This window comes from Procambarus clarkii, chromosome 21 (assembly GCF_040958095.1).
Source record: "Procambarus clarkii isolate CNS0578487 chromosome 21, FALCON_Pclarkii_2.0, whole genome shotgun sequence".
Taxonomy (NCBI): Eukaryota; Metazoa; Arthropoda; class Malacostraca; order Decapoda; family Cambaridae; genus Procambarus; species Procambarus clarkii.
The window spans coordinates 42,688,645-42,760,733 of NC_091170.1; the positions used below are offsets into that span (position 1 = coordinate 42,688,645).

At 41.8% G+C, this 72,089-nt stretch overlaps 1 protein-coding gene across 1 annotated transcript; it reads left to right on the forward strand.

Moving 5' to 3' along the window:
• The first annotated feature begins 21,798 nt into the window (after nucleotides 1-21,798).
• On the forward strand, nucleotides 21,799-56,612 carry LOC123760578 (probable imidazolonepropionase). Its single transcript, XM_045746270.2, has 10 exons — nucleotides 21,799-21,894; nucleotides 36,034-36,201; nucleotides 37,945-38,116; nucleotides 48,313-48,448; nucleotides 49,471-49,612; nucleotides 49,747-49,828; nucleotides 50,930-51,073; nucleotides 51,163-51,381; nucleotides 53,339-53,499; nucleotides 55,820-56,612. Exons 2-10 carry the CDS (start codon nucleotides 36,035-36,037, stop codon nucleotides 55,932-55,934), a joined length of 1,338 nt encoding a protein of 445 aa, XP_045602226.2. The 5' UTR covers nucleotides 21,799-21,894; nucleotide 36,034; the 3' UTR covers nucleotides 55,935-56,612.
• The last annotated feature ends 15,477 nt before the right edge of the window (nucleotides 56,613-72,089 follow it).

Below are 72,089 nucleotides of genomic sequence, written 5' to 3' on the forward strand. Positions count from 1 at the left end.
TGTTACGAGGCAGGGCAGGTGTTACGAGGCAGGGCTGGTGTTACGAGGCAAGGCAGGTGTTACGAGGCAGGGCAGGTGTTACGAGGCAGGGCTGGTGTTACGAGGCAGGGCTGGTGTTACGAGGCAGGGCTGGTGGTACGAGGCAGGGCTGGTGTTACGAGGCAGGGCAGGTGTTACGAGGCAGGGCAGGTGTTACGAGGCAGGGCTGGTGTTACGAGGCAGGGCTGGTGTTACGAGGCAGGGCTGGTGGTACGAGGCAGGGCTGGTGTTACGAGGCAGGGCAGGTGTTACGAGGCAGGGCTGGTGGTACGAGGCAGGGCTGGTGTTACGAGGCAGGGCTGGTGGTACGAGGCAGGGCAGGTGTTACGAGGCAGGGCTGGTGGTACGAGGCAGGGCAGGTGTTACGAGGCAGGGCAGGTGTTACGAGGCAGGGCTGGTGGTACGAGGCAGGGCAGGTGTTACGAGGCAGGGCTGGTGTTACGAGGCAGGGCTGGTGTTACGAGGCAGGGCAGGTGTTACGAGGCAGGGCTGGTGTTACGAGGCAGGGCAGGTGTTACGAGGCAGGGCTGGTGGTACGAGGCAGGGCTGGTGTTACGAGGCAGGGCAGGTGTTACGAGGCAGGGCAGGTGTTACGAGGCAGGGCAGGTGTTACGAGGCAGGGCAGGTGTTACGAGGCAGGGCAGGTGTTACGAGGCAGGGCAGAAGGCTTGGCAGCTCCCGACTGAAAAATGAGGCGGGCAGCTTGTTGTGGTCGTGTTGGAGTCAATATTCCACAGAGGTGCGTCGCCTCCCGCCCAAGACCTCACCTGACATTTCCTGCACTAAACTCTCCTAAAAGATAGATAGAGGTCTGAGGGTCATCCAGCACCAAGTATTGTCCTCACGCTCAAGGTCCTTCTCCTCCTCCTTCGCCTCCTTTTCCACCTCTTCCTCTTCTTAGGGTCAAGAGTCATTTCCGGTCAAATACAACAGGTGATCGATGATGATTGCATTGCATGTGGTGTTGTTCCGACATTTTACATTATTAATATATTTACGTCTTAAGACAGACATTAATTAAGTAGATTATCACTTCTGAATGTGCAGCAGAATGTGCACCCACCCACCCACACACACACACACACACGCACACACACACACACACACACACACACACACACACACACACACACACACACACACACACACACACACACACACACACACACACACACACAGTGTAAGGAATCATTCAGAATCTTGTACACCACATATGTAAGACCAATCCTGGAGTATGCGGCCCCAGCATGGAGCCCGTACCTTGTCAAGCACAAGACGAAGCTGGAAAAAGTCTAAAGGTATGCTACTAGACTAGTCCCAGAACTAAGAGGCATGAGTTATGAGGAAAAGCTGCGGGAAATGCACCTTACGACACTGGAAGACAGAAGAGTAAGGGGGGCACATGATCACAACCTACAAAATCCTCAGGGGAATCGATCGGGTAAACAAGGATGAACTATTCAACACTGGAGGGACGCGAACAAGGGGACACAGGTGGAAGCTGAGTACCCAAATGAGCCACAGAGACGTTAGAAAGAACTTTTTCAGTGTCAGAGTAGTTAGTAAATGGAATGCACTAGGAAGTGATGTGGAGGCTGACTCCATACACAGTGTCAAATGTAGATATGATGGAGCCCAGTAGGCTCAGGAACCTGTACACCTGTTGATTGACGGTTGAAAGGCGGGACCAAAGAGCCAGAGCTCAACCCCCGCAAACACAACTAGGTGAGTACACACACACACACACACCTCTGCTGCCACCTCTCCTAGCTCAAGGAGTTCATCTCGTTCTTCACAATAGAACGAGATGAAGTCCTTGAGCTCTCAAACCATTGTAATGGGTGATCTTAATGCTAGACACACTAGCCTGGGTGACACCAAAACAAACGGGAATGGCAGAGTCTTTGTAAAATACTTAAGAGATAATAACATGTCCGTGTTCAACTTTGACTCCTCTAACGTCACACACCTCAGGGGTGGCAGGCTTGATTATGTCATTGGTCACGGTCTCATTGATAATGCTGTCGGAGGATCAATTGTTCATGAATCAGTTAGTGATCACTTTGCCATATTCAGTTCATACACTATCAATAATGTCAAACCCCTAAGCTTTGGAAAAAAAAAAATTAATATCCCTGAAAATTTACACATGCTCTTCAAATTCCGCATTTCTGAATGGTATAACACTTACTGCTTTACTACCGTCAATGCATTATATGAGGACCTGGTCACTGAAGTAACCGCTTTTTATGACAATGTTGTAAAATCCACAAGACCCAAACCAGTGAGGAAGGGACAGAGGTGGTTCACTGACTCACGCCTTAAGCCCCTGCATGACAGAGTTCTATTCCTAGCTGAGCAGAATAAAACACATAAAACAGCTGACACCCTCAACATATTTCTTAAAGCCAGCCGAGAGTTTAGAGAGCTAAAGGAACAGGTGTATAACCAGCACTGGGAACAGTTTCTGCAAGGCATCAATCATGCAACATCCTCATCCCAAATGTGGAATAAAATTAAAAAGATTTCTCGTCCTAGCAGTCGTCAACTTGATCACCATTCACCTGTAGACTATGCCGACATGCTGCTTCAGCAATATGCAAGCACTGCTAGTATAAGCAGCCTGCCCCTAGATGTGCAAAACTATCTGGCTAGTACTAAAATAAATCGTAACTTCAATATTGAAATTGCCTGTAGTGAAATAGGGCCTGATGATAACTATGGCATAACCCCCTTTGAAATTAAAAATGCACTCAAGAAAGGTAAGGCTACCTCTCCTGGAGAGGATGGCATCACATACAATACCCTGAGAGTACTTGCTGAGCTGCCAAATAGCCCTTTGCTAGAATTGTTTAATCAAAGTCTAAGGCAGGGTGTTTTACCTGACCGCTGGACACAGGGACTCATAATACCCATACCCAAGCCTAATTCACAAAAATTTAGACCCATTTCTCTGACGTCGTGTATGTGCAAAGTTCTTGAGAGAATTATTCTCGACAGACTAATGTATCAAATCAAGCCCCACCTTGCCCCTAACCTGTATGGTTTCCTTCCTGGAAGAAGCACACAAACTTGCTTTGCTGAGTATTTTATCAGAGGGGGACCAAACTCTCAGGCGGCATTTATTGATCTCCAAACTGCTTTTGATACAGCAAACAAAGAAATAATCCTAGAACAGCTAGCCTCTTTTGGAGTTAAGGGAAGACTGTTGACATGGCTCAGGGGGTACCTGAGTAACAGAACCGCCTCAGTCCTTTTCAAGGGGGTCAAAAGTAAACTCTGTGCACCCTTTGAGTTGGGTACACCCCAGGGTGGAGTGCTAAGTCCTACACTGTTCAATGTTCTGATGCACAAATTAACAATTGATATTCCCACACTACCTGACGAAGCCGTCATTTGTTATGCCGATGATATATGCATTGTTGCAAATTCCCAAACTAGACTGCAAGCTCTACTTGATTCATTCGCTGCTAAAAGCATTGAATGTGGTCTTGTTATCTCTATAACTAAATCCAGAGTTCTCCATCCCAAAGAGAAAACTCATGTCCCTATAGCTTTCAAGGTCAACAACCAGAACATTGAAACGTGTGGGCAGCACAAATACCTTGGAGTTGGTATTAACAGTGACATTGTAAATGATCTACACCGTAGGTTAAAAGAAAGACTAAAACCATTGAGAACACTTACTGGTAAGAATATTGGTATCAATATTAAATATGCTAGACTATTCTATATGATGTTTGTTAGATCTCTCGTTGATTATAATGCTCTGCACTTAATTAATTTCCCCTCCTCTGTGTTGGACAAACTTGAATACAGAATGAGGCCATGAGGATAATTCTTGGTACCCCAAGATGCACAAGAATCATCAACATGAGGGAAGAACTGAAGCTTCCAACCATACTAGAGAGAATAATGCAAGTTAACACTACCTTCTGTCTTAAAGTTATGAGAGATCCTACATCTCCTGCATTGCTCAGAGACAAATTATTTAGTGCTTTTAACACCCTTTTGACTGGTGCCGACATACCAACTCACTCCTTTTATGATAATTGGCTGAGAAACAATGCTTACAATCTCATTAAACTTAACATCCCTTTTAAGTGCAATCTACCAGTCTCTGATATTCCTCTTTATCTGTACCCCACCATTCAAGTATCATACACACCTGTCACCAAGAAAGATAATGAGAATCTTGCTCTACTCAAAGCTGTCACTCTTGAAACAATTGCCTCCTCCATCGAGAGTCTAAGATCTCACGAGCACTGTGTCTACACCGACGGCTCAGTCCAGTCTTCTACTGGACGGACTGCAGCGGCATGTAGGTTTTATAGAAATAATATTTGCACAAAGACTGTCAGTGTCAGGTTAAACAACTGGCTGACCTCCACACAAGCAGAACTAGCAGCATTACATTTAGCAACCAGCACATTAAAAAATATTGGAGGAGGAATAATATTCTTCGATTCAAAGTCTGCTCTTCAAGCAATCGAAAACTTCTCTTGGAAGATCGACAGCAAGAACCTCATACTCCCAATTTTAAATGACCTAATTGATGCACAGAGTAAAGGGTCTCGAATCTCCTTTGTATGGATACCTTCACACATAAATATAACCCATCATAATGAGACAGACATTGCAGCCAAATTAGCGTGTAACAAGTTTGAAGTTGAATTAGATCTAGGTATCCCCATCTCTGCTGTCAAAACTGTATTGGTCCAAACATTCAGATCTGATAGGAAAGAACTTACTGACTCCCAACGACCTGAAAGTACTAGTATAAAAAGCTATGATTTGTTCAGATCTGAAACCTACATCTATGGACAGCACAAAACGTCCACTAGACTGTGCGACACAGTGGTTGCAAGGATCAGGTTGGGTTACCGTTACCTGTGGCAGGTGGCTGCAGGTGACGGGTCTCCCAATCCTGAGCACTCCAGTTGCAAACTCTGTGAGCAGGAACTACGGCATGATCTCCCGCACTACATCACTGAATGCCCAGTTATTAGACCTTTCAGACCAGTTGGCATGAGGTACCTGGAGCTTTGCAATTACTTTATTCACTCTCGTATTCTTGAAGATATCCTCACAGTATACCCAAAATTTGCCAGTGCAGGCTATTAAACACATGGCTCTGTATGACTAACCATCCTGCGAGATGGGGACTTGTATTACCACTGCTACCTTATTCAATCTTGTGTTGTTGATATCCTCAAAATGCATCCGGAGTCTGCCAGTGCAGACCGCTTATCACATGCCTCTGTATGACTAACCATCCTGTGTGATGGGGATTTTTTAGCATCACCTAGTTAGCTTTTTTGACACACTGTACTCCACTTCATATAGTCTAGGGTAGCTGCACTAATGCAGATGTACCTCATAACTTAATACAAAAAAAAATTGAGCTAGGGAGAGGTGGCAGTAATCTAGGAGACTATAGAAGGGTTCAAAATTACCAGAGATGAGGTCAAGAGACACCTGTTGGGTCTGGACGTGAGTAAGGCTGTTGGTCCGGACGAAATCTCGACATGGGTATTGAAAGAGAGTGCAGTACTTTGCTTGCCACTCTTCATGGTGTATAGTAGGTAACCGGAGACGGGAGAATTACCATAAATATGGAAGACGGTTAATGTAGTCCCAATATACAAAAAAAGTGACAGACAAGAGGCACTGAACTACAAGCCAGTGTCTTTAACGTGTATACCATGCAAGGTGATGGAGAAGATCGTGAGAATGAATCTAGCATCACATCTGAAGAGAAGGGACTTCATGACACACCACCACTATGGGTTCAGGGAGGGTAAACAACCCATCCTCCGAATTGACAGTACGATTTAATGCTAAATGTAATAAGTACACTTTCTTACTGTCATAAGCAGTGCATAATTGCACTTATGGGGCTGTTACATTTACCCAACCCCCTCCCCCGATTTAATTCTTCTCGTTTTCTGTTACGACACTCTTGTTTATTAAACAATACAGATTTTATACAAAATTTTAAAATATCCTGAGTTACTTTACAATTTATTGATATATTTTAGTTTTGTTTTATTAGTTTTATAAAACTGTAATATCAATATAGCTATAGGTTAAGTACTAATTGTAATTAAGAAGCAATAAAATTATTATCTTCAAAAATTAAGACGGTTAGGTTAGGTTGTGGTTTTCTATTCAGTTTTTCAGGTAAACTCAAATATTCACAATATATCTGACAGTACGATTTAATACTAAGTGAAAATAAGTACAATTCCTAACTGCTATGAATAGTACATAATTGCACTTATTTGTCTTCTTACATTTACCACCCCATTTTTGGAGGACGAGCTGAAATCTTGCCTTACTGGCTTAATAGAATTCTACGGTCAGGTGACAAAGATTAAGCAAGAAATAGAAGGGTGGGCAAACTGCATCTTTTTGGACTGTCGGAAAGCCTTTGACACAGAACCCTACAAGAGGTTGGTGTAGAAGTTGGAGAAACAGGCATGAGTAACTGGTAGGGTGCTCCAGTGGATAAGGGAGTACCTAAGCAATATGAAGCAGAGAGTTACTGTGAGGGGCGAGACCTCAGATTGGCGTGAAGTCACCAGTGGCGTCCCACAGGGCTCAGTACTCGGTCCTATCCTGTTTCTGATATACGTAAATGATCTCCCGGATCATATAGACTCATTCCTCTCAATATTTGCTGACGAGGCAAAAATTATGAGAAGGATTAAGACCGAGGAGGATAGCATGGGGCTTCAAAAAGACCTGGACAAACTGAAGGAATGGTCGAACAAATGGTTGTTAGAGTTTAACCCAAGCAAATGTAATGCAGTGAAGATAGGTGTAGGGAGCAGGACGCCAGATACAAGGTATCATTTGGGAGATGAAATTCTTTTAGAATCAAAGAGAAAGAAAGACTTGGGTTTTGATATCACGCCAGACCTGCCCCTCGAAGCCCACATGAAGAGGATAACATCAGCGGCATATGCCAGGTTGGCCAACATAAGAACGGCCTTTAGAAACTTGAGAAAGGAATCATTCAGAACCTTGAATACCCTTGTGCTTCGAGGTGACCTCGAAGCACAAAAGAAGGTCACCCCCAAAGATACCTTACAAGCAGAACTTATTGCGGAAGGAGGAAAGAATCGAGGCAACTACAGAAGCACCATACTGTCCCGCAAGCTCAAAGCGGCAGCTAAGAGCCTTCGTGAGAACAAGGAGATAGTTGTCAGGAGAGGCGACAAGTCGCCAATATACGTCATTCTTAAAAAAGACGAATATCTGGCGAAAATGAACCTCATACTCTCTGACCAAACTAAATTCCAAAGGGTATCGAAGGACACTACAGCCGAACTGAAAGCAAAGGTCAACAAATTGATCGAAACTGTGAACGCCAAGAAATCTGGACTCCACCTGCCAAAGATTATTGGGGAATATAAACCTGGATATGCGTATGGAAATGTCAAGACACACAAGCCTGGAAACCCACTTCGGCCAATCATCAGCCAGATACCCACACCCACGTACAGACTGGCGAAACGACTCAACGGCTTGCTGACTCCTTATGTTCCTTGCGCCTTCAGCCTGAAGTCTCCAAAGGAATTTGTTGACTTGCTGCGGGGAACACGGGCCACAGGGATAAGAGCCTCGTTGGACGTAGAATCTCTGTTTACCAACGTACCTGTGGATGAAACAATCGGGATGATAGCCGACAGAGTGTATCGTGATCCGGCCTGTACTCCTCTTGACATACCAGAAAACAGTCTAAGGAAACTATTCCAAGCTTGTACTAAAGAGGCACCCTTCTTGAGCCCGGATGGACACATGTATAAGCAAGTAGATGGGGTCGCCATGAGTTCTCCCCTAGGTGTCCTGTTTGCAAACTTCTACATGGGTACCACCGAGCAAAAAGTCTTAGTCGACATGAACTTGAAACCGGCCATATACTGCAGGTATGTTGACGACATTTTTACACAGGTACCTGATGTCAGACATCTGCAGGAGCTGAAGGAGGCATTTGAGCAGAATTCTGTGTTGCGTTTCACTTACGAGATGGAGAAGGATGGGAAGCTGCCCTTTCTAGATGTAACAGTCATGGAAAGGAGCGGAGTTTTCCACACTGCAGTCTACACTAAGGAAACAAACATAGGAATGTGCCTGAATGCCAACAGTGACTGCCCAGACAGGTACAAGAAGAGTGTTGTTAACGCTTATGTCGACCGTGCCCTCAGCCACAGCTCAGAATGGAAGCAAGTCGACGAAGAACTCTGTAGGGTAAGGCAGGTCCTAGTCAACAACGGCTTCTCCAATGGTTTCGTGGAAGACATCATAAGAAGGAAAGTGAAACGCCATGCAACCTCTGAAGAGACAACTAACACAACACCTATACCCCCTATTAGACTATTTTACAGGAACTTCTTTTCCACAGCCCATAAAACGGAGGAAAGGGTCCTGAAAGATATTGTCAGTAGAAACGTTATCCCTACAGACAAAAATCAGAAGATACAACTGACGATTTACTATAAAACCAGAAAAACGGCCAGTCTACTCATGAGAAACTCTCCAGACACAAAGCAGAACGCTTTAAAAGAGACCAACGTCGTCTATGCCTTCAAATGCCCTCTTGGGGACTGTAAGCCTAAAAAAAACCAGTATATAGGCAAGACAACAACATCTCTTTCCAGGCGTTTAACGATGCATAAGCAACAGGGCTCCATTAAGGAACATATAATCTCTTCCCACAAACAAACCATCACCAGAGAAATCTTAGCAAACAACACAGAAATCATCGATAGATACAGCGATAGCAGGCGGCTTGACGTCTGCGAGGCACTACACATCAAGAAGTCAACACCAGCAATCAACAGCCAATTAATGCACAACTATATTCTACCCACTTCAAGACTCCGCTCCAATATAGAAGCATCAAGAAATATGGACCAATAGGCTTTCTACAATTACTTCCATTCAATACCCATTGTTTCGTGTTCTGTCTTGTGTTTGAATTTAATACCCATTCAATACCCATTGTTGAAAGTTTGTTTTCACCTCATCCACCTCACCCAAATGTAGATATAAAATCGAAGATGTGTAAGCTCTATTCAGTTTCAGTTGTGTGTTTGTAAACTAAAGTCTTTGAAAATGTAATAAGTTTTACGAAACGCGCTCAAGTGTCGCGTCAGACTAGAAATAAAAATGAATTTTGGTGAATTGATCTTTGAATTACCATCAACAGTGAAAAGAAACGTATGAAAGATCGAGAAAATTCGTGTTAGAATTATTAATCTTACTTTTTCGGTCATATTTAATAATATATGTCTACAGGAAAGACTGCTACCAAAATATACTAATATATTATATATATATATATATATATATATATATATATATATATATATATATATATATATATATATATATATATATATATATATATATATATATATATATATATATGTTGTACCTAGCAGCCAGAACGCAATACTTGGCCTACTATGCAAGGCCCGATTTGCCTAATAAGCCAAGTTTTCATGAATTAATGTTTGTTTTTTCGACTACCTAACCTACCTAACCTAACCTAAGTTTTTCGGCTACCTAACCTAACCTATAAAGATAGGTTAGGTTAGGTTAGGTAGGGTTGGTTAGGTTCGGTCATATATCTACGTTAATTTTAACTCCAATAAAAAAAAATTCACCTCATACATAATGAAATAGGTAGCTTTATCATTTCATAAGAAAAAAATTTGAGAAAATATATTAAATCAGGAAAACTTGGCTTATTAGGCAAATCGGGCCTTGCATAGTAGGCTGAGAAGTGTGTTCTGGCTACTAGGTACGACATATATATATATATATATATATATATATATATATATATATATATATATATATATATATATATATATATATATGTGTGTGTGCGAACAAGCCTGAATGGTCCCCAGGACAATATGCAACTGAAAACTCACACCCCAGAAGTGACTCGAACCCATACTCCCAGGAGCAACGCAACTGGTATGTACAAGACGCCTTAATCCACTTGACCATCACGACCGGACATAATGAGGTGATAGCCTAAGCTATTTGAACCACCCCACCGCCGGCACTCAGATAGTAATCTTGGGCATAGCATTTTACCAAATCACCTCATTCTTTGGGGCACACGTGAGGAACACAAATGCGAACAAGCCTGAATGGTCCCCAGGACAATATGCAACTGAAAACTCACACCCCAGAAGTGACTCGAACCCATACTCCCAGGAGCAACGCAACTGGTATGTACAAGACGCCTTAATCCACTTGACCATCACGACCGGACATAATGAGGTGATAGCCTAAGCTATTTGAACCACCCCACCGCCGGCACTCGGATAGTAATCTTGGGCATAGCATTTTACCAAATCACCTCATTCTTTGGGGCATTCTTTGATTTGGTAAAATGCTATGCCCAAGATTACTATCCGAGTGCCGGCGGTGGGGTGGTTCAAATAGCTTAGGCTATCACCTCATTATGTCCGGTCGTGATGGTCAAGTGGATTAAGGCGTCTTGTACATACCAGTTGCATTGCTCCTGGGAGTATGGGTTCGAGTCACTTCTGGGGTGTGAGTTTTCAGTTGCATATTGTCCTGGGGACCATTCAGGCTTGTTCGCATTTGTGTTCCTCACGTGTGCCCCAAAGAATGAGGTGATTTGGTAAAATGCTATGCCCAAGATTACTATCCGAGTGCCGGCGGTGGGGTGGTTCAAATAGCTTAGGCTATCACCTCATTATGTCCGGTCGTGATGGTCAAGTGGATTAAGGCGTCTTGTACATACCAGTTGCGTTGCTCCTGGGAGTATGGGTTCGAGTCACTTCTGGGGTGTGAGTTTTCAGTTGCATATTGTCCTGGGGACCATTCAGGCTTGTTCGCATTTGTGTTCCTCACGTGTGCCCCAAAGAATGAGGTGATTTGGTAAAATGCTATGCCCAAGATTACTATCCGAGTGCCGGCGGTGGGGTGGTTCAAATAGCTTAGGCTATCACCTCATTATGTCCGGTTGTGATGGTCAAGTGGATTAAGGCGTCTTGTACATACCAGTTGCGTTGCTCCTGGGAGTATGGGTTCGAGTCACTTCTGGGGTGTGAGTTTTCAGTTATATATATGTGTGTGTGTGTGTGTATGTGTGTGTGTGTGTATGTGTGTGTGTGTGTATGTGTGTGTGTGTGTGTGTGTGTGTGTGTGTGTGTGTGTGTGTGTGTGTGTGTGTGTGTGTGTGTGTGTGTGTGTGTGTGTACTCACCTAATTGTACTCACCTAATTGTGCTTGCGGGGGTTGAGCTCTGGCTCTTTGGTCCCGCCTCTCAACCGTCAATCAACTGGTGTACAGATTCCTGAGCCTACTGGGCTCTATCATATCTACATATGAAACTGTGTATGGAGTCAGCCTCCACCACATCACTTCCTAGTGCATTCTATTTACTAACTACTCTGACACTGAAAAAGTTCTTTCTAATGTCTCTGTGGCTCATTTGGGTACTCAGCTTCCACCTGTGTCCCCTTGTTCGCGTCCCTCCAATGTTGAATAGTTCATCCTTGTTTACCCGGTCGATTCCCCTGAGGATTTTGTAGGTTGTGATCATGTCCCCCCTTACTCTTCTGTGTGTGTGTGTGTGTGTGTGTGTGTGTGTGTGTGTGTGTGTGTGTGTGTGTGTGTGTGTGTGTGTGTGTGTGTGTGTGTGTGTGTGAGTGTGTGAGATGGAAAATCTGATTAGATTTGTAAAAGAATAGCAGCGTATGAGATGGAAAGTACTGTAAACAGAGCCCAATGAATATTGGTAGCCAGGCCTGAGGAGAGAACCTTATAGTAGGTGATGTAGGGCTGGCCGGGGCGGCGCCTGACACGGTACAGCCCACAACACTGACAAGGACACGGCATAAGACTTTTAATGTTATTACGGCGGTTGACGACCTCAGCTGCTCCTGGTGCTCGAGTAGCCACACTGGACACCATTTGTGACCTGTGGAGCTCAACCCTCATCCGTTTGTAAGTATAAACTTACATATGGACATATATATTACACCATAATAATAGTGAAGGAATAACAGTATAGGTCCACTATAATATAGTACAAATAGTGTCGACATATCAGCCTCAAATTATAATAAATGTCATCTTTAGTTCCTTCAAGCAAACTTGAAGCTGAAAATACCACAAAACGACACAGGAATAATTACTTCTTAAAGTTACGAGCTGGCGTCTGTAAATTCCCCCAAACAGAACAAAACTGCAGTACAGTAAAGGATGTGCAGACCAAGTGTGAAGGAATTCACTTAATGCGCTGATATAATTACCCGGAGCATACCTGGAGAGCGTTCTGAGAATTCTTCTACTTCACGAGCCGGCCTGAGGCCAGGCTTAACTTGTGATAACTTGATCCAACAGGCTGTTGCTTGGAGCCTGTTTACCGATAACGTTTAGTAAAAATTATATTTTTGAGGAGGCTACAAGGCCATAATTAAGGGACGCTCCCCAGGTTACGCAGACAATGTGAGGCAAATATGATGTAAATCAGCAGACCTATTGTTGAAATGTCTTCAAGTGATTAAGCCTTAATTACTGAAGAGCGATCTGACCTAAGAAAGTTTTCTTGAGTTAAAAATATCAACCATTTGCAGTTCCAACCTTTCCATTCCACCAAGCGACGTATCATGTCACATGGTACTAGGAGCACGGTACTAACATATCACATGGTACTAGCACCATGTTGCACGGTACTAACATATCACATGGTACTAGCACCATGTTGCACGGTACTAACATATCACATGGTACTAAGACAATGTCGCACGGTACTAACATTGCATTTCTTTGGCTAAAACTCATAGAGGAGAAACTTTTCACAGTTGAAGTCGAAAATCTGAAAATGAAATATTGCCAGTTAAAAACTGAACTGAAAAATAGATTTAGGGCGCTGAGAGAATAAATTGATAAATATGACCTCAATACTGTTAACAAACATGTAACAAAATACATTAGGAAAGTGTCACTTCCATTTTTAGGGAAGTAAATTGAAAATAAAATTGCAAAATGTTAGAGGCTGCTGACAACCTTTTGGCAAAAATTGGAAGTGAAATATGAAAAAAACATCGAAGAGTAGAGGTTAAATAAGTAAGATTTTGTAAAACATAATGGAAAGAGGGGAACAATTATATATGTTTCGGCAAGACAAACTAAAAATAATACTTACCTGATCTGACATCATTTTACCTTACATTGACCTGACATCATAGATATCTAAGAATATGAAACTATAAAATGAAACCATGTTTTTAGTGTTAAAATTGTTTGGAAGCTCTACACACAGGACTCCAAAACACAATAGCTTGCTGGAACTAAACCTCACAACACTGGAAGACGGAAGAGTTAGGGAAGACATGATCACTACCTATAAAATTCTCAGAGGAATTGACAGAGTAGATAAAGCTAAACAGTTTAACACGGGCGGTACGCGAACACGGGGACACAGGTGGAAACTGAGTACCCAAATGAGCCACAGGAATGTCAGAAAGAATTTTTTGTGTCAGAGTAGTTAACAGATGGAATGCATTAGGCAGTGATGTGGCTGACTCCACACTCAGTTTCAAATGTTGATATGATAAAGACGAATAGCCTCAGAAATCTGTACACCGGTTGATTGACAGTTGAGAGGCGGGACCAAAGAGCCATAGCTCAACCCACGCAAACACAACTGGGTGAGTACAGTGTGAGAGTATGGTCCTTGAAGGAGCTCTATACAAGGAACTACAAAATACAGTGATGGGATGGAAGTTGTAGAGAGAGTCAAGGAGGACCTCAGCCCCTCACAACAGACGCAAGTGACGTAACGCTGCGTCATATTCATCAGAAATAGAAAAATACCAAAAGAAGATGAGATTTTAGTTGAACTTACTAAGAAGAATAAAAAAATGCTAAAATATTTATAAAATTCAAGAAAGATAAGCGCAAGAAACCTTGAACAATTGCATTATCTTCTCCAGAAGACACAAAGACCTCAGAAAAAGGGCGGACCAGTTAGCCTTCCACTAGATGCTAATAAAACTTAAAAAAAAAGTTCACCATGATTATTAAACATATTTTATTTTTATTGAAAAAGAACACACTGGATTTAGGAATAATTACAGAATCTTATCATTTCTTTCAAGTCGTTTCATGTTCTCTTCGTTAATTAAAATAATATATCTTGAAAACTTCTGGTGGAAATTGTTGTTAACTTTACATAAATATCTTGTGGAACACCTACTGGTGTACTCGCCTATTTGTGCCTGCAAGCTCCAGATTCTGCCCTTGGGACATGCCTTTCCAGCTGCCGGCGTTCTTTATTGTTAATATTTCTGAACTACGTGTCTCCTGTCATATCTACTTTTAAAGTTGTGGATTGATATGGCCAGTTTCCAACTACTTTACACTCAAGGAGCATGTGGTCTCGTCCCTGTGGCTGAGCCATGGGGTCACTCAAGGAGCATGTGGTCTCGTCCCTGTGGCTGAGCCATGGGGTCACTCAAGGAGCATGTGGTCTCGTCCCTGTGGCTGAGCCATGGGGTCACTCAAGAAGCATGTGGTCTCGTCCCTGTGGCTGAGCCATGGGGTCACTCAAGGAGCATGTGGTCTCGTCCCTGTGGCTGAGCCATGGGGTCACTCAAGGAGCATGTGGTCTCGTCCCTGTGGCTGAGCCATGGGGTCACTCAAGGAGCATGTGGTCTCGTCCCTGTGGCTGAGCCATGGGGTCACTCAAGGAGCATGTGGTCTCGTCCCTGTGGCTGAGCCATGGGGTCACTCAAGGAGCATGTGGTCTCGTCCCTGTGGCTGAGCCATGGGGTCACTCAAGGAGCATGTGGTCTCGTCCCTGTGGCTGAGCCATGGGGTCCTTGGTATTCACTATAGACATTTTTTTCCTTTCACTCTTACCAATTTCCAACCATTTTTTATGTCTATTCTCCATCAACTCTCTTTTGCGTCGTTTGGTCTCCTGCCTTACTTACGGGCTATTCATGCCCGTGCCACCTCCTAGGTGGCTTAATCTTCATCACTCAATCTCTCAATCCCAACTTCGTATACTTTTCTGTGTAGGTCTACGACGGGCCCCGTTGTAAAGCACTGTACATTTAGAAGTTTCCTTCTGTGCATCATGTGGTGAACCCATGTCGGGGTTGCATACTCTAAAAATGGTCTCACGTAGGTTGTATAAAATGTTCTGAATGCCACCTTATTGAGATATATTAATGTCGTTATGATATTTATCGGTGTCTAGCATACAGCTGTTGTTATCCTACATGTGTGTTCTTCTGGGTTAAGACTTTGAGTTATGTTTATTCATGGTCCTTGTCGGAAGAGCCTAAATTGTTAATGAATACGTCAGACGCAGATCTTACTAATTCACTTCTTAAATATTTTGCCTAATATATTTTTCAGCTTAAATAACAGTAGATCACTTATGATTCAACCCATCATATTTGGTATCAATAAACCTATTATTATTATTATTATTATTATTATTATTATTATTATTATTATTATTATTATTATTATTATTTTTATTATAGTTACGATATAATTTCACGTTTCTGGGAGTTTATGACCCGAAGACCGAAACCTTATTTCGACGTCCCAAACACTTGAGTTACTTGTGTGCCCAAAACCCAACACCCTGTTTGATGCCTTGTCGGCGCCCCGGTATATATTTTTTGTATTGTGTAGCTGTGAATTTTGCGTGCTATGGCTTGGTGGTGTATTGTATGCTGCAGGGTAACACTATACGCAAGGGATCGCTACCCACTGGCCATGTGGCCTTAAAGGTGAAGCCTCCAGCACTCTGTGCTCTATGTCCCCCTCGCTTCTCCCACTGTCTCTATGTCACGTACAGTGTTCCACCCCTGCTCTCACTGTCTCTGTGTCACGTACAGTGTTCCACCACTGCTCTCACTGTCTCTGTGTCACGTACAGTGTTCCACCACTGCTCTCACTGTCTCTGAGTCACGTACAATGTTCCACCACTGCTCTCACTGTCTCTGTGTCACGTACAGTGTTCCACCACTGCTCTCACTGTCTCTGTGTCACGTACAGTGTTCCACCACTGCTCTCACTGTCTCCGAGTCACGTACAGTGTTCCACCACTGCTCTCACTGTCTCTGTGTCACGTACAGTGTTCCACCACGTCCCTTCCATTCTCTATCTTGTAAGTGAAACTTAACAGAGAATTCTGCTCGAATGCCTCCTTCAGTTGCTGCAGACGTCTGACATCAGGTACTTGCATAAAAATGTCATCAACATACCTGCAGTATATGGCGGGTTTTAAGTCCATGTCAACTAAGACCCTCTGTTCTATGGTAACCAGGTAGAAGTTCGCAAACAGGATACCTAGGGTAGAACCCATGGCGACCCCATTTACATGCTTATACATGTGCCCATCTGGACTCAAGAAGGGTGCCTTTTTAGTGCAGGTATAGATTAGCTTAGAATAATCAAAAGAATTAATAGGTCAGAGAATAAGTATGAAAGATTAAAGAAAAAGCCTCACTGAACACACAATGCACGAATATAATATTGTAATGAGACATTGTAACTCTCCCCATCGGAGTTTTTTCTTAAACTGTTGTGCAATATTGTAACTTAAAAATGGGTCAAGTTTGTGTCAAGTTTGTACATTCCAGTACTAACATTGAGAAGATTTGGACACTGATTAGGGAAGACTCAAACAAATTCCGTTCCACGAAACCACTGCAATTGGTAATGCTTTTCGCTCCATCCCACTTAATTGTGTGATCACACAAACTCGTGTGTAGATACAATGCACTAGACGTTTGGGCAGTTCTAATACTATAAGCATGTTGGGACAACCGCAATTGTAAGGACTTTCCTGTTTGTCCAAGAATTACAATCATTGCAGGGAATCGAATACACACAACCTGCTAAACCAGGAGAGTTTTTTTGTATTAAATTGGACTTGATCGTACTATTAGTGAACACGAAATTGATATTAAGTTTCTTAAAAACCGGGGAGAGCTTTTCAAGTCCCACCGCATAAGGTACCACCAATGAGTTTCTAATTTCTGGTTTCGCTTTGGGAACATGATTATAAAACGGACGCTTAGCTTGTCCGAATGAACAATCCAAAAACATCTTAGGGTATTGTAAACTCTTCCCAATTTCTTATACTTTAGCAATCTCTTCATCAAAAGACTCAGGACTGCTTACCTTCAGAGCTCGAAGAAACATTCCTGAAAATACTGCCTGTATAACTTTACTATGATGATTCGAATAATAATGAACAAACGACCCCACGTTGGTAGGTTTCCTATACATATTAACTTTGAACCTTCTATTGACTCTGTGAATCATAATGTCTAAAAACGGAAGAGTACCATTCTCCTCATTCTCACATGTGAATTTTATTGAAGGTTCCAAAGAATTAAGGTCATTAAGAAAAACTGTTTGGTGTTGGTCACACGCCATAAGCACAAAATATCATCAACATACCTAAACCAAACTACATTAGCAGGGATAATCCTGGATAAGATTTTTGTTTCAAAGAACTCCATATACAAATTGCTCAAAACTGGGGAAAGAGAATTGCCCATCACCATTCCAAATGTTTATTTGAAAAAAAAATCAAAATATTTTTCAAAAAACATTTGGAATAGCGATGGACAATCCCCTTTCCCGAGTTTTCCCCAGAACTTCACTTATGAAGTTCTTCATAAAATTTCGAACATTTTCAGACTCGTAGTTTTTATATAAGTTTTGGATGTGATCAATGAAGTTATTTTATTGCCCCTTTTTCTCACTATTAACCAACGTCGTCAGCTTAGTTACACATGTATGTTGGTTGTTTTTTGCTGAATGGTCAGATTTTAAATCATCCACAATATTAGTCATGAATTGTGTTTGGAAAGTTAAAGCCGAGCACTCCTCCATAAATGTGTAACAGATTTTTACTGGTAATTTGAACAGCATCAAAGGCATGAGAAGTGTCTTTTGTGAACTAATCTCCTAATATTTTATGTTTGGCATTTAAATTCCCAATTAGGACGATAGGATTAATATGGAAAAAATTTGGATGATTTGTATAATGGAGGAGGTTAGCAGGTGCACAGGCACTTAAAATATTGTGTATATTTACCAACGTGTACCGGGATACCATAATATTGACACCTAACACCATTTTAAAAAGAGAGGATCATTCAACACAAACCTTTTAACATATAAAACAAGTGCTTTTTGATCCGTGATTATAACACGTGTAGCTAGGAAAATTCTGTGGGGGTTTACCAGTAGGAGTTAGGCTTTCCTTCAGACAGACACAAGGTAATGTCCTCAGTCATTACCTGTGATGGAGGTCGGCATAACGGACACTTATAGAGACACTGTTCCAACTGCGTATCTTTATGTCACTCTGCCTTTTTATTATTACAAGTGGCCATGTTCTTTTGTAGTAGCTTGGTTTATATTATTTACTCTAGTAAACTATAATGCTGCCTTCTTTACAGCTAATATCGTGTACAGCTTCTTAACGGTTTCTGACAGCAAAGGGTATCCAACATTGCTGCAATACCCACTTAAGTAACTGTGGCTGATACACGTAGGGTCTCCTGGTCTCTTTGATGGTGGCATCAAAGTCTACTTTCACAATTTCCCATCAGAGAATGCCTTTTTTCTTTATCATAATCACTTCCCTTCATCACACTCCGATTGATAAAGATTACGCCACCCAAGAGGTGGCACGGGCATGAATAGCCCGTAAATCACACTGCGTTCTCTTCTTCATCCCGCTCTGCGTTCTCCTCTTCATCACACTCTGCGTTCTCCTCTTCATCACACTGCGTTCTCATCTTCATCACACTGCGTTCTCATCTTCATCACACTCTGCGTTCTCTTCTTCATCCCGCTCTGCGTTCTCATCTTCATCACACTGCGTTCTCATCTTCATCACACTCTGCGTTCTCTTCTTCATCCCGCTCTGCGTTCTCATCTTCATCACACTGCGTTCTCATCTTCATCACACTCTGCGTTCTCTTCTTCATCACACTCTGCGTTCTCTACTTCATCACATGCTCCTCTCCTCCTTTCATCACACTCTGCGTTCTTCCCTTCACAATTCTCACTACCACTACTCCTATCATTCATCGATCATCTTTATTACAGCTCGAAAGAACCTACATCATCCGGGGCCAGCCCTGAGCGGGCGCCATTTATATTCAACAACAAATCCAATCAGCACCGACGCCTACTTCGGTCTTTTCTGACGTCACTTTTAGCCAAATAACTGCCACTTCTTCTTCATCTTCTTGAGAGTAGGTGCAGTTTACATGAAGGTTTACTGCCACTTCAATCCCAACACTCGTAACATCGACCCGGATACACGCTTATCTATCACAATTCCATTTGAAATTTGATTCAACAATACAGTCTTCAGCCTCCACTCTGAAAACCGAACTGGAACTATTTTCACATTGCAAATGAGATGGTATGAAAACCGTGAAATTATTCTTCACAATAATTTTTGAGGCTTAAAGCCTATCCGGAATGTTATTAAGGCCGCCACAGTAGTTTTCTGACCAACTGGCCGGTATTTTGACCATAGTTCAGGACTGAAGTAAATTTTCATTGTATACACCGAGAAGCGGGATCCACTTCTCGGTGTAAATAATAATAATAATAATTAGTTTCGTTGGGGACAGGAAGCCTGTGTATTTTTACTTCAGGCTTGAATCGAGGTTCCCGTAAAGTCGAACTTCTGACCTTCCTATGCAACCTCACAACAGTTGCCTAACTCCCGGGTTCCTGACGATTAGGTGAACAGATGCATTACGTGGAAGTGAACGTGCCCAACCACTTCTGTCCGGCCGGGAATCGAACCCGGGATCACCAATTGAGTCAAGAACGAAGCCAGTTATTCGTTATGATTATTAACCATAGTTATGGTTCTTTACACTAAATTATTATGAATATTTTCAAAACTCCTTTTAACTCCATGACAGAGCAATTCTGAATCATTATTTTGTTCCTTTCCACTGCAAACAATCGCATCTTAACTATTTCCAATTACCAAGCTAGTCTAGCTAATCACTGTCATCTATCCCCAAGTTACACTTGAGCTGATCAAGTATAAACTCCAAACAACGGTGGCGAGCTCCAGTATGTACAACAACCAGGGAGACGTAATTTTTAAATGTAATCCTGTTTGAGTTGTACTGTAGTAACCAAAGTGTGGGTTGTACTGCAGTAACTAAAGTGTGAGGTGTACTATAGTAACCAGTGTGGGGTGTACTGCAGTAACTAAAGTGTGAGGTGTACTGTAGTAACCAGTGTGGGGTGTACTGCAGTAACTAAAGTGTGAGGTGTACTGTAGTAACCAGTGTGGGGTGTACTGCAGTAACTAAAGTGTGAGGTGTACTATAGTAACTAAAGTGTCAGATGTACTGAAGTAACTAAAATATGAGTTCTGCTATAGAACCACAAGCGTTAGCTGAAGACCATCGTATTTGCACTCTTCTCCATCTTTCCTATCTCATTTATACCATTTAAAGTAAATCAACAAATTATCCTTTCTACAATATGTCATTCAGTACAAATTGGGCTGGACATATTAGAAAGCCTGTCGTTAATGACCACAGTCCAGCCATAGCTTGCCCGAGACATCAGTCGATCCCCCATTAGCTGTTTGTGTCCGGCGTCACAGATAACAGGGTGAAGACATAACATTGAGGAGCATTTATATAATACCAAATATCTGTCGAACTGAACGTGGAGCGGGACATTGTATCGGAGGGAAGTACAAGTCATATATATGTGCCCAGGCGCCAGGGTATATCAGGTAAAAAGTGGATTGGCGTACCTGTGAGCTCCCACCACGCACGTGAACAACCCTCAAGGGTGTGAGTTTATTGGGCAGCGTCACTCACCCTGTGAGTAAACATACTGCCGCAGCTGCATGTATAACAACCCACTAAAGGGAGAAAATCCACAGGGTTCTCCATTCTATCACTTGGTCCCAGACGCGGCTGGGTTGTTCATCCTGTCACCTGTATACCCAGACACAGCTGGGACTGACTTAACTGTCTCAAGTGAACAAATCGTCAAACATAGAGTTTAACATTTACCAACCCTCAAGCTTGCCAAGGGTGCAAAGTGTTTCATTTAATTGTGTTATTTTCACACCAATGTGGACTTACACTTGTCTAACGGGATATTTTGTTGAGATCTTCCGTGTTCTTCAATCCGACACATGTGTTTGTTAATTCTAATTATTGTTATTATTATTATTATCATTATAAATATTGTTGTAACTTGTCACCTCGCCTGAACCCTCGACAGGATCACGTGGCAACAGTGGGCATATGTATACCATGTATAATTCGCATGTATTCTTACACTGTTAGAGCACGTGGTTGTGAAAGCTCCCTAAATTGTAATATATATATATATACACTTAAAATGATCAAAATCATAGGATTATGAATCCTTTGATGACAAAATACCCACAAGAAACATGTGACGGCAACTCCCGCGCGCTAGGCTTGCTTAGTGTCGCAGCCTCTGACATTTGCTTTATATAAGCCATAAGCGCCTCTTGTCTTCTAATCTTTAACGCATTCCCTTTATAAATACATTATTTAATTCCCAAACATATAATAAACAATCATCCATAAAAGTATATCTGATTGCGAAACATTTATACTTTCTAGAAGTATGTTTATTGACAGCGGACCCTGACTGGCTGTCTACTTGGGCGTGGCATCAGGTGCAGGCAAGTGATTGGCTGAGTCTCAGGTATGCTCAGGGCTGGACGAGGACCCACGGGCCAGTTTCACCAGCGTCTCTACAAGGTAGGCTGTGGTAAGTTAACTAAGCTAAATCTTTAATCAGAACTATTGGGTGACGACAGTGACAGTGTCATATAAACCTCTTAAGTGTTATCAAAGAACTTCTTTGTGATGCGTGCAGTTTGCGTGAAGGTTTTCTCCTCGCGATGAACAATAACCAAAAAATACATGTATAACGCTGCCTTTGATTCTATTCAGTAAGCTGACGCCTTAGTTTGACGTTCACAAGTATGAACCATCACTGTCTGTGTACACACAGTTTACTACCATCACTGTGTGTACACACAGTTTACTACCATCACTGTCTGTGTACACACAGTTTACTACCATCACTGTCTGTGTACACACAGTTTACTACCATCACTGTCTGTGTACACAGTTTACTACCATCACTGTCTGTGTACACACAGTTTACTACCATCACTGTCTGTGTACACAGTTTACTACCATCACTGTCTGTGTACACACAGTTTACTACCATCACTGTCTGTGTACACACAGTTTACTACCATCACTGTCTGTGTACACACAGTTTACTACCACCACTGTCTGTGTACACAGTTTACTACCATCACTGTCTGTGTACACACAGTTTACTACCATCACTGTCTGTGTACACAGTTTACTACCATCACTGTCTTGTGTGTACACAGTTTACTACCATCCCTGTCTGTGTACACACAGTTTACTACCATCACTGTCTGTGTACACAGTTTACTACCATCACTGTCTGTGTACACACAGTTTACTACCATCACTGTCTGTGTACACAGTTTACTACCATCACTGTCTGTGTACACACAGTTTACTACCATCACTGTCTGTGTACACAGTTTACTACCATCACTGTCTGTGTACACACAGTTTACTACCATCACTGTCTGTGTACACAGTTTACTACCATCACTGTCTGTGTACACACAGTTTACTACCATCACTGTCTGTGTACACACAGTTTACTACCATCACTGTCTGTGTACACACAGTTTACTACCATCACTGTCTGTGTACACACAGTTTACTACCATCACTGTCTGTGTACACACAGTTTACTACCATCACTGTCTGTGTACACACAGTTTACTACCATCACTGTCTGTGTACACACAGTTTACTACCATCACTGTCTGTGTACACACAGTTTACTACCATCACTGTCTGTGTACACACAGTTTACTACCATCACTGTCTGTGTACACACAGTTTACTACCATCACTGTCTGTGTACACACAGTTTACTACCATCACTGTCTGTGTACACACAGTTTACTACCATCACTGTCTGTGTACACACAGTTTACTACCATCACTGTCTGTGCACACACAGTTTACTACCATCACTGTCTGTGTACACACAGTTTACTACCATCACTGTCTGTGTACACACAGTTTACTACCATCACTGTCTGTGTACATACAGTTTACTACCATCACTGTCTGTGTACACACAGTTTACTACCATCACTGTCTGTGTACACACAGTTTACTACCATCACTGTCTGTGTACACACAGTTTACTACCATCACTGTCTGTGTACACACAGTTTACTACCATCACTGTCTGTATACACACAGTTTACTACCATCACTGTCTGTGTACACAGTTTACTACCATCACTGTCTGTGTACACACAGTTTACTACCATCACTGTCTGTGTACACACAGTTTACTACCATCACTGTCTGTGTACATACAGTTTACTACCATCACTGTCTGTGTACATACAGTTTACTACCATCACTGTCTGTGTACACACAGTTTACTACCATCACTGTCTGTGTACACACAGTTTACTACCATCACTGTCTGTGTACATACAGTTTACTACCATCACTGTCTGTGTACATACAGTTTACTACCATCACTGTCTGTGTACACACAGTTTACTACCATCACTGTCTGTGTACACACAGTTTACTACCATCACTGTCTGTGTACACACAGTTTACTACCATCACTGTCTGTGTACACACGGTTTACTACCATCACTGTCTGTGTACACACAGTTTACTACCATCACTGTCTGTGTACACACAGTTTACTACCATCACTGTCTGTGTACACACAGTTTACTACCATCACTGTCTGTGTACACACAGTTTACTACCATCACTGTCTGTGTACACACAGTTTACTACCATCACTGTCTGTGTACATACAGTTTACTACCATCACTGTCTGTGTACACAGTTTACTACCATCACTGTCTGTGTACACACAGTTTACTACCATCACTGTCTGTGTACATACAGTTTACTACCATCACTGTCTGTGTACACACAGTTTACTACCATCACTGTCTGTGTACACACAGTTTACTACCATCACTGTCTGTGTACACACAGTTTACTACCATCACTGTCTGTGTACATACAGTTTACTACCATCACTGTCTGTGTACATACAGTTTACTACCATCACTGTCTGTGTACACACAGTTTACTACCATCACTGTCTGTGTACACACAGTTTACTACCATCACTGTCTGTGTACACACAGTTTACTACCATCACTGTCTGTGTACACACAGTTTACTACCATCACTGTCTGTGTACACAGTTTACTACCATCACTGTCTGTGTACATACAGTTTACTACCATCACTGTCTGTGTACATACAGTTTACTACCATCACTGTCTGTGTACATACAGTTTACTACCATCACTGTCTTGTGTGTACATACAGTTTACTACCATCACTGTCTGTGTACACAGTTTACTACCATCACTGTCTGTGTACACAGTTTACTACCATCACTGTCTGTGTACACACAGTTTACTACCATCACTGTCTGTGTACATACAGTTTACTACCATCACTGTCTTGTGTGTACACAGTTTACTACCATCACTGTCTGTGTGCACACAGTTTACTACCATCACTGCCAGTGTACACATACTGTACTAACATCACTGCCAGTGTACACACACTGTACTAACATCACTGCCAGTGTACACATACTGTACTAACATCACTGCCAGTGTACACATACTGTACTAACATCACTGCCAGTGTACACATACTGTACTAACATCACTGCCAGTGTACACATACTGTACTAACATCACTGCCAGTGTACACATACTGTACTAAATCACTGTCAGTGTACACATAGTGTACTAACACCACTGTCAGTGTACACATAGTGTACTAACACCACTGTCAGTGTACACATACTGTACTAACACCACTGTCAGTGTACACATACTGTACTAACACCACCGCCAGTGTACACATACTGTACTAACACCACCGCCAGTGTACACATACTGTACTAACACCACCGCCAGTGTACACATACTGTACTAACATCACTGCCAGTGTACACATACTGTACTAACATCACTGTCAGTGTACACATACTGTACTAACATCACTGCCAGTGTACACACACTGTACTAACATCACTGCCAGTGTACACATACTGTACTAACATCACTGTCAGTGTTCACATACTGTACTAACATCACTGCCAGTGTACACATACTGTACTAACATCACTGTCAGTGTACACATACTGTACTAACATCACTGCCAGTGTACACATACTGTACTAACATCACTGCCAGTGTACACACACTGTACTAACATCACTGCCAGTGTACACATAGTGTACTAACACCACTGTCAGTGTACACATACTGTACTAACACCACCGCCAGTGTACACATACTGTACTAACACCACCGCCAGTGTACACATACTGTACTAACATCACTGTCAGTGTACACATACTGTACTAACATCACCGCCAGTGTACACATACTGTACTAACATCACTGCCAGTGTACACATACTGTACTAACACCACCGCCAGTGTACACATAGTGTACTAACACCACTGTCAGTGTACACATACTGTACTAACACCACTGTCAGTGTACACACACTGTACTAACACCACCGCCAGTGTACACATACTGTACTAACATCACTGTCAGTGTACACATACTGTACTAACACCACCGCCAGTGTACACATACTGTACTAACATCACTGCCAGTGTACACATACTGTACTAACATCACTGCCAGTGTACACATACTGTACTAACATCACTGTCAGTGTACACATACTGTACTAACACCACCGTCAGTGTACACACACTGTACTAACACCACCGCCAGTGTACACATACTGTACTAACACCACCGCCAGTGTACACATACTGTACTAACACCACCGTCAGTGTACACACACTGTACTAACACCACTGTCAGTGTACACATACTGTACTAACACCACCGTCAGTGTACACATACTGTACTAACACCACCGTCAGTGTACACATACTGTACTAACACCACCGTCAGTGTACACACACTGTACTAACACCACCGTCAGTGTACACATACTGTACTAACACCACCGTCAGTGTACACACTATTCCTGAAGTGGGTTCTGGGAGTTGTTCTACTCATCAAGCCCGGTCTGGGACCCAGACTTGTGATAACTTGGTCCAACAGGCTGTTGCTGTGAGCGCGGCCCGTCCTCTTGTCACAACGGACAGAAAATGTTGTAAATTTCCCGAACCTAACCGATGGATGCATTCATAGAAAATGTGATGGTAAGCAGCTATGCTTTACAGTACGACATATTTTGTCCGTTGTGGATATTGACGAGAAAGTGTGATTGTATTATTGGAGAGGACCAGCTGTGGAGCGGCCCACATATCCACAACAATCTGGTTGGTCCGCCATTTACAGAAATATGGCTATTTTATCTTTTTATTTTATTTTTTTGATTGAAAGAGTGCATTTTTGGTCCGGTCAGTGTACACACTGTGTATAGCATCGCCGTCAGTATACTCATGAACACATACGCCCACTCACGATAGAGCTTGTTGGTGTCAATCATGGACTTAACGTGAGACTTGCTAGAATGTTTTATGTATCATTTATACGCTCTGTGATTGACTACAATGCTCTACATCTCATACTGTATACTAACAAAGAGCTGAAATCTCTTGAAACCTTGCAAAATGAAGCTATGCGTCTCATCCTTGGGGTTCCAAAGTCCACGAGAATAGTTAATATGAGAGCAGAGTTAAAATTACCTACCATAAATGAGAGAATTTTGTCTAATAGCACAGTTTTGGGCGTGAAGGCATTGAGTAGATTTAGACAACACATGAAGTTTCAAGCTAAACTTTCTAATATGCTACACTCACCTGAGGTCTATAGAAGAAGAAGAACGAAATCTGATTATGTATTTTGGTTCTACAAGGTAGGCAACTCCATCAAAATATTTAATATGTACCCAACTCAATTAATGATTAATCAACCAATTACTCCATGGGATAACTGGGATCTATCAGTTGATTTTGTAAATGCGCCCAAGAAAGATAGTGTGCACTCTACATTATTACAACAGTTAACACTGAAAAGCATCACTGAAAGTACTCAGAGTATGGGTAACGATGTGTATCAGTGCTATACCGACGGCTCTGTAGAAGAAGGTGGATGATGTACGGGATGTGCATGTAATATATTTGAACAATCTTCTCTCGTACATACAGTAATGAAGCGCGTTAAGGACTGGGCAAGTACAACTCAAACCAAACTTGCAGGCATATACCTTGCCACTGAATTTCTAAAAGACAAAGGCAGTGGACTTATATACTGTGACTCGCAGAGTGCACTCCTGGCATTGAACGCACATAGTAGTGACACCCAGAAAATAGTCAGCGAGATTCGAATTAATGTTTTAGCTGCTAAAGAAAACAGATTTGAAATTAAATTCCTATGCATACCATCACATGTTGGCATCTCAAGGCATGACACTGTTGGTATGCTTGCAAAGACAGCCTGTAGAAAACCAGTGGTATAATTTTTTATGGGCGTTTCATTAGCAGTGACAAAGAGAATACTTAAACAAATATCTAACGAAGATCTCACAGACCTAACAAATTCACAAAGACCTGAAAGTTGTAGCATTAAATATTATGATAGATATCGTGAGGAGACATTCACATATGGGACTAATAGAACAAGAACTCGGCAATGTGATGTTATAGTGGCCAGAATACGCCTGGTGTCGTACCTAGTAGCCAGAACTCACTTTTTGGCCTACTATTCAAGGCCCGATTTGCCTAATAAGCCAAGTTTTCCTGAAATAATATATTTGTTCTAATTTTTTTCTTATGAAATGATAAAGCTACCCATTTCATTATGTATGATGTCAATTTTTTTTCTTGGAGTTAAAATTAACGTAGATATATGACCGAACCTAACCAACCCTACCTAACCTAACCTATCTTTATAGGTTAGGTTTGGTTAGGTAGCCGAAAAAGTTAGGTTAGGTTAGGTTAGGTAGGTTAGGTTGTCGAAAAACAATTAATTCATGAAAACTTGGCTTATTAGGCAAATCGGGCATTGCATAGTAGGCTGAGAAGTGCGTTCTGGCTACTAGGTACGACACCTGGGATATAGACGTATCTGACAGCTTTCTCAAAACCCAAATGTCGAGTACACAATGTGTCAACTTTGTGAAAGAGAAAACATGCACTCTCTTGAACATTATATTGTAGAATGACCCATATTGACTGACTTTCGCCCTCCTGGGCTAAGGTATTCTGAACTGTGTAATTACTATATGAGTACTGGAACATTTGATGATACATTGGACTTGTACCCAAAATTAACCATGTAACGTATCAATTATACAACGTATGTATGTGATGTAACTATATAACCTGAGCTTGTAAAAGCACCTTAATCACCTTCAGTGATTAAGTGCTTAATTGCACACTAGTTTCTCTATCAGCTATCTCACCCTGTCAGAGTAAATGAGACAAATGTTTGTGAATGCATGTGTGAGTGTATATATGTATGTGTACGTACATGTGTGTGTGTGTGTGTATGTATATGTATGTGTATAAAGTATATATGGAAGCTGATCAGAATTACATTTCACCTTTGTAAATGCACATTAATGACACTATGTAAAAGACACATCGAACACTTTATGTAGGACATACGTAAATCTGTGTATCTATGTATTTACGTATGTAGGTTAGCTTAGCATTTTAAAAGCACCGAATCACCTTCTGTGGTTGAGTGTTCAATAAACCCTTGAACTATATGTTTAACACATCTCTAACCCTGTCCATAGAGGACAGAAGAAAATGTATATATGCTGGTTAGCATTGTAAATGTGTGGCCATGTCTGTGGTAGAAAATAATAAAAAAAAAATGATAGAGCCCAGTAGGCTCAGGAATCTGTACATCAGTTGATTGACGTTTGAGAGGCGGGACCAAAGAGCCAGAGCTCAACCCCCGCAAGCACAACTAGGTGACTACAACTAGGTGAGTACACGCACACACACACACACACACACACACACACACATTTATACATATGTTACGGGGCCTGGTCGATAGCGCACAGGACTTGTAATTCTGTGGCGCGGGTTCGATTCCCGCACCAGGCAGAAACAAATGGGCAAAGTTTTTTTCACCCTGAATGCCCCTGTTACCTAGCAGTAAATAGGTATCTGGGAGTTAGTCTACCTGTCACGGGCTGCTTCCTGGGATGTGTGTGTGTGGTGTGGGGGAAAAAAAAGTAGTTAGTAAAAAGTTGCTAAAAGAGCAAAGCTCAACTCCCCCAAACACAACTAGGTGAATACACACACACACACACACACACACACACACACACACACACACACACACACACACACACACACACACACACACACACACACACACACACACACACTCCAGCAAATGCAGAATGAATTCAGTGAAGGACTGAGGGTAATGAGGGAGACAGTAGCCAACCTGCAAGATGATTTAAGGGCAGCAAAGGAGGAGATAAGATACCTAAAGGAGACTCTTCCACAATACCAGGCACAAACCGTACCCCAGGGAGATGGGAATGCTACTGTGGAGGGGACCACCACAACCCAGATCTCATTTGCTGAAATGCTTAAAAAGAGCCCTGAAGCTAGGTCTGCGGTTAAGGAAGTTGCCATGGAAGTGGCTTCCTCTCAGGAAGCAGCTAGATGTACTAGCCGGCTGATAGAGAGAAATAGAGCAGTAGTAGTAGCAGGCATTGAAGAACAAACAGGGACCAGACCAAAGGAGCGGAGAGACAAGGACAAAAACATGATTAAAGAGATCCTTAAAGAGGTAAGGATGGAGGGAGCTGAGCGAAATGTTGAAAAGGTTTTCAGGCTTGGAAAGTACAACAAGGACAGAGACCGAATGATAAAGGTGGTTTTCATGAGCGAAATCGCGAAAGAGGAACTGCTAGCAAGGAAGTGTTGTCTAAAAGGTGTAGAGAAGTTCAAGAAAATATTCCTGCAGAGGGATATGACAAGGGAAGAGAGAATACGGACAGCAGACGCGAGGAAGGAGCGCAGGGAGAGAGAAGGAAATCAGAGTACCACAACCCAGAACCCTACAATCCCAGAGGGAAGTGGAGAACCCTCCTCAAACAGTGCAACAGCCACAGGGATTGGGGCACCACCCCCAAATTCTACCCAACAGACACCCAACCTGCCCCATCCCCTGTCAGCCCCCCACTAAGTACCCACCTAGGGCACCCTCCCCCCACCCACCCCCCTCCCCCCACTCACCCCCCTTCTCCCCCTCACCCCTCTCCCCAGGACCTCCCTTCTCCCCCATCCCCCATGCCCTCCCTTCTCCCACATGCCTTCCCGTCTCTCCCACCCCCATGCCCTCCCTTCTCCCCCTCCCCCCTAAGCCCCCCACTCTCCCCCACCCCACCTAAGTCTTCCCCTCTCCCCCACTCCCCTAAACCCTCCCCTCTTCCTCACCCACCTCAGCCCTCCCTTTTCCCCCACGCCCCCCAAGCCCTCCACCCTTTTCTCTCCCCCCAAGCCCCCCCATCTCCCCTATCCCCCACAGCCTCTCCTCCCCCCATGCTTCCCCAACCCTCCCTCTCTTACCCACCCCCTGTACCCTCCCCCTCTTATCCACCCCCTGTACCCTCCCCCTCTTATCCACCCCCTGTACCCTCCCCCTCTCCCCCACCACCCCAAGCCCTCCCTCCTCCACCAATCCCCCCGTGCCAGGTCCCCCCAGCTCCCACTCACCCCAGATCCCAAAGGTCCCCCCCAGAAAAGAAGCAGAAGAGAGTCAGTTTCAGGGTGATGTACTCGAACATAGATGGGATCACAAGCAAGACAAGTGAACTAAGGGAAAGAGCACAAGAAGTTAACCCAGATGTAATCGGACTCACTGAAACAAAACTCTCTGGAATCATAACGAATGCCGTGTTTCCCCAGGAGTATACAGTAATAAGGAAAGAGAGGGAAGGTAGAGGAGGAGGCGGAGTGGCCCTACTCATGAGAAGGGAATGGAGTTTTAAGGAGATGGCCATCCCGGGCTGTGAGGAGTTCAGAGACTACATAGCAGGCACCATAACAATGGGAGGACCAAGAATAGTAGTAGCAGTAATATACAACCCTCCACCAAATGACAGGAGACCCAGTCAAGAGTATGAAAACAACAACAAGGCAGTTAACACTATAATTGAGAGGGCAGCCTCTGCTGCCTGTAGAAATAGATCCCACCTGCTCATCATGGGCGACTTCAATCACGGAAAGATTGACTGGGAGAACAAGGAACCGCATGGAGGCGAGGATACGTGGAGAGCCAAACTATTGGAGGTGGTGACAAGCAACTTTTTAACGCAGCATATCGGAGAACCCACAAGGATGAGAGGCAATGACGAACCAGCGAGACTCGACCTAGTCTTCACTCTGAACGACTCCGACATAAGAGAAATCGGTTTTGAGGACCCAGTAGGAATGAGCGACCACAGTGTACTGGTGTTTGAGTACTTGATTGAAGAAGGGTTATTGAACTCGAGGAGGGATACCGAAACCAAAAGGTTAGCATACCGAAAGGGAAACTATGAGGGGATAAGAAAATTCCTAACAGATATAGCATGGGAAACAGAGCTCAGGGGAAAGACGGCCCAAGATATGATGGATTACATCACGCAGAAGTGCAAGGACGCAGCAAACAAGTTTGTCCCAGTCCAAAAGGAAAACAGAGAAATGAAGATGAGAAACCCATGGTTTAATCAAAGATGTAGGCTAGCTAAGCAGCAAAGTAAAAGGGCATGGAGAAACTATAGGAATAACAGGACACTGGAGAGCAGAGAAAGATACCAGAATGCCAGGAATGAATATGTCAGGATGAGAAGAGAGGCAGAAAGACAATACGAAAATGACATCGCAAGCAAGGCAAAGACTCAGCCTAAATTGTTGCATAGCCACATTAGGAGAAAAACAACAGTAAAGGAACAGGTTATGAGATTAAGGATAGGGGCGGAAGGATTCACTACAAATGACAAGGAAGTGTGTGAGGAATTGAATAAGAAATTCCAGGAGGTCTTCACCTTAGAACAAGGAGAAATTCCAGAGTTAAGTGAGGGAATAGCTAACCAGGAACCACTGGAAGAGTTTGAGATTACCAGTGGGGAAGTAAGGAAGTGTTTACTAGAGTTGGACGTGACGAAGGCTATAGGCCCAGATGGAATCTCCCCTTGGGTTCTAAAGGAAGGAGCAAGAGAACTGAGCCTACCACTCTCCATAGTGTATAACAAATCACTGGCAACAGGGGAACTGCCAGATACTTGGAAAGCAGCTAACGTAGTCCCGATATACAAGAAAGGGGATAGACAGGAGGCACTGAACTACAGGCCAGTGTCCCTAACCTGCATACCATGCAAGCTGATGGAGAAGATTGTGCGAAAAAAACTAGTGGAGCATCTGGAGCGAAGGAACTTTGTAACACAGCATCAACATGGGTTCAGGGATGGCAGGTCCTGCCTCACAGGGTTACTTGAATTCTACGACCAGGCAACAAAAATAAGGCAAGAAAGAGAAGGGTGGGCAGACTGCATATTTTTGGATTGTCAGAAAGCCTTTGATACAGTGCCACACAAGAGGCTAGTGCGAAAGTTGGAGATGCAGGCTGGAGTGAGAGGGAAGGTACTCCGGTGGATAGAGGAATACCTAAGCAACAGGAGACAACGAGTCTGTGTGAGGGGTGAGGTCTCAGATTGGCGAGACGTCACAAGTGGAGTCCCGCAGGGGTCAGTCCTTGGACCTATACTGTTTCTGGTATATGTAAATGATCTCCCAGAGGGTATAGATTCGTTCCTCTCAATGTTTGCCGACGATGCAAAAATTATGAGGAGGATTGAAACAGAGGATGATAGTAGGAGGCTACAAGATGACCTGGATAGACTGAGTGAATGGTCCAACAAATGGCTGTTGAAGTTCAACCCGAGTAAATGCAAAGTAATGAAACTAGGCAGTGGAAACAGGAGGCCAGGCACAGGATACAGAATAGGAGATGAAGTACTTAATGAAACAGACAGAGAGAAAGATCTAGGAGTTGATATCACACCAAACCTGTCTCCTGAAGCCCACATAAAGAGAATAACGTCTGCGGCATATGCGAGGCTGGCTAACATCAGAACGGCGTTCAGGAACCTGTGTAAGGAATCATTCAGAATCTTGTACACCACATATGTAAGACCAATCCTGGAGTATGCGGCCCCAGCATGGAGCCCGTACCTTGTCAAGCACAAGACGAAGCTGGAAAAAGTCCAAAGGTATGCTACTAGACTAGTCCCAGAACTAAGAGGCATGAGTTATGAGGAAAGGCTGCGGGAAATGCACCTCACGACACTGGAAGACAGAAGAGTAAGGGGGGACATGATCACAACCTACAAAATCCTCAGGGGAATCGACCGGGTAAACAAGGATGAACTATTCAACACTGGTGGGACGCGAACAAGGGGACACAGGTGGAAGCTGAGTACCCAAATGAGCCACAGAGACGTTAGAAAGAACTTTTTCAGTGTCAGAGTAGTTAGCAAATGGAATGCATTAGGAAGTGATGTGGTGGAGGCTGACTCCATTCACAGTTTCAAATGTAGATATGATAGAGCCCAATAGGCTCAGGAATCTGTACACCAGTTGATTGACGGTTGAGAGGCGGGACCAAAGAGCCAGAGCTCAACCCCCGCAAGCACAATTAGGTGAGTACAATTAGGTGAGTACACACACACACACACACACATTCAAGGTGTTAGTATGATCAGGTGACTTGACCAGTTGGAAAAATTTCCTGTTTTTGCTCATTACTGATGCTGGGAGGAGTGGTAGAGTCGCCGAGCCTTGGCATGGTCCGAGGTGCCTATATTGTCCACCAGTCTCCCGTGGTTGTGGCCCATGTCCCGTGTCCCAGCCCATGTCCTGTGGTCATGGTCATGTCCTGTGTCCCAGCCCGTGTCCTGTGGTCATGGCCATTTGGCAAGTCTGCAAGAGCGCCGTGTTTTCTGCCATACCTGGCAACACGTCTACGTCAACCAAAGCTACTTCTCATCCTGAGGACGTGTAGACTGTAAACACTGGCCGTGGCCGCCACTCACAGGGACGCCTTCAGGTGGAGCGCGCTCACGCCCAGCGGTCAATACAATCACTGGAGACATTGTTCTTCATTTCTGAACAGCTGTCAGCAATTAGTCTGTACAATTTATATCGAATTAATTCCGATACCTCTTGACATGGATTCATTTTCCGATCAAACTCCCAACACGACCTATGGACAATTCTTACGTGATAACCGTTCGTTCTGGATTGATAACCAGACTCGAGAGGTCCCCGGAGGCTACTTGTTAAGGTCTTCCATAATTACGCGTCGGATATAAAGCCAAAGTTTTAACGTCAACTTCGCTTACGGGCTATTCATGCCCGTGCCACCTTTTGGGTGGCTTAATCTTCATCAATCATCAATCAATCGTCAACTTCGTCTCGCAGCTCACTGAGGGCAGCATGCCACCCCTAGAGTACGGCATAATGATGAAAGGATACCTTGAAAACATGACTAGGTACCAGCAAACTAGACAAGTATTTACAATTAGAAATACATCTGTGCGTTAACAAATCAAGAATGTCTCACCCACAACAGGCCAATGTCTCACCCACAACAGGCCAATGTCTCACCCACAACAGGCCAATGTCTCACCCACAACAGGCCAATGTCTCACCCACAACAGGCCAATGTCTCACCCACAACAGGCCAATGTCTCATCCACAACAGGCCAATGTCTCACCCACAACAGGTCAATGTCTCACCCACAACAGGCCAGTAGGTGAGACATTGTGACTAGATAAAGACAGTGGCTACTTAAAGAGTTGTGCAGTATTTAGCAAATAAAGCCGTATTACAGATAACATTCAAGCACTGCCTGTGTCAAGGATGTGTTGAAGGGAAGTAATATTACCTATTAAACTTAACATTATAATTCACTAACAAGAATTACACAAGACACTGGGAAAGTACTGGTTGCACTACACAACAACACTGTGCTAGACAAAATCTTAGTTCCAATCTGCAGGAACGAATGGACAAACAGCCGAACTTATTAATTATACTAGTAACTCAACTAACCTTTTTCATTATACTTTCATTTTCATATATATATATATATATATATATATATATATATATATATATATATATATATATATATATATATATATATATATAGAGTATATATATATATATACTCTATATATATATATATATATATGTCGTACCTAGTAGCCAGAACTCACTTCTCAGCCTACTATTCAAGGCCCGATTTGCCTAATAAGCCAAGTTTTCCTGAATTAATATATTTACTATAATTTTTTTCTTCTGAAATGATAAAGCAACCCTTTTCTCTATGTATGAGGTCAACTTTTTTTATTGGAGTTAAAATTAACGTAGATATATGACCGAACCTAACCAACCCTACCTAACCTAACCTAACCTATATTTATAGGTAAGGTTGGGTTAGGTAGCCAAAAAAAGCTAGGTTAGGTTAGGTTAGGTAGGTTAGGTAGACGAAAAAACATTAATTCATGAAAACTTGGCTTATTAGGCAAATCGGGCCTTGAATAGTAGGCTGAGAAGTGCGTTCTGGCTATTAGGTACGACATATATATATATAGAGTATATATATATATATACTCTATATATATATATATATATATATATATATATATATATATATATATATATATATATATATATATATATATATATATATATATATATATGTGTGTGTGTGTATGTGTGTGTTATATGTGTATTTTATCTGTGCCATGTTGCAGCATGGCATATGCAATGAGCCGGCGGGAGATGAAGCTGTTGGTGCGGGGAGCCTCACAGGTGGTGCAGGTGGCAGCGGCGGGCGAGAAGGTCAAGCTGAAGTCCGCCATGAGCCAGCTGGCCGTCGTCAGAGCCACTAAAGACCAAGGCGTCTCTATAGCAGTGGACAAGTGAGTTACACATTCTTTGTGATCAATAAGCGTGACAAGTGATGAACAGTGAACAGTAGTGAACAGTGTTGGTGGGAGCAGGGAGTGGTGTGAGCAACTTGCAGTAATATTACGGGTGTCTAAGTTGAATATAAGTGCACATTTTCCCTTGTCCAGGATATTAATCTCTATATTGCTTATAGGTCTATATTTAGCTAGGATGTCTCTCTTAAGATAAATTAGTGGTGATAGTGGTAAGGTTTGTGATGTTGTATATCTTGACTTTAGCAATGCTTTTGATACAGTGCCACATGGAAGACTGATTAAAAAGATAGAGGCTCACGGTTTTGGGGGGTGCCATATGGCACCCCCCAAAACCGTGAGCCTCTATCTTTTTAATCAATCTTCCATGTGGCACTGTATCAAAAGCTTTGATGCAGTCAGATAGTCAAGATACACAAACTTTCGCACTGCAACGGTTCTGAAGGGTGCAGTGCTATAAGTCGTACCTGCAGAGAATATGGGATGGAATGCTCCAGTGTATGTAGGCATTGCCATATGTGGCAACTGTGACAACATGAAAAATACGGCAGTGAGAGAAGAGGGGTGAGAACAAGGCAACATCTGAGAAACCACAAGGTTTATTATGTCCCATGACGTCCATGACGTCAGTAGCAGCGTTGTCCCCTGATTACGTCATTGGTACAAATCCAACTTTCAGTCCACGAAGTACTGTTTTTCTAAATACACGAATGAAAAGGTTATTCATTAAAACGTCATGCCAAGGTTTAATAACCTTGCAGTTTGAAGGTTATCACTTATATTTTTTACCTATTTTCCAACTGGCGGCCATTTTTTTTCACGTAACTTGTGAAGACTGTGTGTCAAATTGTCCAACTTTTGATATCTTCGTCACATCGATAGTACAATATACGATCATAAACTTTTTTTTTTTTTGGGGGGGGGGGAAATTAGGTGGTATATTGACCCAACTTGTATTGCAAATGCAAATAATTGCCCACAGAATATAAACACTTAACCTAACCTCGGTCTAAATATGTTCGAAATTATAGTACATAGTAATACTACTTTGTAATTGAAAAACAAATATATATGTATAATATTTAAAGTGAGGAGTGCGTGTTAAGGGTCAGCCCCAGCTTGAACAACATGACGAGGATAGGGTGACCAGCATGACGAGGATAGGATAACCAGCATGACGAGGATAGGGTGACCAACATAACGAGGATAGGATAACCAGCATAACGAGGATAGGGTGACCAGCATAACGAGGATAGGGTGACCAGCATAACGAGGATAGGGTGACCAGCATAACGAGGATAGGATAACCAGCATAACGAGGATAGGGTGACCAGCATAACGAGGATAGGGTGACCAGCATAACGAGGATAGGGTGAACAAAAGACAAGACCAACAAATCAACTAACACTTCTCATTTTGTACAAAATGGTCCACAACGTACAAAATAAAGGGTGCTATGAACAACTAGCAACTCGCAAATAACAACGTTTTCTATGCGTATATTGGTAAGGTTAAGTGGGGTGGCTTGGATTCGTGCATCACTGCATGCTTTACTGTGTCCGTTGTGGCAGACCAAGAGAACCAGCTGCGTGAGAAGACACGCCAGGGGTCCAGGGTTCGAGTCTCCTAGTGTCCAGATGAATGGACTAGAGTGAGGCAGGTAGTAACACTAAAAAAAAAAAAAAATATATAGATCATGTTGCTTCCCTTCTCCACCCACAGGGACGGGCGTGTGGCAGCGGTGGGTCTAGACCGGGACGTGGAGGCCCAGTTCCCCGGGGCGTCGTGGGGGACGGTGGTGGAGGCGAAGGGGTGCTCCGTGGTCCCTGGCCTCGTCGACGCCCACACACACCCGGTCTGGGCGGGGGACCGCGTCCACGAGTTCGCCATGAAGGTTTGTCACCAGTGAATTAGTGGTTGTTGAGTTGCCATGGAGGAGCCAGGAGATGGTACAGTTGCCATGGAGGAGCCAGGAGATGGTACAGTTGCCATGGAGGAGCCAGGAGATGGTACAGTTGCCATGGAGGAGCCAGGAGATGGCACAGTTGCCATGGAGGAGCCAGGAGATGGTACAGTTGCCATGGAGGAGCCAGGAGATGGTACAGTTGCCATGGAGGAGCCAGGAGATGGTACAGTTGCCATGGAGGAGCCAGGAGATGGTACAGTTGCCATGGAGGAGCCAGGAGATGGTACAGTTGCCATGGAGGAGCCAGGAGATGGTACAGTTACCATGGAGGAGCCAGGAGATGGTACACTTGCCATGGAGGAGTCAGGAGATGGTACAGTTGCCATGGAGGAGCCAGGAGATGGTACAGTTGCCATGGAGGAGCCAGGAGATGGTACAGTTGCCATGGAGGAGCCAGGAGATGGTACAGTTGCCATGGAGGAGCCAGGAGATGGTACAGTTGCCATGGAGGAGCCAGGAGATGGTACAGTTGCCATGGAGGAGCCAGGAGATGGTACAGTTGCCATGGAGGAGCCAGGAGATGGTACAGTTGCCATGGAGGAGCCAGGAGATGGTACAGTTGCCATGGAGGAGCCAGGAGATGGTACAGTTGCCATGGAGGAGCCAGGAGATGGTACAGTTGCCATGGAGGAGCCAGGAGATGGTACAGTTGCCATGGAGGAGCCAGGAGATGGTACAGTTGCCATGGAGGAGTCAGGAGATGGTACAGTTGCCATGGAGGAGCCAGGAGATGGTACAGGTAACTGGCTGCCACCTGCAGGAAAAAGTGAGCCGTGTAATTAAATTTAATGAAGTTTTATGGTATTTAAAGTCGCATGAAGTGCATTTTTTAATAGAATTATCACAGGATGTAGACCTGTGTAATTTCCAAATAATTCACGAATTAAAAAAAACACTAATTGAAATATATAACATTATTTAAATTTTATTTCGTACATAACTTTAATTTGATGATTTTATGTATGTGTTGTATAATGAAAATGTATAATGAAATATTCAGTCCTTCAGTGCATTTAACACAGGTTTTAACCTTTTACCATGACTGCGTGAAGACAACTGATGCCTTCACGAAGACGTATTCCTACCCGCAAAAGTCCGAGGGAACCCGATATTTACGTGAACCGTTTAGTATAAAATTTATTTCGTCCAGAATGTAATATTAATATTTTTCGTAGTTTTAGTTAAGTTTTCTTCAAAGATGCTTTATTCTTGTGTTGTGTGTACGTGTGTGCCACCTGGCCTTCGTTTCTCCACTCACTTCGATTTGATGAGACAATGTACTCTCTTTATTTTATCTCCCTCACTCTCTCTCTCTCTCTCTCTCGCTCTCGCTCTCTCTCTCTCTCTCTCTCTCTCTCTCTCTCTCTCTCTCTCTCTCTCTCTCTCTCTCTCTCTATATATATATATATATATGTATGTCGTACCTAGTAGCCAGAACACACTTCTCGGCCTACTATGCAAGGCCCGATTTGCCTAATAGGCCAAGTGATTTCCTTTATTTTCAATAAATCCTTTCCAATTAGTTTATTTGAATTATTTTTATTATATTATATTAAGAACATAAATTATTGACTTAATTGTGTTAGTTTAGGTTAGATTAAGATAGGTTAGGTTAGGTAGGGTTGGTTAGGTTCGGTCATACATCTACGTTAGTTTTAACTCAAATTTAAAAAAAATTAACTCATACATAATGAAATGGATAGCTTTATCATTTCACAAGGAAAAATATTAAAAAATATATAAATTCAGGAAAACTTGCCTTATTAGGCAAATCAGGGCTTGCATAGTAGGCCGAGTACGACGTTCTGGCTACTAGGTACAACATATATATATATATATATATATATATATATATATATATATATATATATATATATATATATATATATATATGTCGTACCTAATAGCCAGAACTCACTTCTCAGCCTACTATTCAAGGCCCGATTTGCCTAATAAGCCAAGTTTTCCGGAATTAATATATTTACTATAATTTTTTTCTTATGAAATGATAAAGCAACCCTTTTCTCTATGTATGAGGTCAATTTTTTTTTATTGGAGTTAAAATTAACGTAGATATATGACCGAACCTAACCAACCCTACCTAACCTAACCTAACCTATATTTATAGGTAAGGTTAGGTTAGGTAGCCAAAAAAAGCTAGGTTAGGTTAGGTTAGGTAGGTTAGGTAGACGAAAAAACATTAATTCATGAAAACTTGGCTTACTAGGCAAATCGGGCCTTGAATAGTAGGCTGAGAAGTGCGTTCTGGCTATTAGGTACGACATATATATATATATATATATATATGTCGTACCTAGTAGCCAGAACGCACTTCTCAGCCTACTATGCAAGGCCCGATTTGCCTAATAAGCCAAGTTTTCCTGAATTAATATATTTTCTCTAATTTTTTTCTTATGAAATGATAAAGCTACTCATTTCATTATGGATGAGATCAATTTTTTTATTGGAGTTAAAATTAACGTATATATATGACCGAACCTAACCAACCCTACCTAACCTAACCTAACATATCTTTATAGGTTAGGTTAGGTAGCTGAAAAAGTTAGGTTAGGTTAGGTTAAGTAGGTTAGGTAGTCGAAAAACAATTAATTCATGAAAACTTGGCTTATTAGGCAAATTGGGCCTTGCATAGTAGGCAGAGAAGTGCGTTCTGGCTACTAGGTACGACATATATATATATATATATATATATATATATATATATATATATATATATATATATATATATATATATATATATATATATATATATATATATATATATATATATATATATATATATATACATTCTTTAGGCAGTAAGCGTTCCTTTAATCATATTTGGTTAAATATGACCACATTGCGAGCGTTGATGATCTTATAGTGCAAGCTTTCTGTGCTTTTATTTTCTTAGCATCAGTATTAAGAACAATCAAGTTAACAAAATTCATGGTAAAGAAACTGTAGTAATTATTGAAGGATTAATTTTCTACAACGTTTCGTTGAACTCTGGAACATCTTCACGTAAAGAATAAATAGATAAGTGGAATTTTTGGTTTAAATACACATGTGGAAATGTTGAATTTGTAGGGGTGATGTGAGGGGTCAAAATAATATGAGAGCAATCAAACATAGGGTAAGAGGTAAGGGAAATAAGGATAAGAATAGAGGGAAAGGGTCAGTCAAACATTGGGTAAGACATTACATAACGCTCTAGAACTTTCGGTGGGTGGGGAGACCTCGGTAAAGTTATCGTCGTTATTCAATTATATTACTTTCTTTATTATACACCCCATACCCATCCCGTGGGCGGTGGTGTAAGGGGTTACAGAGGCACATAATCGCTTCAGGAACTGAACCCTCTAGTTCGTTTAGCTAAGCAAATAACAATCTTTTGACGCTAGTTACAAAATTATTAATGTTATATATACATGTACACATACTCATACATACATACATGTACATATATATATATATATATATATACGTATACATATATACATACACATATTTAATCACCCACACAAATACACACATCAATAATCTTTTGTGTCACAAGTGAGTCAGCAAAAGGCTCACAACAGTCACTATACAAGGCACTTTACATCTATGGTGAGTCGCACAGTTACTAGTCTTGCTGCACGCCCACCCAACTGGGCGACAGCTTTACAGTCATGTGCATGCATTACCTACAGTAAGCAAATTTTTGATACTTCGCTAAGATTTCGGGCAGCACATCATTGTGAATGAAGTACTTACACATTTCTTGGACACTATTGATGGTGTTATCTCTAAATTCCACGATTTTTTCACATTCCATTATATAATGACGCAAAGTATGCGAATAGTTCTGCTGACATTTAGTCAAATCTACATCAGCAGATGTTACAAATTCCCAGAGGTACTTGTAGCTGAGCCTAAGCCTAGCAGTGGTAACATCTAGAAGTCTACTAACCTTATTGGATGACCCATAGACGTGCGGTACTTCCTGCATAATAGAATGATGATAGATGGAGGAACTGGTGTGAATTTCACTTTGCCTCAAGTGTACGAAATTTTGTTGATGTTCCTGGGACATTATTGCCCTCAGGCTGCTAAAGGCAGTCTAAGTTGGTAATCAATTCCCTCTTTACGAGCAAAAGTCTTGGCCAACTCATCAGTTCTATCATGCGATCTCGTCCAGCCTATGTCCGTCCCGTACCCCAGACCATTCCCCCTGTAAAGGTGGGTGAGGCTAGCTCCAAGCATCTGACCTCAACCATTGGACAAACAGATATTCTCTCTTATAGATTACTGAAGTTTTATTGTAATAATTGTTATTATACTTTGATGCTTTGTTGTGGTACACGGATCTACTGACACACTCTTATAATATATAAATCATAATGGATATAACCGGCACCTCTGGCATTGACCGTCACTCACAGAAAGCTCTCTGATCACCGGATAATTGAAGTCACAATCACGAGTCGTTGTTACCTTTGGACACAGGCATCAATACAATCGTGAATATATTATCGTCATTGTGTCAACGGTTTCCCCAAGTTACGCACGGAATGCGAACATGGGTCAAGCACGAGCCCTAACTGACCTATTGTTGTAAACAGACCCAACACCACTGAGGGATACACATGACTGTTCACTTCTGGTTCCAGTATCATCACTCCAAACATTTTCACTAAACACAACTTTCATTACTGTAAATATTTTTACTAACATCGTCACTGTAATAATCTTAACTACACTAACCATCGTCACTGTGATCATTTCTCAATATATAAGCAAGACTAACAACATCTCTTTCAAGGCGCCTAACAATGCCCAAACAGCGAGGCTCTATAAAGGAACATAAAGTCTCTACACATAACCAGACCCTCACCAGAGATATCCTGCCAAACAACACCAAAATAATCATTACGGCGACAATAGAAGACTGGACATTGATGAGGCATCAATAAAACGAAGCCAACTAACACCAAATTGCACTCTGCCATCTAAGAGAACCCGACTGTGACCTATACTGCCCCAGCCATCATGGAAACATAGGAGACTGGTACTCCGTATTGGGTCTGTTGACTTATAAGTGCAGTGTTTCATCTTCACCTCATCCGTGGCTATATTTATCCGACAGCGCAAAACTTGTAACCATTCGAACTCCACGTTTGATAATGTTGACAAGGTTTAACGAAACGCATCTCTTAGCGTCAGGCCTTAGTAAAATTGTAAAATTAACGTTGAGGAGATTCTTTTCAATTTTTCGAGGGAAGAGAAAAATAAGACAAATAGAAAAGATTTGTGTGTTTAATCTCTCACTTTTTGTCATATTCAATATGCATATTCAATGCTCGAACTTTGAACCAATAATATTGTATATATGTATATATATATATATATATATATATATATATATATATATATATATATATATATATATATATATATATATATATATATATATATATATATATATATATATATAATATAATATAATATAATCGAAAATTATCAATGTTTCTGGTATAGATCAACGTGATATCTGATCAAACCGCAAGTTGGAGGCAAAAAATAATAATTCCAGGTTTTGATGTAGAGGACAGTATACCAAAATCTGTCCTTCGAGTTATCTTGTGTAGTCCACGTATTCTGTGTCCTGTTTATATAGCGTTATCTATTCAGCCATTGTGTTAATTATGAAATGCTCGAACTTTGAACCAACTAAGAGTGGTGATGGGAGAGCACGTCATGCAGCCTCTGGCTTCATTGTGGTGCCGGGTACTGCCTTGCGAACTGCCGGTCTCCACACCTACTCTGCTCTTTATGTCGCGGAAATACGTGGAACGACTCATCTCCTCAGTTATGGCTGTGGTAACTGCATGCTTTGCAGCTACTGGAATGGTTTTACAGACATGTTTACGTGAAATCAGCTGCCCTCTACTGCTGTTTTCATGGAACTACGTAATTGTAAACGGCCTGCCGACCGGCAGCAGGATACTCTCCGATAACTACTGCATTATCTCACCATAGTGTATCAGAGATAACACAAAATACGGTCAAAATCTGTCTCAAATTGTTAAAGCAGGAAGGATGTGATGGAAATTATAATTTATGAACTGTATGGAGGCCTACACAGATTAAATTTGAATCATTACAATATTTGATTTCAAAATGTTTACTCGTCTCTGTAACGTTGGTATTTGGTTATATACGAAACAAGTATCAGCACCACACATCGGAAAGTGATTCGGTTACAAAAGGCTGTTCGTGAGTTTCATCTATATTATAGTACACCATTGCTAGTTATAGCAGTAATTTCTCGAAAAAATCTTAGAAAATTCATATAACTTCAGTGAATTACACGAGATTATTAGCTTTAGAAATACACAATTGACTGTGCGGCATCAACTCTCAGTGGATGAAGGATTTAAACCGGACACTTTACACAGAATTTATCGTTAATCTATAATACGAAAGCAGGAAAAAAATGTGCTTTGGTATTATAGATTAACGATGAATTCGTTATGTGTTCATACACTTCAACGACATTCAGCCAACCTTTGCATGATTTCTCCTTAATAGTCAACCCTTAAAGTTATCCCTTAGCGTGTTTATATATATATATATATATATATATCACACACACATACATATACACACCAGTATACTGTAGCTCCCATGCTCATATCCTCCGGGTAGGCTCTTCCAAGCGGCGGCCTACCACAAAGACACATTCAGCAGTTTTAAGATCTTGCGTATTTAAAATCCGATTTTCTTAAATATATATTAGTGTTAATATTTATCAGAATTCGATGTAAAGTCAGAAGTAGGTCAGGTTAGTTAATTACTTCTGTTGGCAATTATTTGAATGTGCAATACGTGGGAGAAGAATTTACCGAGCTGGGATTCGGTCGGAGAAAGTCAGCGAAGCACTTTCTCCGACATCCGCGAAAACAGCGGATGATTTCCATAGTGGCGTCGCCATAGACACTGATTTTAAAGATTCGCTGACAAACGCCCATTGACGATAAATCAGAGTTTTACCCCGAAGAGGAATGTATTTATTCATGCTGTTTTGATGTTCTAAATTTGTGTTATTGTTTTCCAAAGTGTTTATAATAGGAATGTTGTTTTTTTCTGTCGTGGAGATTAAGCTTGTGGTGAAATCCTGCCAGTGAGTGTTGTAAATCCAAAGTGCTCAGTTTTGTATTCTGAAGAGTTCAGTGCTTCGTTGTGCTTCAAAGAGTCCTTTGTAAAGTGTTTACCTGCTGGATTAACGAGCATTTGGCTTTTATTTATGAAGACGGGCTGCCCATGTTGGTCCAGTAGATATGTTCGAAGCTTTGCTTAAATTAAACTGATTCACTCTCAATGTTCAACGTTCATCACTAAAAATGCTTCACCTGCATGCTGTAAACTATCAAAACAAAGGGCTATAAGTATTTGACTTGGAGAGGGGGGACCTGCTGCCTGGGTAACAGCTTCTCCCCCAAATCAACCTACCGTGGCTTTGCGCCCTGGTGAGGCCACTCCAGACCGACAACCAGAGCGCAACTCCATAGTCTCCTGAGATTGATAGATGCCTACTACTCTATATTGTTAACGTATAAATCAAATGCTGAACACAAAAACTCTGCATAACTCAGTTTTTGGACTTACAGTCCATCTAGTCTTATTCGAGGCGAAACGTACTTCGTTCACCTTCACCTGTAGTGTAAACACTCCCTAAATCAACGTAACCAAAACACCTTACCTAGCCCAGACCTAACTATACACAAGTTCACAATATATAATAATGCACAAAGTAATAATATTAACGTGATGTATCAATGTGCTTGGGAGTACCTAGTGTACAGGTTCGCATCCTCTTCATCCCTCCTGATTTTCTCATATAATATTAATTTATATTTCACATTGTTTTTGTTTTATTATACTGTATGGAAGACCCATCCTGTCAATTGGTTGTCTGTTGAATAAGTACAAAAATGCACTAACTTGGTACATACAAAATCAGTATTTGAATTACTGCTTGGGGCTGGAGGATGAGTTGAGTAAATACTGTAGTAATAACATGCAAGGGTTAACCAGAGGAAGGTAATCGGGTCACAGATGCTCAAAACATTTTTCAGCCTTGAAGTCATAATCTATGTTTAAGAATAAAAGGAAATTTTACGTCAGGCTGCGAGCACCAGCCTGACGTATGAATCACAACCATACAGGAGGCCTGGTCAGAGACCGGGCCGCGGGGTCGTTGAACCCCGGAGGGAGGGGGAGGGAATTGTCAGGGGAAAGCACCAAGCCATTACGATTATTTAGCACTTGGAAGGGGTCAAGATAAGGATTTGGGATGGGACGGGGGTGTAGGGAAACTGTCTCGTGGGATTTATTTATTTAGCAATTTATATTACTTACTTCTAATTTATAATTTATATTTAATTTATATAGTAATTTATTTCTTACGTTAATTTATGTTTCGATAGCAGACTGTATGAATTTAAAGTGGATTGTATCATGTTAATTTCCCACAATTCGTTTCCTACACAAACTGGGGGTCATATTATATGTATATTGTCAACCAATCGAAATTATCGACTGGTAGACATTCACTACAATGTAACTAGGTGTTGAAACAACAACTACAAATGATTAATTAATACATGGGAAGCCTTATCTGATAAGAAGCCTTCAGCATTTTGTTATTGTAGCGAGTGGGTAGCCAGCCAGTAACGTAGTCTCCCTCTTTGAGTGATTCCATATTAATGACTTCACTTCTCAATTCACCTGCCAATGAGATTTCACAGTAATATTTGCTGCACATGAATTATTCTGTTAACATGAATATTATAATATTCTGAAATAAAGGGTTGAATTATTGCTCACCCTTGGGCTTGTTGTTTATATATGGCATAATTATAACAGTAAATATACACAATGAATAGATTTCTATAAATCATTTAGTATACTGGAAGGATACAATGCTTGTCCCTGGTAATGACGGTGTCAGTTTCTGCTGGCTAACTCTTCGACAATAACTTGTTTGGTACAAATAATCGAAATGGCAACACGAGACGTTTGAACTGTCCAGGTTAGAATGGCCACTCTCCCTCTTTCTCACTCCCGCGTTGCCGCATCTCCAGCTGCGTTTTATCAAGAAGTGGAAAGAGAGTTTTATATTTAATATATTTTAGTACTGATAATTAAGATGGTTCACGGGAAATGTTTTTATGACGTTCACAGTTCAGAGACTGATGTTTAAGAAGAATTCCCAATATTATTAGCTGGTGAATTTATGGGTTACATGGCAATGATTCCCCGTTTTCTTCTGGGGAAAATTCCACTGGAGCCTCGTTTTCTATGATTAATTAAAGCACTGTTTCTAGGAGTTGATTTGTAAGTACAAAACAGCAGCAATATTAACTGCATATTGTATTGAAAGTTAGTAAATGGTGTCAGTTTTTTTCCGACAGGGGGGAAGGAATGGTCCCTTCATTCAATCCCAACCACTTGGATGGTAGGGATTGAACGCCGACCTACATGAAGCGAGACCGTCGCTCTACCGTCCAGCTCAAGTGGTTGGGTGTTAAACCCCGGAATTAACACTTAAGGTCGCCTTCCATAATAGGAAGTCCTGTATCGCAGTGGTCTACATCCTCGGTTCATCACCGAGGATCCCGAGTTATATCCACGGTCATGTCATAGAGACGGTTGGGCACATTTTCTGATGCCTCTTGTTTTTTTTATCTAGCAGTAAACAGGTCCCCGGAGTTGGCAACTGTTGTGGGGTTGCATCCCGGGGAAGATCAATGGTTGGCCCAAAGGAACTTTTGTGATCATTATTGCAGGCTTCGTTTCCCAGACAATGGGAAACCATTAAACAAACCCACTACCTGGGGAAGGGTTGTGAATGTTGGGTGATGGGGGGAAGGGGTTCAAGAGCCTCTTTCCCGGTAATTCATGCATGTACCTATGAACAAATCCACAAGGGCCGTGACGAGGATTCGAACCTGCGTCCGGGAGCACCCCAGACACTGCCTTAATCGACTGAGCTACGACAGGGTTAGTGTGATCTCTGTGTGTGATGCATGTACGTGTTGCTAATTTATGTATTTATTTTCGTGATGTGATATCAGTTGGCCGGCGCCAGCTACATGGAGGTTCACTCAGCAGGCGGCGGCATCAACTTCACGGTGGAGCACACCCGAGCCGCCTCCGAGGACCAGCTCCTGCAGCTCCTCCTGCCTCGCCTCCACCGCATGACCCGCGCAGGTAACCTTGCGCAGCCAGGCACAGCCCGCCGGCTACGTGTTCATTAGTGCATTGTTCCTTGTGAAACTAACGAAATTCTCGTTAGTGCAACAACTCACGAACTGATTAAATTCAATATTTTGTTAGAAAGTCGAAAAGTCAGCATTGGCTGCGTCTGTGCTAGTTCTGTCCTTGAAGCCCCGGATAACATAACGGAAACTGAAAAATGGATCTCAGTTGGGTGTCTTGGGGGGGGGGGGTAGAGGAGGGAGGGGGCAGTAAACTAGTTTACTTGTAAAAGATTTAACCTAACAATAATATACATCTGGTGCAATTTATTATATAGTTCCCTAAAGTAGCAGTAGCTAACATATAATGCAATCTTCAAATTATAGATATTAATTCAAGTTTAAGTTATCATATTTTGATTTGGTCATTTTGTCGTAATTTTCAAGACAACTGATTTATCTGTTAATAATAAAATAGTGTAATTTTCATTGTTGCTTTGTGATCTTAAGATAATAACCGTAAATCGCTGCAAGAATTATTCACGCGCGATTCTTTTCTTGCTTTATTACTGCCTCTGAACTTAGATATCATGCTCATAACTTATGTTGCCTGTCAACATGCAGTATATTGTAACAGCTGACATGTAAGACGTGATTGTGTTGGCTTGTCGAGTGACTCATTACTACTCTCGTGACTGCTTAGGTCGAGATATTTTTTTTGCAGAAAGCAATAGTGTATTAAATACTTGTTGTATATTCATCTGATGGCACTAACTGCCCATTACCTTCTCGGATACAGAGTGCAACAAAATGCTGCTGGTAATTATGTTGCATGTGTCTATATTTGACAAAGTGGCGGTGGCTATCCTATGCTTCGTAAGCGTTATGATTTTACCTCCACATTGTACAGCTTCACAAAACGAAAACAGTAAAGCAGTAGTTACCGGAGTGTATAAGATAGACTGTCCTGGTCATGACTCTAGTGACCCGGTTACCTTCTCGTGAATAGTGATATAAGCTCAGTACCTCCTGCAGGTACGACTCTGGTGGAGTGCAAAAGCGGCTACGGCCTCGATGTGGAAACTGAACTGAAGATGCTTCGAGTGCTGGAGAAGGCTCGCCCGCTGGCCAACCTCACCATCTCCTCCTCGTTCTGCGGAGCTCACTCCGTGCCCAAGTATGGCGTGAACTTCGCACTGACTGCGAGTCTCATGGTTTCATATTGTCACTGATCATAACTATGTAAAGTATACGTTGATAACTAAGAAATATAAAAAAAAATGTAATCTTAAGAAATGACACTAATTCCAGGGAGCTGACGGCAGAGGAAGCAACACGCCGGGTGGTAGAGGACCAGTTGCCGGCTGTCAAGGCAGCCATGGACGCTGGCGAGGTAATGTCTACTTATCTTTGGGAAAAATGGCTCAGGTTTGTACGTTTTTAGTATATACTGTTGTTGGTTAGGTTAAGTCAGCAACTGGATGTAAGTGACGTGTTCTGTCTTAGCCTCGTGGATAGTAAAATATATTTACATGTAAGCTGGATGTTGAAAGTTGGATGACTGTTTGACATGAAGTGCTTTGGCCATGTTTAATTTTCTATTATTAGTTCTATGTCGGTTAGTTTGGTGTTGCTGGTCAGATGATGGTTTGGCTGTGCATAGAAATTATGTCATCCTTGTTCTTAGTGCATTGTTATGCATCTTGAAAGAGATGTTGTCGTCTTACCTATATATTGATATCGTTTGGTTGACAATCCCCAAGTGGACATGTTAAGGAATAAATAACATTTGTCTCTTTCAAGTCGTTTCGTTTAGCGTCGGGAGAGCTCTACATGAGCAGGTTGGCGGTTTTCTTTCTCTTGTAGTATATGGTGAGCTCTGTCTTAATTCTGGTTAGTGTCGGAAGCCGTCACTTTTCTACCTATTGTCTTATTAACACTTTTTTCTCCGCTTTGCGGACCGTTTAAAATAAGTTCTTGTAGAACACTTAATATGTGTAACACATTCTGCAGTGTTGAGCTCGCCATCATAACCATTAGTGTAACCTCAGTTGAAACCTGCCTTACTCAGATGAAGTTGTTTGAAATGGTGCTATCAACGTAGACGTCTACAAAACATGGCTTGAACTGGTCAGAGCACTCACACTGTTGTTGTTTTAGACTCAACTACTCAGAACAAGAAGTTTCAGTAGCACGGGCTATGGTGAGCCCGTAGTGAAGCACTCATATTCCTATATTCCCTAATTTCTACATTCCCTAATTCCTATATTCGACACAAGCCTTACGTGTATGAATACACTCTGGCTGCCTGTCCCCCGACACAATACATTATTATTATTATTATTATTATTATTATTATTATTATTATTATTATTATTATTATTATTATTATTATTTATTATTATTATTATTATTATTATTATTATTATTATTATTATTATTAATTAATTAATTAATTAAGGGAACATCGGACCGACATCAGTTTCCCCTTCAGTTGCAGGTTGATAGCATCGACGTTTTCTGTGAGCAGGGAGTGTTCAACGTGGACCAGTCAAGACGCATTTTAGAAGCTGGGCAGAAGGAGGGACTTATGATAAACTTCCATGCAGACGAACTCCATCCTTTGAAGGGCGCAGAGGTATGAATAATATTTATTTTTTCTTCAGAACCAAGTATACAATACTTTGGGTTTTATTATTATTATTATTATACAATTCGCTCTTACAGATGGGAGCATCTCTGGGCGCGGAAGCCATAAGCCACCTGGAGGAAATATCTAAAGAAGGTATAGCAGCCATGGCCACGGCTGGCACCGTGGGCGTCCTGCTCCCCACCACCGCCCACATACTCAGACTCAAGCCTCCACCCGCGCGTGCTATGATAGACGGTGGCGTCCCGGTCGCCCTCGGCACAGACTTCAACCCAAACGCTTTCTGCTTATCCATGGTCAGTAACTCCAGGAATCCTCTTGAGTTAATTGATTATGCAGCCCATTCCCACTATTTAAGTGGTAATGGACCCAATACCCATCATGTAAGTAGCACTAGACCCCATATCCTTTTTGTAAGTGGTAGTGGACCCCATACCCATCTTATGAGTGGTAGTGGACCCTATACCCCATCTTATGAGTAGCAGTGGACCCTATACCCATCTTATGAGTGGTAGTGGACCCTATACCCCATCTTATGAGTGGAAGTAGACCCATACCCATCTTATGAGTGGTAGTAGACCCATTACCTATCTTATGAGTGGTAGTGGACCCTATACCCCATCTTATGAGTGGTAGTAGACCCTATACCCCATCTTATGAGTGGTAGTTGACCCATACCCATTATATGAGTGGTAGTGGACCCATACCCATCTTATGAGTGGTAGTAGACCCATACCCATCTTATGAGTGGTAGTGGACCCATACCCATCTTATGAGTGATAGTGGACCCATACCCCCCTTATGAGTGGAAGTAGACCCATACCCATCTTATGAGTGGAAGTAGACCCATACCCATCTTATGAGTGGTAGTTTACCCCCATACTCTGTATGTGAGCAGTAGTAGACCCCATGGACATCCTGTGATCAGTAGTGGCAAAGTTTCAGAGGCTCGACACGAGCTCAGAATCTGATTTCCAAAATTAGTTTAACTTTCCAAGTTATATTATTGATCTAGTTACAACGTTTGTTGACATAGACGTTAACGGCCTATATACAGTTTATTAAACTAACATAATTGTTAATCCAGGAGGACCTTATCTAACAGGTGAAAATCTTAATTAAAGTAATGTATTCTGTGGGTATCCTGTGCGCGAGCAGGAGAAAGGTTTCAGCATCACATAATTTCAAGCATTGGACTACAATGATCTTTAAGCTAGGCAATTTACATTTGTAGTAAAATAAGTCGTATTTTCTATTACAAGAACTTTGCAAGTATTTTATTAAAGTCATGTACTACCCGAAACCTTAGCCAAGTATTGAAGGCTTGCCAAGTGTAGTTAGTAGGTGACTGTGGTGTCCACCACCCCCCCCCCCTCAACACAGGACAGCTGTAGGCTGCGTGACAAGCAGAGATTCTTGATAACGTGAGGGTCAATACATGGATCAGTCTCAAGAGAAAAGCCGTGACAGGAAACTTTTTATTGAATACTTCCTTTAAAAAAATCATTATGATACCAGAACATACAAGAAAATAAAATTGCATTAAACTACCTCTGTAGTCAAACTTAACTAGTCTGTTGGCCAGCTCCTATTTTTACCAACCCAAACTTACTAATATATATATATATATATATATATATATATATATATATATATATATATATATATATATATATATATATATATATATAATATAACCTTTGCTTCAAACAATCCAGCGATGAAAACGTTAATCCCAGTTAAGGAAACCTTCCTTATTTACAGAGATTTACAAAGGTCATTTTACATTATCTAGAAAGGCAAAGAGTAAAGGAAGGTTCGATTGAAATATGCAAATAAATGAAAAGTTAACTCATGGAGAATATTAATGATTATTAATTATATTCATATTAATTAATAAAATTTAACTAAATATCATTATCCAATTGAACAGTTGACACAAATTGCATAAATATAAATATATAAAATAATTTGATAAATATGGGTATGGGGTGCATAATAAAGAAATTGAAAAAATACTGAATTGGATGTAGGCTTATAGATTTACAGAACAGAGTTTCGGGTAACATAATACACGTGGAGTCGCTGGATGCAAGTGTGTATGATATATATATATATATATATATATATATATATATATATATATATATATATATATATATATATATATATATATATATATATATAACTTTAAGATTAATTAAATCATATATTGCAAAGAGAAGAAAGGGTAATGTGGTGTGTTGTGTGTAGCCGGTGGTGATGCACATGGCCTGTGTCATACTGAGGATGACGCTGAAGGAGGCGCTCATCGCCGCCACCCTGCACGCCGCCCACGCTCTCCGTAAAGCCCATTCTCACGGCTCCATAGAACCCGGCAAGATGGCTGACCTCGTCATCGTGGACGCTCCCAGGTATGTCCGGATTATTATGCTCTGAGGAGGAGACGCCTTGTGGTATGTCTTATACTGTACGCTAACCTTTGTTAAAGTCTTGTTTCGGGTCTCGTATGGAGACAGACTTGTACAGGGGACATACAGCCTTCGTTGTATTGTGTGCTGCGCGCGCGTGAGTATGTTGGTGTGTACTCGCCTAAATGTGCCTCAGGGTTGACCTTCAGTTCCTGGGATCAGCCTTTCACAGTCGTATATCATCAGTTTTAGCGACTCGCTCTTATCATTTGTCTATTTACCAAAGGAACTATTTTAGAGCTTGCCTCATTTATTTCCTCTTCCAGATCATTGTACAAGTTTGCACCTCTCACGCCGCATGCATGTTTACTGCTCTCCTCGCAAGTCACATGTGTGCTTTTAGAGTGGAACTGCTCAAGCTGAGGCCTGCATCTACAGCTTACCGCTCCTGTAATGCACTAGCTAGATTCTCGTGCTTATCATTTTTCTATATATGTGCATAAAATTTGTTTCAACTGCACCTCTCCACTGGCCGACTCTATTCCATCTCTACTCTTGTACTACATAAATGTGTCTTGACCTCTACTGAAATTACAGATAATGGCTCCAAAGAGTCTCCACTTACGGGCTCACCATAGCACGTGCTACTGGAACTTATCGTTCTGAGTAGCGAATCTTAAACAACAACAACTCTACTGAACACAACTCGGGACCCACAATGGTAGCACTAACTAAAGACTCCCGCCATTCACACTTCTCAATTTTACAATAAACACTAAATGGAACTAAGTAAAAAGAATAGTGACCATTAGCTGGAGTAATCACAGATGTTTCTGAATATGGCCTTTAGACTTGTGCATTTCTGTGAATTTACTTGAATTTCTGTTTGTGTTTCTAATAGTTTGGCTGCATGCAGAGGATGCATAATCATATATTGCTCTCGTGTTGATTGTTTGCAGGGGCCTGAAATATCCTTGTGTAGATTCATGAAGGCTATCTGGACGTTCGCAGACTTTACATATGTCGCTATTATTCTACTAATGGATGCGCGCGATAACAGATTTAGAGTTATATCTACTCCCACATTAGACTCCCTCACCACTTGAGGAGTCTTACGTTCCTCATGTGCTGCTCTTGGGCTCTTCTCGCTTCTCTCCCGTTTATCATACCTTACTGTTGTTAAATTCAGTAGCTATTTCTCAGATCATTTGTGGAGTTGAATAAATTTAATGTGTGAGTTTTCATTACACTCAGCTATGTAATCACCTACATATGCTTGTAGGGCGAGCATCAGTTCCTGAACACTCTACCTCTCAGTCACTTATGAATCTATGTATTACAATGCTTACCTATCATCTTGATACTTTTCATACCGGCTCTTGAAACTATGTATGGAGTTAACTTCCACAACCTTCTCTTCTAGGACATTTCACATGCCCACTACTCATACACTGAAGAGCTAAATTCACACATCCCTGTGGCTCACCCGAGCAGTTGTCGTCAGCGCTCTCCACCTCCCCACGCTGAAATGCGTGTCCTTCTCTACTGTCTCAGCGCCTCTAAGAATCTTATATGCTGTATTTACATTGCTTCTTTTCCATCTCTTCAGCATAGGGAAGTCGAGATTCCTCAGTGTTAAACCCTGTAAGCTCACAGACCCGTTATGTAGCAGTTGTTGTTGTTTTAGATTCAGCTACTCACAACAAGAAGTTCCAGTAGCACGGGCTATGGTGAGCCCGTAATATGTGGCAGACATCTGGATGTATGTGTATACGGGGAAGTGAGGTGCAGCTCTTGGGCCACTGTACTTGAAGTATTAAGTACCTGGAGGGAGTGTGTGCATGTGTATATAAGTAAAAGGGAATGTGGGGGGGGGGGTGCGTGTAAATAAAGGGAAGTGCAATTTGGATGTATACTAATAATTCCATGAATCTGTATGCACTACTCAATTTAATAAATCACACAACTTACATTGCATAAGATTTAGAGAAGTAAATAAATAACTTTCTACTTGCAACGTGAGTATGGTGGCAACATCCATCTAACAATCCGGTTGCAATTGCTGCCTGCTCTCAGATCCATGAATGAGACATCCAGTTCAATCATATATATCAAGGAATAAATAGTTATAATAAATTATTTCATATTGCTTAATGACACAATCATAAAACTGGAATAGCATTTTATTAGTTTTGATTGCTATCAAATTTATGCTTTATCTGTAAATTATATTTTAATTATGATTGATTTTGGCTGTAATATTGGCATGTGGCACAGTTCAGCTTTAAGGGTTACAGACTTGACCATTTCTCTGACCTTTCAGATGGGAGCACCTGGTGTACCAGCTGGGCGGCACTGATCACATTATCTCCCACGTCATCAAGGCTGGCACTGTAGTGCACACCAAGAGCACTGACACTCACTCCACCAGACACTGACCCTCACTCCACCAGACACTGACCCTCACTCCACCAGACACTGACCCTCACTCCACCAGACACTGACCCTCACTCCACCAGACACTGACCCTCACTCCACCAGACACTGACACTCACTCCACCAGACACTGACCCTCACTCCACCAGACACTGACCCTCACTCCACCAGACACTGACCCTCACTCCACCAGACACTGACCCTCACTCCACCAGACACTGACACTCACTCCACCAGACACTGACACTCACTCCACCAGACACTGACCCTCACTCCACCAGACACTGACCCTCACTCCACCAGACACTGACCCTCACTCCACCAGACACTGACCCTCACTCCACCAGACACTGACACTCACTCCACCAGACACTGACACTCACTCCACCAGACACTGACCCTCACTCCACCAGACACTGACCCTCACTCCACCAGACACTGACCCTCACTCCACCAGACACTGACACTCACTCCACCAGACACTGACCCTCACTCCACCAGACACTGACCCTCACTCCACCAGACACTGACCCTCACTCCACCAGACACTGACCCTCACTCCACCAGGCACTGACCCTCACTCCACCAGACACTGACCCTCCTGACCTGTTGGAGAATGTTGTACAGGACGAGAGGTGCTGCACAATAAAGTGTCTTCTTGGAAGAAATTTTAAAACAAAGTTAATGTAGTTTTTTTAGATTTCCTTGGGGGTGCTCTGCCAAACATGGTGCTTGCTTACCAGCAAATAGCTGTTCCCAGCACCCATACCCTTCCTACTACTGTTAAAAAATCCCTAGTCACCACAGAACGTATATTAATGTTTATATACAATCATTTAATACTTTTAGAATGAAGTATTTACTATTTGTGTCTGCAGAATCGAGCTATTAGCTCTTGGACCCCGCCTTTCTAACCAATATGTTTTTCCTCTATTATATCTACTAAATATATTTCTCACACACACACACACACACACACACACACACACACACACACACACACACACACACACACACACGCACACGCACACGCACACGCACACACACACACACACACAGAACGGCGTTCAGGAACCTGTGTAAGGAATCATTCAGAATCTTGTACACCACATATGTAAGACCAATCCTGGAGTATGCGGCCCCAGCATGGAGCCCGTACCTTGTCAAGCACAAGACGAAGCTGGAAAAAGTCCAAAGGTATGCTACTAGACTAGTCCCAGAACTAAGAGGCATGAGTTATGAGGAAAGGCTGCGGGAAATGCACCTCACGACACTGGAAGACAGAAGAGTAAGAGGGGACATGATCACAACCTACAAAATCCTCAGGGGAATCGACCGGGTAAACAAGGATGAACTATTCAACACTGGTGGGACGCGAACAAGGGGACACAGGTGGAAGCTGAGTACCCAAATGAGCCACAGAGACGTTAGAAAGAACTTTTTCAGTGTCAGAGTAGTTAGTAAATGGAATGCATTAGGAAGTGATGTGGTGGAGGCTGACTCCATACACAGTTTCAAATGTAGATATGATAGAGCCCAATAGGCTCAGGAATCTGTACACCAGTTGATTGACGGTTGAGAGGCGGGACCAAAGAGCCAGAGCTCAACCCCCGCAAGCACAATTAGGTGAGTACAATTAGGTGAGTACACACATACACACACACACACACATACACACATGAAATAGTTTTGTGACACACCACCAACATGGGTTCAGAGATGGTAAATTGTGCCTCACAGGTTTAATAGAGCTCTATGACTAAGCATCAAAAACTAGGCAAGAAAGAGAAGAGAGGGCAGACTGCATTTTCTTGGACTGTCAGAAAGATTTTGACACAGTACCCCATAAAAGGCTGTTGCAGAAGTTGGAGCAACACACAGGAGTAAAAGGTAAGGTGCTCCAGTTGATAAGGGAGTATCTAAGCAACAGGAAACAACGAGTAACTAAAAAGACTAACTAAACAGCGAGTAACTTTACGGGCTCACCATAGCCCGTGCTACATGGACACTTCGTTCTCAGTAGCTAAATCTGAAGCAACAACAACAACAGCGAGTAACTGTGAGCGGGGAGACATCAGAGTGGCGAGATGTCACCAGTGGAGTCCCACAGGGCTCTGTACTTGGACCCATCCTGTTTCTAATATATGTAAACGATCTTACAGAGGGTATAGACTCATTCCTCTCAATGTTTGCTGATGATGCAAAAATTATGAGAAGAATCAAGACAGATGAAGATAGACAGAGACTACAGGATGACCTGGACAAACTGGAGGAATGGTCTAGAAAATGGCTACTAAAGTTCAACTCAGGAAAGTGTAAAGTAATGAAATTAGGCGAAGGGAACAGAAGGATAAACGCAAGGTACCATCTGGGAGGTGAAATCCTGCAAGAGTCAAATAGAGAGAAAGATCTGGGGGTTGATATCACACCGAACCTCTCCCAGAGGTTCACATCAAAAGGATATCATCAGCGGCATATGCTAGGTTGGCCAACATAAGAACTGCCTTTAGAAACTTGTGTAAGGAATCGAATCTCAAAGCTTTCTAAATGTACTCACTAGAAAAAAGACGAGAGAGATATCAAATAATATACACTTGGAAAATAATGGAGGGACAGGTCCCAAATCTACACAGTAAAATAACAACGTACAGGAGTGAACGATATGGAAGAAAGTGCAGAATAGAACCAGTGAAAAGCAGAGGTGCCATAGGCACAATCAGAGAACACTGTATAAACATCAGAGGTCCACGGTTGTTCAACACCCTCCCAGCTAGCACAAGAAATATTGCCGGAACAACCGTGGACATCTTAAAGAGGAAACTAGATTGTTTCCTCCAAGGAGTGCCAGACCAACCGGGCTGTGGTGGGTATGTGGGCCTGTGAGCCGTTCGAAGCAACAGCCTTGTGGACCAAACTCTTACAAGTCAAGCCTGGCCTCGGACAGGGCTTGGGGAGTAGAAGCACTCCCAGAACCCCATCAACCAGATATCAACCAACCAGGTTCAGGACCCTGTATACAACTTATGTCAGACCAATCCTGGAATATGTAGCTCCAGTCTGGAGTCCGTATCTAGTTCAACATAAGACAAAGTTAGAAAAGATTCAGCGGTATGCCACCAGACTTGTCCCGGAACTGAGAGGTATGAGCTACGAGGAAAGACTGGAGGAGCTGAACCGCACGTCCCTGGAAAACAGAAGAGTAAGGGGAGAAATGATAACCATCTGCAAAATTCTCAGGGGAATTGATAGGGTGGACAAAGACAAACTCTTCAGTACGGGCGGAACACGAACAAGGGGGACACAGGTGGAACTTAGTACCCAAATGAGGCACAGAGACATTAGAAAGAATTTGTTCGATATCAGAGCAGTTAACAAGTGGAATGCACTAGGAAGTGATGTGGTGGTGGCTGACTCCATACACAATTTCAAATGTAGATATGATAGAGCCCAGTAGGCTCAGGAATCTGTACACCAGTTGATTGACAGTTGAGAGGCGGGACCAAAGAAACAAAGCTCAACCCCCGCAAGCACAAATAGGTGAGTACACACATCCCCAGGAAGCAGCCCGTAGCAGCTGTCTAACTCCCAGGTACCTATTTACTGCTAGGTGAACAGGTGCATCAGGGTGAAAGAAATTCCGCCTCCGCAGGGAATCGAACCCGGATCATTAGGACTACGACTCTCAAGCGCTGTCCACTCAGCCACGAGGACGTCTGAGTTTGTATACATTAGTGATCCAATTGTATAATATAGGACTATCACCATAAAGGTTACTAATTTAAGGATGTAGCACAGTTTTGCATTCTTATAGTTTGATTGAAATTAATAAATACACTGTAGTTCCGTAAAATACTTAAATAATGATAAACATATTTTGTTCAAGAGTCTGATGGTTACGACATTATTGCCCTTGAAAATTTTGCTAAGGTTTCTCCGCTACATTCTTTAATAATAGAAAACGAAATATATATATTTGCGACAGAAAACTGTTTCGAAGGATTACCAGTCTAAGAAAATAATGCCGTCTGTGAGAAACAATAACTCTTAATACTGACCTTGAACGTTTAATATGAACTATCCTTTTTTAGTTCATAAAAATCTACAGTGCTAGAAATAGGAAGATAGGCATTAGACACCATGATGAAGTAAAAATGTTACTTAGAAGTTGAAAACTTCAAGGAGACCACGATTTTAAGCTTGCTCCACAGCTCATGTATCTCTACCCCACACCTCCTGTCTTGCTCGGAGCAGAATATACCACTCATTTGTACTTCAGCTGCGTTTTAAGATGCAGTCCCCAACGCATTTATGTAAACAAGACGCATTATTTACCACTATATAAGTGGTCTGTGTGTCAACACAAAAATACGAGTGTCAACGCTTCGATGTTACCGTGTAAGAAAGGAAACAGGTGTCTCCGTACCAGCCTGTTCCTACACATTGTTGATTTCTTTGAACTTGGATGCGACCGCTGTTGTCAAGCCATGGGTGCCACCGGAGACGGAAGCCTCGAAAATAGCGGATGATTCCCATGGCAGGCGTCGCCATAGACACTAATTTTAATGATTCTCAGACCAACTGATTTTAATGATTCACAGACGTTGAACGATGAATCAGAAGGCTACCCTGAAGAAGAATGCATTTATTCAAGGTTATTTATTCAAGACGTCAACTGTTTTGATGTTCTAAATTTGTGTTATTGTTTTCCAATGTATTAATATGATTTTTTTTCTGTCGTGGAGACTTAGCTTGTGGTGAAATCCTACCAGTGAGTGTTGTAAATCTAAGTGCTCTTTTATGTATACTGAAGATTTTATAGATTTATTTTTGCTGCTAATGAAAATTGAAAGTTAGTTAGTTTGTTAACGAGACGTATAAGGCTTTGTGTAAACGAATTTTAGGACTGAACCCTGTTACCGAACCAGTATTTACCCATGTATTTTCTAAATCTAAACTTATCCAGTTTAAACCCATTGTTTCGTGTTCTGTCTTGTGTTAATACTTTCAATACCCTATTAATATCCCCTTTGTTATATAAATTCATCCACTTATAAACCTTTATCATGTCACACCTAACTCTTCGCCTTTTTAGTGAATGCAATTTAAGCTTTGTCAATCTTTCATCATATGACAGGTTTCTAATTTGGGGATTAACTATGTCATCCTACGCTGAATATGTAGGACATGATTGGTCGAGGAGCGTTATCGCTTGGAGTTACTTGTTCCTTGAAGTGTATTATGATTATGGTTAACAGCACGAGTGGGATTATCTTGTCTGCCACTTATCCTGTAAGTGGGATGTCCACTTACTGAATTTGTATTATTTTGGTGTTATCGGTGAAATTTTCTTAAACGTTTTCTGTGTTGGATGGAGTGGTGCTGGCTGTCGGTTGAGGGGATACTGAGGAGGAAGGATTATTGGGGTAGTGTAAAATAATAATAATTTATTGTGTCGGGGGACAGGAAGCCAGAGTATATTCATACACGTTAGACTTAAGAACATAAGAATGAAGGTAACTGAAGAAGGCCTATTGGCCCATATGAGACAGCTCCTATTTATACCCACCTAATCTCATTCATATACAGTCTCACAGTCTCCGTGGTGTAGTAGTAAGACACTCGCCTGGCGTTCCGCGAGCGCTATGTCATGGGTTCGTATCCTGGCCGGGGAGGATTTACTGGGCGCAATTCCTTAACTGTAGCCTCTGTTTAACGCGACAGTAAAATGTGTACTTGGATGAAAAAACGATTCTTCGCGGCAGGGGATCGTATTCCAGGGACCATAGGATTAAGGACTTGCCCGAAACGCTACGCGTACTAGTGGCTGTACAAGAATGTAACAACTCTTGTATATATCTCAAAAAAAAAAAAACGGTATGTCTAACCAATGTTTGAGACAGTCAAGGGATCCACAAATCCACAACGCAAATCCACAAAGTTCCACAAAGATCCACAAAGGATCCACAAAGTTCCACAAATCAACAACCCTAATATAACTTATTTACAAATATTCTAAGCAAAGCACAGGAAAGTAGTATACCTTACAAATTGAATAGATCAAATACAAATGACCCGAAATGGATAACAAAGGATCTGAAAACCTTATAGGTAGAAAGAGAGCTTGGTACAAAAGGATTAAGAATGGGGAAGTCAGTTTAGAACATGAATTCGCACAACTGGTTAGAAATGTTAAAAAAGAGATAAGGAGAGCAAAAAGAAACTATGAAGTTTCATAGTTTCATAAACATCAGAGGTCCACGGTTGTTCAACGTCCTTCCAGCGAGCGTAAGAAATATTGCCGGAATAACCGTGGACATCTTCAAGAGAAAACTAGATCATTTTCCCCAAGGAGTGCCGGACCAACCGTTGTTGTTGTTATAGATTCAGCTACTCGGAACAAGTTCCAAGTAGCACGGGCTATGGTGAGCCCGTAACTTACCTGGCACAGGAGCGGGGCAAGTAGCACGAGCTATGGTGAGCCCGTAGTGGACTTACCTGGCACAGGAGCGGTGCTGTCTCTCGGGACCAACCGGGCTGTGGTGGATATGTGGGCCTGCGGGCCGCTCCAAGCAACAGCCTGGTGGACCAAACTCTCACAAGTCAAGCCTGGCCTCGGGCCGGGCTTGGGGAGTAGAAGAACTCCCAGAACCCCATCAACCAGGTATCAAGCAGGTAACCAGATAAGTTTTGTCAATCTTATGGACGAATTCACAAGGGCCGTTTGAACCTGCGCACGGGATGTTCCCAGTTGCGACTTGCACCACAACATGCTCAAAAACGATTGCAGCCTGGTGTGCTACTGCCCTCACTAGGATCACATTAGGCTTTGGAGAAGCTGTGGGATCCTAGTGAGGGCAGTAGCACTTCAGGTTGCAATTCTTTTGACTATGTCGTGGTACAGTTGACTAAGGCGCATCTGTGAACATCCCGTGCGTAGATTCGAACCCTCATCATGGCTTTTGTGGATTTGTTCATTTGATACATCACGTTATTGTGATTTCTGTGTGTATTTGTCAATTCTTCTTCATGTGATAGGTTTCTAATTTACGGGATTAACTTTGTCATCCTACGTTGGACACGTTCAAGTGAATTTGTATCCATTCTATAGTATGGCGACCAAAACTGTGAACTGCATAATCTAAATGGGGCCTAACAAGATCAAGATATAGCTGAAGAATAACACCAGGTGTTTTATTATTAACGCTTCGAGAAATAAATCTCAGTGTCCAATTTGCCTTATTACGAATATATATGCATTGATTTTTTTGTTTTAAATTCTTACTGATCATAACTCCCAGATTCCTTTCCCAATCAGACTTTGCAATCTCAACACTTGGGGTGTTGGGCCCCAGTGCAGTGCAGTCGAGGGGGGGGGGTTGATGGTTGCGCCGTATTGGGGCCGTTTATACTTCTATAATAGAAGTAGGACCCTTGATTGTTTCAAGTGTAGGTTACACATATATGAATGAGATTGGGTAGATATAAATTTGAGCTTCCTCGTATGGGCCAATAGGTCTTCTGCAGTTTCCTTCATTCTTATGTACTTATGTTAACACCATCTAGCTCGTATCTAGTAACTCTATCATCATTACCTAGCCTCAAAACCTTACATTTATCAGCATTAAACTGCATCTGCCAATCTTTTGACTATTTCAAAACCCTATTTAGATCATCTTGAAGTAAGTCTTTTACCGTGTTTATTTCCCCTCCCGATTTTTGTATCATTGGCAAATGTACAAATATTGCTGCCCAAATCTGAATCTAAATCATTTATATATATTTTGAATAACGGAGGGGCCCAGGACAGAGCCTTGAAGCACTGCACTTACAACATTTTCCTACTCTGACTTAACTCCATTTATAATAATTCTTTGTTTCATTTGGTATAGCCATTCCCTAATCCAACTTAATAGTGCCCCCGATACCGTGAGCCTCCATCTTTTTAATCAGTCTTTCAGGTGACACTGTAACAAAAGCTTTACTAAAGTCAAGGTACTCGTCACAATCCTTACCACTATCAACTGCCTCAACTATGCTGAAATAAAATGATAACAAATATGTTAAATATGAATGCCGTTAGTAAAACCAAGTTGAGAATCATTTATTAATCTATGTTTTTTCAAGATGATGACGAATGGTGTTTGCAATGATCAATTCAAGCAACTTTCCCACAATAGACGTTAAGATAATTGGCCGATAGTTTGACGCAAGTGATCTCCTTTCTTGAAAATTGGACCACATTAGCAACCTTCGACGACTCTGGTACTCGTTTCGGTGGATATATATATGAATGTCTTTCGGTAGTTATAAATAGGAGCTGCCTTGAATGGGCGAATAGGCCTTCTGCACTTACCTTCATTCTTATGTTGTTATGAGTGTTAATTCGTTATATATAGTGTACGTATATCTATATCTATAAGAGAGAAAGAATGTCTGTCTGTTTGTCTGTTCGAGTTTGGAGAGCAGACGGTTGAGGTCAACCTCAAATACCTTTCCATCGTGAATTGCAATTGTACAACGTATGTCACGGGTGATTTGGGGCGACCCCAATCCCAACTGTACTACGAGACACATAGTTAGGATTTGTATGTTAGGGGAAAGCAGTGATGGGTGGTAAGAGTGGTGGCAGGACGGTGATGGTTGGGAGTGTGTTGTCAGGAAGGTTTTAGAGAGTATGTCACCTGAGATGTGTTTGTTTCCCTCTGCTGGGTGAACGGCTGTTCAGATGCATGTTGTGACTTCTGCAAAAATACTTTGACCTAAATTTGCCTGCGTTTACTTTCTGCCTAGTAGCCTCGACGGGGACAGGAAACTGGCGGATTGTCAAAATCCCCCACTCGCCCATTGCTCCTGATAATATATTCTATCTGGATATTAAACTGCAGTAATGACTGCATTTACGGCTTCGGCAAGTAGGCGGTTCCATGGGTTTATGAGTGAAAACATCCCTTTATTTTCTGTCCTACATTGTGGGTTGTTGAGTTTGAAGCTATTGCTCCTTGTATACATTACATTTGACATTTCATAGAAAGGGTTTGGATTAATATCCTCCAACTTGTTCAGTATTTTATGGGTTTCTAGTAGATCAGCGCCGTCATGTTTAGTTTGCAGGGTTGTTAGTCCTGTGGCCCTCAACCGTTCCTGGAATTCGTGTTGACTGTTCTGAGATGATTTTTGTCACCGGTGTTGAACTTTTCCAATGCAGATATGTCCATTTGAAGGTAAATTCTCCATGTTTGAATACAGTATTTCAGATGGGGACACACACCAAGGACTTGTCCAGTTGAATAATAATTTTTTCCATGAAGTCAAAGGTTCGTTTGTCTGCTCCTAAGGTTTGGTTTTACCTGCAGCTCTCACTTGTATAACATTCAGTGACTGATGGACCCTAAGTCCTAGGTCTTTTTCTTCATCAATCAGCTGTATGGTAGTGTTGTTGATATGATTGTTGTGATGTGCACTGTCTTCCATTTTTCAAATTTGAAAAGGTTTTGTCAGTCTTCTGACCATTTGTGGCATTCATGTACACTCTTTCATTCACTCTTTGTAAAGAATCAATGTCTTTTTCCTTTTTGATTTACCATAGATCTCACTGTCATCTGCAAAGTTGATGATGTGGCTTGTCATTGATGTATATGACAAAAACTGTTGGCCCCAAGTTGGAACCTTTCGGTACCTCACTCACCACTTTTTTCCAATTAAATTAATGTCCAGTTAGGACGATCCCTTGATGTCTCTCTTAGCTTGTGTTTTATGCATTCTAGTATTTTACCATTTATTACATGTGATTCTCCTCGCCAGCCTTTCATGTGGTATTTTATCGAAAAATTTAGAAAAATCCATGTATAATATGTCTACTGGAAGTTCTATGTATGAATAGCTTGTTACCGCCTCCAGAAATGTGAGCAGGTTAGCAAGGCAGGATTTATTTAGAACAAAACCGAGTTGTGTTAATTTTACCAGATTCTTCATTGTGAGATGGTGAATATTTCCTCCTTTAGGATTCTCTCCCTGAGTTTGTAGATATGTGAGGTTAAACAGATCTCTCGGTAGCTTTCTGCTGAGCTCTTTCTGCCTTTTTGGAAGACAGAGTGACATTTGCGTATTTCCAATTTAGGGAGACTTTCTCTTGACCCAGAGACTTTCTGAATAGGAATTTCAGTGGCAGACACAGTTCTTCGCCCAGTTCCTTAACGATTTTGGATTGAATTCCCTCCACACTTGGGGCGTTAAATTGTTTAATTTGTCAATGTTTTATTTAATTATTTCAGACGTTATGGAAATATCCCTTAATTTATTCTCATTTCCTGCTTCAAACATTTGTGTGGGCGTTGGGATGTTTAAATCTTTCTAGTGTGAACACTGATGTAACGTATTCTTCATGTTGGCTGCCTTTTCATCTTTAATTATTACTTAGCTGGTCTCATCTTTTAAGAGCTTCTGGCTGATCTGATTTCCTGGGTACCTGAGCTTAATGCCCTTCTATATATCTCATAATCTATGTGATCCCTGGCGGCTTGACACATCTTCCAGAGGTTACACCTTGGTGTTAGAGGATGGCTTAACTTAATACCACGAGCGTTCTGAGCTGCCAAATAGTCCTCTGCTAGAACTGTCTGAAGCAGGGTGTCGCCTCACCACTGGACACCATGACTATTAACACCTAATGTTTATACAGTGGTTCCAAAATAGATACAAAATGGTGGTAATTATTTCCACGTTATCTTTCCACTGTTTTTTCTAATATTTGAAGTGCAGCTTTTGAGTCTGTGTGTATGATTGCGTTTTGAGTGTTTTGTGCAATCACACATGCGAATGATTGTTGTATGACAAACAGCTCAGTTTGGGTTGATGATATTGGTTCTCCCAGTCTCCAATATGCCTGTTCACTGTCCGTGCAAAGAGCAGCACCAGCACTCATATTCTGTGTCAACCGATCCGTCTGTGAAAATGTGGGTGGCTCCTGCTATTGCAATGCTGCACATTTGTATCTAGGAACAGTAGCTAAAGACAAAGGACTCAACATCACTCTAAACTGGATCCCATCCCATTTTGGAATCCCATTAAATGAGAAAGCTGATGAAATTGCTAAATTGGTAACGTGTCATCCAGTGATCCACAAAAGAATCCAACCCAGCCTAGAGGACATAAACAACACCATCACCAAAAAACTCACACCTCAACAAAGCCCATCAACACCAGAGGGTTTTTTTATTATTATTATTATTATTTTCTACCACAGACGTGGCCACAGAGTGTAGCAGAAGGCTCGCCCTTTGCCATATGGTATCTTCAGGCCACCAAGTTAGACAGGTTAAATATCCCACAAGGAATCCACAGGAAAATAGCAGTTCGGATATATAGACTACGTCTAAGTTACGACTGGGAGATTGGTGAACCTTCTGCCAAATAATCACAAAGAAGCTACTACTTACTATATCCTGGAATGTTAAGCAACCGAGGATCTTAGGAGAGCTTTAAGAATCCTTGAATCTTGCAGTAACTACCCGGAAGCCATCGACACTGATATAATACTATCAAGCCGTATTCTCCCCTACGATAGGAGCCACATAGTAAGGACTGACGATTTAAATGCGAGCTCAGCACACGGTATACCCTCTCATGACCAAAGATCACATTCATTCCTAAAAAATCTACCACTTACGGGTTATTCATGCCCGTGCCACCTCTTGGGTGGCTTAATCTTCATCAATCACTCAATCACAGTGGTTCTCTATGTGTGCCTATATTACTTCTACTCTTCACTGGGTAAATTTTGCACTTCCTACCATGTCTTTCGTTCCAGGAGGTTTTTCTTTTGTGCATATTTGAGACGGGACCCTCAAGTGTTTTCTCTGTATATATGTTGTGATGCCTCTCTCGTCTCCTTTCCACGAAGTACATTTTGAATGCTTTGAGATGGTCCCAATAATTTAGGGGCTTTGTTATGGCTATACGTGCCCTATACATTGTCTGTATTCCCTCTATTTCAGAAATCTCCCCTTCTCTGGAAGGAGAGATTGAGTAGGAGCATTGTGGCGGGATCCCTGGATTTAAATAATCTCGTAATCCATCCTGTCATTTTCCTGGCTGTTGTTATGTGTTGGGTTATGTTCACTACACGTTATGTCGTCTGACATCATTATCTCCAAATCTTTTACAGTTTGCTTTCCTTCTACGAGGTAATATGATTGTGGGTTTCATTTACGTTTCTCGTTTTTATCATACTTTCTGAAATTCATCACAAATTCGGATCACTATAAAAACTTCCGAATTTATTACACAATAAAGCGTCATATTCGTCTTTCCATTAAGAGACTTGGAACTCAAGTTACTGGAATGACAATTGCACTTGTAGTTTCCAGAAGATTAAGCTGGCTTCTGTTACCAGACTTAAAGTTTAACTATCCCTTAGCTCATCTTAAGCCTTTCCTTAGAATTCGACACGTCCATTAGTTTACAACTAAAATCCCCACTACCGCTGGGAGAACGGACTAGCAAAGATCGATGCCGCGTCGACCTTTGCTTGTCCGAGGCTCGAACCCCGTTAAAATCGCTAGCGAGGTCAAAAGATTTTCTTTACATTTTCTTTCCTCAATTGGCTCGTTTTCTCTCAGCAAATCTAAATCTGCTTTGAAAGTGAAAGATGTGAGCACTTGCCGGGCCGCCTTAACTCGCACCAGGAACGTCAACACTCCTTCACTAATGGCGCCTCCGAGATGAGGACCCTTTCTCTGCAAGCTATCGTTATTGGTCTCTCACAGACAAGCGGGACAGAAATGGTTGGGCACGGTTTCTTTCGCCTACTGCTTTTGTTTTACCTAGCACTTGGGTATCCAAGCGTTAGGCAACTGTTGATCTGATTGTTGTTGGGTAGTTTATTGTGCACCCCATACTCATCCTGTGAGCGGTAGCAAAAATAAGGATTTCAAAGGGTACAAAAGGTCTTTATCAGACCTCAACGGAGATTATTACATTAACAATTACATCTATCCTGCACACCTTTTAATTTTAATGTCAGCTAGTTACAGAGAATGTTCTATTTAAATAGTATGAATTTACAGTTAATCATTATACATTAATGGCAGGTCTTTTCGCTGATACATAATTGTTTGAGCAATGGAGAGATTACAGGGTCACAGGGGAGCTGCTGTTTATTATTAGTCTTCACAATACACTACTTGCTTCTTAATCTCATATGTCGTTTATCTACTGGAAGCGAAATATGGATACAGTGCAAGGATTTTAGGTATTTTATTCTTAGTAATAAGATACGTTGCCATATCATACAACGTGAGATTAGATTTATCTCTAAATGGCTTAATTTTGTTACAGTTTAAGATATAGTGTTCGAGTGTGTGTCCCTGCCTATGTCCACACACTTTACACTTTACTTCATCCAGATCCCTATACAAGCCGAACTGCCAGAGATACTTGTAGCCAAGTCTTATACGAGCTGTGACAACATCTGTTAGTCACGTTAGACTTTGTCTAACGTTAGACTTTGTCACGTTAGACTTTGTTAGACTTAGTTAGTCTGTTAGACTTTGTTACTTGCCCCATACACATATTTTACTTCACACATTTCATTGTGATAAACAATGGACCTGCTAGTTCCAGTTTGCACTGTTCTGCTTTGTTTAAATACATGCAGGTGTTCTCTTCTAATGACACTTTTAAGACACCTATTTCATAACTCAAGATTCCGTTCAACATTGTCTTTATTTTCAACTTTATCCAATCGTTAACTGACGCCTCTGTTCACCCAACAGTGAATGAGTACCTGGTTGTTAAACGATTTGGCGGGTCGTATTCCGGGGAAAATTAGGATTAAGGACCTGCCCGAAACGCTATGCGTGCTAGTGGCTGTACACGAATGTGAGAACTCTTGTATATATATAAATTATATTCTTTTCAATCGTGCTTCCATCGGGCTGATGAGTACTAACAGCACTTCCCGCCCTCCCTGTAGCTGTGTTGGGTGATCCCTCAGTGTCAGCAGTTTGCATATTGTTAATGTGTTCTATGGTGCTTAGTTTAGCAGCAAGCTGAGCATATCTTGAGGTTATCTTTAGATGATTTCGGGGCTTCGAGTCCCAGCGGCCCGGTCCTCGCCCAGGACTCCTTTTTGTTACACACCCCCCAGCTGTCTAACTCCCAGGTACCTATTTACTGCTAGGTAACAGGGGCATCAGGGTGAAAAAAACATTTTGCCCATTTGTCTCCGCCTCCGCCGGGGATTGAACCCGGAACCTCAGGACTACGAATTTGAAGCACTGTCCACCCAGCTGTCAGGCGCCCAGCATCACAGGTGTTTGTGATTAGTTTCTTGGTAGGGTGTGCAGGCGTCAGGATGTCAAAAGGTACTATCTGCCAGGGTGGAAGGATGTGCTGTACTCTTTCATTTTTACATGCATCGTGTAGTCCCATCATTTTGATATGAGTGGCTGTTCTTTGAATTGCATCCTGGGGATGGTCAGTAGTTCAACTTTGGAAGACATATATATATATATATATATATATATATATATATATATATATATATATATATATATATATATATATATATATATGTCGTACCTAGTAGCCAGAACTCACTTTTTGGCCTACTATGCAAGGCCCGATTTGCCTAATAAGCCAAGTTTTCATGAATTAATATATTTTCTCTAATTTTTTTCTTATGAAATGATAAAGCTACCCATTTCATTATGTATGAGGTCAATTTTTTTTTATTGGAGTTAAAATTAACGTAGATATATGACCGAACCTAACCAACCCTACCTAACCTAACCTAACCTATCTTTATAGGTTAGGTTAGGTTAGGTAGCCCAAAAAGTTAGGTTAGGTTAGGTTAGGTAGGTTAGGTAGTCGAAAAACAATTAATTCATGAAAACTTGGCTTATTAGGCAAATCAGGCCTTGCATAGTAGGCTGAGAAGTGCGTTCTGGCTACTAGGTACGACATATATATATATATATATATATATATATATATATATATATATATATATATATATATATATATATATATATATATGTATATGTGTATGTATATGTGTGTGTATATGTGTGTATATGTGTGTGTGTGTGTGTATATATGTATAAAACACAATGGGCTCAACCCCTGAAAGAGACTCGAACCCAGAAGGCACAGAAGTTCGCGCACCTGTACACAACTAGTACGCCGACCGCTTAACCACGCTGATCTTTAAAAAGATATCGAAACTCGGGAGTGTTTTCCCAACATCTCGATCTCCCTTATGGTAAGAGATCAGAATCCGTGCTCTCCCTGCTAATGCAATTGACTAATGAAAAGCGAATTCTGAACTCTTACCATGTCGGGTGCCCTTGGGAGATAGAGATGTTGGGTAAAAACTTCAGAGTTTCGATCTTTTTTACGGATCAGCGTGGTCCAGCACCCAGTGTACTAGTTGTGTACAAGTGCGCGAACTTCTGTGCCTTCTGGGTTCGAGTCTCTTGTAGGCGTTGAGCCCTTTGTGTGTTTACCTTTGAATTGTGGTTTAGGCAAGTTGACGTGTAGATACATTATTAAAATATGATATGTTAACTTCTTCCTAGCCAGGGATTATTTTGTTCTGTATTCAAATTTTAGTAATTACAAGTTTTGCAATCAATACTCAAAGTTTTCGCAAGTCTGTGAGATATACGTCACGTACTTTAAACAATAAACACAAATGTACGTTTCCCCTTAAATGTGCATAGCCTGCATGCAAACAGCCCGGACTAATGAGTAAAAGCTGACATTTGAAAAAGATAACTGGAGGTGAGACACACTACATCCCCAGGGAGAGAAGCCCTACTACACTATTGCCGGGCCCGTGCTGCCATCTGTTGGAAGTTGTCAGTAAACATTTGAAAACCAAGATGGTGACTTCTCAGTGAGTGTTTCTGGAAAAATCATCTATATACAGTGAAGTAGATCCCTCGTAGTGGTGAAAATGAGTGACCTAAATGTGGATATATCCCAGCTGCCCCAGGATGTCCGAGACAAGCTGGCTGAGCTGGACTTGGAGCTGTCAGAAGGTGAGGAATGAGTTGGAGACGCTTTTGTTTACATTCGTGGAGGGAGCTGGTGGCTGCGGTAATGTCATCTCGCCGCCTCTCCATCCACGCCGTCAGCCACAATATATTTTGTCC

Coding starts and splice junctions, on each gene's coding strand:
- LOC123760578 (XM_045746270.2), top strand. CDS start 36,035: ATGGCATATGCAATGAGCCGGCGGGAGATGAAGCTGTTGGTGCGGGGA. Junction 36,202..37,944: donor GTCTCTATAGCAGTGGACAA/GTGAGTTACACA, acceptor CTCCACCCACAG/GGACGGGCGTGTGGCAGCGG. Junction 49,829..50,929: donor CAGCCATGGACGCTGGCGAG/GTAATGTCTACT, acceptor TTTCCCCTTCAG/TTGCAGGTTGATAGCATCGA.